Below are 71240 nucleotides of genomic sequence, written 5' to 3' on the forward strand. Positions count from 1 at the left end.
ACTATAATAAGAGATGAGGAAGGACACTATATCCTACTCAAAGGGTCTGTCCAACAAGAAGATCTAACCATTTTAAATATCTATGCCCCTAACGTGGGAGCAGCCAACTATATCAACCAATTAATAACAAAATCAAAGAAACACATCAATAATAATACAATAATAGTAGGGGACTTTAACACTCCCCTCACTGAAATGGACAGATCATCCAAGCCAAAGATCAACAAGGAAATAAAGGCCTTAAATGACACACTGGACCAGATGGACATCACAGATATATTCAGAACATTTCATCCCAAAGCAACAGAATACACATTCTTCTCTAGTGCACATGGAACCTTCTCCAGAATAGATCACGTCCTGGGTCACAAATCAGGTCTCAACCGGTATCAAAAGATTAGGATTACTCCCTGCATATTTTCAGACCACAATGCTCTGAAGCTAGAACTCAATCACAAGAGGAAAGCTGGAAAGAAACCAAATACATGGAGACTAAACAGCATCCTTCTAAAGAATGAATGGGTCAACCAGGAAATTAAAGAAGAATTGAAAAAATTCATGGAAACAAATGATAATGAAAACACAACAGTTCAAAATCTGTGGGACACAGCAAAGGCAGTCCTGAGAGGAAAATATATAGCGGTACAAGCCTTTCTCAAGAAACAAGAAAGGTCTCAAATACACAACCTAACCCTACACCTAAAGGAGCTGGAGAAAGAACAAGAAGGAAACCCTAAACCCAGCAGGAGAAGAGAAATCATAAAGATCAGAGCAGAAATCAATGAAATAGAAACCAAAAAAACAATAGAAAAAATCAATGAAACTAGGAGCTGGTTCTTTGAAAGAATCAATAAGATTGATAAACCCCTGGCCAGACTCATCAAAAAGAAAAGAGAAAGGACCCAAATCAATAAAATCATGAATGAAAGAGGAGAGATCACAACTAACACCAAAGAAATACAGACAATTATAAGAACATACTATGAGCACCTCTACGCCAACAAATCTGACAATCTGGAAGAAATGGATGCATTCCTAGAGACATATAAACTACCACAACTGAACCAGGAAGAAATAGAAAACCTGAACAGGCCCATAACCAGTAAGGAGATTGAAACAGTCATCAAAAATCTCCAAACAAACAAAAGCCCAGGGCCAGACGGCTTCCCAGGGGAATTCTACCAAACATTTAAAGAAGAACTAACTCCTATTCTCCTGAAACTGTTCCAAAAAATAGAAATGGAAGGAAAACTTCCAAACTCATTTTATGAGGCCAGCATCACCTTGATCCCAAAAGCAGACAAGGATCCCACAAAAAAGAGGACTACAGACCAATATCCTTGATGAACACAGACGCAAAAATTCTCGCCAAAATACTAGCCAATAGGATTCAACAGTACATTAAAAGGATTATTCACCACGATCAAGTGGGATTTATTCCAGGGCTGCAGGGTTGGTTCAACATCCGCAAATCAATCAATGTGATAGAACACATTAATAAAAGAAAGAACAAGAACCATATGATACTCTCAATAGATGCTGAAAAAGCATTTGACAAAGTACAGCATCCCTTCCTGATCAAAACTCTTCAAAGTGTAGGGATAGAGGGCACATACCTCAATATTATCAAAGCCATCTATGAAAAACCCACCGCAAATATCATTCTTAATGGAGAAAAACTGAAAGTTTTTCCGTTAAGGTCAGGAATACGGCAGGGATGTCCATTATCACCACTGCTATTCAACATAGTACTAGAAGTCCTAGCCTCAGCAATCACACAACAAAAAGAAATTAAAGGCATCCAAATTGGTAAAGAAGAAGTCAAACTATCACTCTTCGCAGATGATATGATACTATATGTGGAAAACCCAAAAGACTCCACTCCAAAACTGCTAGAACTTGTACAGGAATTCAGTAAAGTGTCAGGATATAAAATCAATGCCCAGAAATCAGTTGCATTTCTGTACACCAACAACAAGACAGAAGAAAGAGAAATTAAGGAGTCAATCCCATTTACAATTGTACCCAAAACTATAAGATCCCTAGGAATAAACCTAACCAAAGAGACTAAGAATCTATACACAGAAAATTATAAAGTACTCATGAAAGAAATTGAGGAAGACACAAAAAAATGGAAAAATGTTTCATGCTCCTGGATTGGAAGAATAAATATTGTGAAAATGTCTATGCTACCTAAAGCAATCTACACATTTAATGCAATCTCTATCAAAATACCATCCATTTTTTTCAAAGAAATGGAACAAATAATCCTAAAATTTATATGGAACCAGAAAAGACCTCGAATAGCCAAAGGAATATTGAAGAACAAAGCCAAAGTGGGTGGCATCACAATTCCGGACTTCAAGCTCTATTACAAAGCCGTCATCATCAAGACAGCATGGTACTGGCACAAAAACAGACACATAGATCAGTGGAACAGAATAGAGAGCCCAGAAATCTACCCTCAACTCTATGGTCAACTAATCTTCGACAAAGCAGGAAAGAATGTCCAATGGAAAAAAAAGACAGCCTCTTCAATAAATGGTGCTGGGAAAATTGGACAGCCACATGCAGAAAAATGAAATTGGACCACTTCCTTACACCACACACGAAAATAGACTCCAAATGGATGAAGGACCTCAATGTGAGAAAGGAATCCATCAAAATCCTTGAGGAGAATGCAGGCAGCAACCTCTTCAACCTCAGCCGTAGCAACATCTTCCTAGGAACAACGGCAAAGGCAAGGGAAGCAAGGGCAAAAATGAACTCTTGGGATTTCATCAAGATCAAAGGCTTTTGCACAGCAAAGGAAACAGTTAACAAAACCAAAAGACAACTGACAGAATGGGAGAAGATATTTGCAAACGACATATCAGATAAAGGGCTAGCATCCAAAACCTATAAGGAACTTAGCAAACTCAACACCCAAAGAACAAACAATCCAATCAAGAAATGGGCAGAGGACATGAACAGACATTTCTGCAAAGAAGACATCCAGATGGCCAACAGACACATGAAAAAGTGCTCCACGTCACTCGGCATCAGGGAAATACAAATCAAAACCACAATGAGATATCACCTCACACCAGTCAGAATGGCTAAAATTAACAAGTCAGGAAATGACAGATGCTGGAGAGGATGTGGAGAAAGGGGAACCCTCCTCCACTGTTGGTGGGAATGCAAGCTGGTGCAACCACTCTGGAAAACAGCATGGAGGTTCCTCAAAATGTTGAAAATAGAACTACCCTATGACCCAGCAATTGCACTACTGGGTATTTACCCTAAAGATACAAACATAGTGATCCGAAGGGGCACGTGTACCCGAATGTTTATAGCAGCAATGTCTACAATAGCCAGACTATGGAAAGAACCTAGATGTCCATCAACAGATGAATGGATCAAGAAGATGTGGTATATATACACAATGGAATACTATGCAGCCATCAAAAGAAATGAAATCATGCCATTTGCGACGACGTGGATGGAACTAGAGCGTATCATGCTTAGTGAAATAAGTCAATGGGAGAAAGACAACTATCATATGATCTCCCTGATATGAGGACATGGAGAAGCAACATGGGGGGGTAGGGGGATAGGAGAAGAATAAATGAAACAAGATGGGATTGGGAGGGAGACAAACCATAAATGACTCTTAATCTCACAAAACAAACTGGGGGTTGCTGGGGGGAGGTGGGATTGGGAGAGGGGGAGCGGGCTATGGACTTTGGGGAGGCGAGGCGAACCATAAGAGACTATGGACTCTGAAAAACAACCTGAGGGTTTTGAAGGGTCAGGGGTGGGAGGTTGTGGGAACAGGTGGTGGGTAATGGGGAGGGCACGTTTTGAATGGAGCACTGGGTGTTGTGCAAAAAGAATGAATACTGTTACGCTGAAAAAATAAATAAAATGAAAAAAAAAAAGAACAAAAGTTTAAAAAAAAAAGAGTCAACAATTGTTAACAAAGTGCCCCATTAAAACACTTTTCTCAATTTATTTCCGCACATGGATACATTTTATTGCTAAAACATATGGTACTCAGTGGTAGACATCATGACACTTCATTCTTCAATCCTTCTTCAACAAATATTTGAGAATTCAAGGAATGTTCTCTGTATAACCACAATACTATCACTATACCCAAGAAAATTAACAAAAATTTCGCCATAACTTTCAATGTCTGATACATATTCAAATTATCCCAATTGCCTCCAAAATGTCATGGATAGGTGTTTATCTGAACCAGAACTTCACTAAAATTGACACTGAATTTGTTTGTAATGTCACTTCCATTTCTTTTTTTAAGTACTGCAATATATTTATATATTTATTTCAATTTATTATTTTATTTTATTTTTTCAATGTTCCAAGATTCATTATTTATATACCAATACCCAGTGCTCCATGCAATATGTGCCCTCCTTGATACCGACCTCCAGACTTTCATTTCTTTTAATGTAGAGCAGCCTCTAGTCACTTTTAATAATGATATTGATTTTTGAAGAGGCCAGGCCAATTGTCTTGTTGAATGCCTGCTTTCAGGATTTGCCTGATGGTTTCTTCACGATGTCATTTAAATTGTTTTGTCTTCTGTATTTTGTATATATTTAAAGTTAAGTCTAAGGACAGAGACCAGCATGCTTCTTCTCTAAAGGGCCAGGTGCAAATATTTTTAGCTTTGTATCCTTACAGCCTCCATCACAACTCAACTCTGACATTGTAGCATGAAAGCAGCCCAGACAATGAATGAGTATGGCTGTTTCCCAATAACACTTTATTAATAAAAACAGGCAGATCCCTGCATTTGGCTGCAATGTTATACTTTGCCAATTCACAGCCTAACGTTTGAATTAGGTTTCAATTAGAGTGATTTGCTAATAATTCTTTTTTTTTTTTTTTTTTTTTTTTTTTTTACAAAAAATGGGATGTTGTAACTTCATGACATATCAGGAGATACATAAAGTCAGTTTGCCCACCACTGATGATATTAAGCTTCATCATTAGTTTCAGAAGGTGGCTGTCAGATCTCCATGTTGCAAATGTACACTTTGTCCCTTGTAATTAATTGGTATTCTGTGAGGTGATTCTTTGAATCTGTGGTCCCAGCCTGTTCTCCAAAGACTTTCATTCAATGTTTTTAGTGGCCACTTATGGGATATTGAAAGAATCATGCTCTTCTAATTCCATTGTATTTTCTGCATATATTCGATGGTCTTTTGAAGTCTCACTATGGACTCATGGATAAGTTATTTAAAACACAATCCTGTATGGTCATTTTCTTTGATGTTCAAATTGATACAAAATTGGTCAGAGGGAGCCCTCAGGAAGTTTCTTGTAGGTATAACTTCTCTGGATTTAGATTTGGCTTAGACTGCATGATGAGAGTGAAATAATATGTTATCTATAAGTACATCTCACAAAATGTGCAGTAGCCATATATACCTTTTCCCACAACTCGACTAGTAAACATAAAGATGCAGAGACTCTAGTCCCCTAGATCTGATTTTATTCTGATGAAACCTTCCCTTCCCACATTTAAATTCTGTGAAATCAGGAATTGGATCTCCTTGATCTATTCCCATCACATATTTTTGGAATGAATAAATTAGTAAGTCTTGTTTCATTAGTAAGTGTTTCCAGTACTAAAACCAGGAATGTCTTGAGCAACTGGGATTAGTGTTTATACTACATGCAGGTATGTGAATATTAGTTTCTCCTCTTATGTCATTTCAGGAAAGTCCTTTGAGGCTGTTTTTCCTTGTTATATATCATTAACCTGAGAAAGAATTCTTGTAAAAGAGGTTTCTATTGGGGTAATGGGTCATAGGTCCTGATTATACTGGGAGTGAGATGAGCATGCTGTATGCACCAGAAAACTAAAAGTCTCCAGCAACTGAATATCAAAATGTTTACTGCTTACTTTCTCTCACAAGTGGTGTCAAGAAGAGTCATTTGTGATAAACATGAAAAAGCACCTTTTATGCTTTGCCCAAAGGATGGCAGCCAGCATTTTCTTCATTTTCTAAGAGACACGTTCGTCAGGCTTAGCTGTTCATTATAATTCTCCTAAGAAGGAAGGTATAAACATAATTTTGTGTTAGAAGCTGCATGATGTGCACAGAAAACTACAAAATATTATCAGAAGAAATCTGAACATACAAATTCTTGGTACAATTCACATTGCCAGAATCTCTCCTCTGCCTTCTGTGATTCTCTGGTGAGGTTTTGCAGGGCTTGTGTGTTTGGAAATACTAGGAATGAAAGCAGACTTTGAAGAAAAGTCTCCAATCCATCCTAATATTTATTTCACTTGACTTTTGTGACTATATTTACACATATTTATTGTTTGTCATATACAGGGCTGTTGTGGAATGGTGAGGGATAAAGGATGTGCAGTGACTAAGTGCAGCCTGTGCACCAGCGTTACATATCTTTATTCCTGATTACTTGGTCGATCACAACATTGTTCTCTGCTTACAGGTACTTTGTATCTTGTTCCTAAGTACAGTTAAAAAGGGGATGCACCCATGCCACACTAAGTGATGCTCTACATTGTAGGGAAAGAGGACAGTCATGTGCAAGGGTCAACGTGAGCATAGAAAGTGAGTAAAAGATTTTGGTCAAGATGGCGGGGAAGTAGGAGGAGGCACCATTTCAACCTGTACCCTAAAGTGAGCTGATTACCTACCAAAGAACTCCGACCACCCATGAAATCAGCCTGAGATCAGAATTATACACGTCTGGATCTCTACAGGAGCAGAAGACGCCAGTGGCAGGTAAAGCAGACTGGGAACGTCCGACTGATATCGGAAGATAAACAAAAGGGGGAGGGAGCCACCAGAGGTGACCGATCGGAAAGTAACACCCCAACACCAGAGTGCTCTGCGTCTGGGGACCAGCATTAACTTGGAGTCTGGTTGAAAGCACTCAAAAAACAAACAGCAAAGGATCGTGGGGGGTACTAGTGGGAACCTGGGCGGGTAGGGTCAGGGACCTAAGTCCCCGGACCCAGGACAGCCTCCCCTGGCGTGGAGCCAGAGAGAGTGCGGCGGAGAAATCAGGTCTCCGTCCCTGAGCCGCCAGTGCACCTGACCCGCCAGCGCGCCCGAGAACGAGTGGGTTCTGGCTCCCATGATGGGCTGGGAGCCTGGCCAGACGGCAATCCTGAAACACGCGCGTCCCACACCCTCCCTTGGGATAGGTGCTCATAGGCGCTAGCCTGGAGCTCTGGCAGCAGGAAAAACCAGACATTCCCAGCCTGGGACAGCGGGAAAATCTCAGTGTGCGATCTCTGCTTGGAACCTCTCTGGCGGTCTGGAGCTGCCTAGACAGCCACCGCTGCCCTGGTTTTGGGTACAACAAGGAGCTCCTGCATCCCCAGGGACAGTGACCCAGAACCGACTCTGCCAGCAGCTTTTGCAAAACAGTCTGAGGCTTCTCTCTGAGAGGGAGGTTGGGGTGCTGTTTGCTCTCCTCTAAACCTCCAAAAACCATCAAAAGCTGTCAAGGCAAGAGAAAGCAGATGAAAGAACATAAAAACCCCCAGAGAGCAAAAGGCTGAAAAAAAACAGTTTCCGGAAAAAAAAAAAAAAAGAGCTCACCCCCTTGAGGGGAGCGGGAGGACCTAACTCAGGGAACATCATTGTCTGAAAACCCACGTGGCAGGCCCCTCCCCCAGAAAACCAACCAGGAAGGAAGAAAAAAAAAAAGACTACAAGAGAACAATCACAACTACTTCATAAATACAACTTTTATTTTTAACTCTTTACCACTATTCTGGTTCTTTTTTTTTTTTTTAATACATACAGATAATTTTATTAACCTATTTACCATCGCACTGAGATGAGATCAAATTCTTTAATAACCTTCTAACCTGAACTGTTTGATACATACACCCGTGTTTTTCTTTTGCTTTTCTATTTTTGAATTCTTTTTTAATTTTAACTTAGTTTAGTCTAGTTTATTCTTTTTTAATTTTTGTTTTCTACTATACATATAGAGTTAAACTTCAAGGTAATCCCCTTTCCCCAATCAATGCTACCCCTATAGGCAAACCAGTTTCTAATCCCCCTGTAACTTAGGAAAGTTGAGTCCCTTAACAAAAACATCAAGATACCTTCAGGAAGAATCAAAATAACCTTCCTTACCCAAACTGAGAATTTATAACCACTCTCCCAATTTTTCCTTCTGTCAGTGTTTCTGTGAATTTGTGTTTGTCCTGATAATATATAAATCTTATACTTGGGGTTCTTTCTGATGAGGTTCTTCCCTTTTTATTGCTTATATATATATTTTTTTCTCTTGTCATATACTTTTATCAGTCTTTTTGTTTGTCTGTTTTTGTTTGTATACTTCATAAATCTTACCTTGTGGCCCATTTGGGCTGAGCCTTTTCTTTTATCTTCCCTTTTTTTCCTATCTCTCTCTCTCTCTCTCTTTTTTTTTCCTTTTTTCTTTCCCCCTTTTTTCTTTCTTCTTCTCTATTTCTTTTTCTTTTATTTTTTCTCTCATTTGGGTGGGGCACCCTGATTGCACAGAAGCGTTCCAGGGTGCACATTGACTGCACCACAATCGATACATCCAGCTGCATCTGTTTAGTCATCTCTTACCAAAATGACTAGGAGGAGGAATACCCAACAGAAGAAAAATACAGAGGATGGGCCTTCTGCAACAGAGCTAATGGCTATCGACATAGACAATATGTCAGAAAAGGAATTCAGACTAACAATTATCCAGGCAATAGCTAGGTTGGAGAAAGCCATGGATGACCAAACAGAATTGATTAGGGCAGAACTGAAAGCCACCAGGGATGATGTTCACAATGTTATGGCAGAACTGAAAGCCACCAGGGATGATGTTCAAAATGCTCTCAATGGGTTCCAATCTAATCTAAATTCTCTAAAAGCTAGGGTAACTGAGACAGAAGATAGAATTAGTGATCTGGAGGACAAACAGATAGAGAGAAAGGATCAGGAGGAAGCCTGGAACAAACAGCTCAGAAGTCACGAAAACAGAATCAGGGAAATAAACGATGCCACGAAACGTTCCAACGTCAGAATTATTGGAATCCCTGAAGGGGAGGAAAAAGAAAGAAGTCTAGAAGATATAGTGGAACAAGTTGTCTATGAACATTTTCCCAATCTCACAAATGGAAACAACGTTCATGTACTAGAGGCAGAGAGATTTCCTCCCAAGATTTTAAATTCTCGAAAGTCCTCACGACACCTTATAGTTAGAATGAGGAATTATGTTTCAAGAGAGACCCTCTTAAAAGCAGCTAGGACAAAAAAGCTCCTTACGTACAGAGGAAAGCCCATTAGAATAACGTCAGACCTTTCCACAGAGACCTGGCAAGCCAGGAAGGGCTGGCAAAATATATTCAGAGTGCTAAATGAGAAGAACATGCAACCAAGTATACTCTATCCAGCAAGACTGACATTTAAAATGGATGGAGAGATAAAGAGTTTCCAAGACCGGCAAGGCTTAAAAGACTATGCAACCAGCAAGCCGACACTGCAGGAAATATTAAGGGGGGTCCTACAAAAGAGAAAAAATCCTAAGAATATCATTGAACAGAAATATAGAAACAATCTACAGACAGAAAGACTTCAAAGGCAACACGATGTCAATAAAAACCTATCTCTCAATAATCACTCTCAATGTGAATGGCCTAAATGCGCCCATAAAATGACACAGGGTTGCAGATTGGATAAAACGACAGGACCCATCCATATGTTCTCTACAAGAGACCCATTTTGAACCTAAGGATACACCCAGACTGAAAGTGAAGGGATGGAGAAGCATCTTTCATGCCAGTGGGCCTCAAAAGAAGGCCAGGGTAGCGATTCTCATATCAGATAAATTAGATTTTAAACTAAAGACTGTAGTCAGAGATACAGAAGGACACTACATAATTCTTAAAGGGACTATCCGCCAAGACGATCTAACAATTGTGAATATCTATGCCCCCAATATGGGAGCACCCAATTACATAAGAAAACTATTAATCAAGATAAAGAGTCATATTGATATGAATACAATAATAGTAGGAGATCTTAATACGTCTCTCTCAGAAATAGACAGATCATCGAAGCAGAAAATTAATAAAGAAATAAGAGCATTGAATGAAACATTGGACCAGATGGACCTCATCGACGTATACAGAACATTCCACCCTAAAACAACAGAATACTCATTCTTCTCAAGTGCACATGGAACCTTCTCCAGAATAGACCACATACTGGGTCACAAAGCAGGACTCAACCGATACCAAAAGACTGACATTATTCCCTGCATATTCTCAGATCACAATGCTTTGAAACTGGAGCTCAATCACAAGGAAAAGTTCAGAAGGAACTCAAACACCTGGAAGCTAAAGACCACCTTGCTTAAGAATGCTTGGATCAACCAGGAGATCAAAGATGAACTTAAACAATTCATGGAAACCAATGAGAATGAAGACACTTCGGTCCAAAACCTATGGGATACAGCAAAGGTGGTTCTAAGGGGGAAATACATAGCCATCCAAGCCTCCCTCAAAAACACTGAAAAATCCAGAATACACCAGCTGTCTCTACACCTTAAAGAACTGGAGAATCAACAACAAATCAAACCAACTCCACATGCAAAAAGGGAAATAATCAAGATTAGAGCAGAGATCAATGAGGTAGAAACGAGAGATACAGTAGAACGTATCAATGAAACTAGAAGCTGGTTTTTTGAAAGAATCAATAAGATCGATAAACCATTGGCCACAGTAATCCAAAAGAAAAGAGAGAAAGCCCAAATTAATAAAATTATGAATGAAAAGGGAGAGATCACAAGTGACACCAAGGAAATAGAAACAATCATCAGAAATTATTACCAACACTTATATGCCAATAAGCTAAGCAACCTAGATGAAATGGATGCATTCCTGGAAAACTATAAACTCCCAAAATTGAACCAGGAAGAAATTGACAACCTGAATAGACCAATATCTAATAATGAGATTAAAGCAGTGATCAAAAACCTCTCAAAAAACAAGAGCCCAGGACCTGACAGATTCCCTGGGAATTCTACCAAACGTTCAAAGAAGAAATAACACCAATTCTCCTGAAGCTGTTCCAAAAAATTGAAGCAGAAGGAAAACTTCCAGACTTTTTTTTATGAAGCCAGCATTACCCTGATCCCCAAACCAGGCAAAGACCCTACCAAAAAGGAGAATTTCAGACCAATATTACTGATGAATATGGATGCAAAGATTCTCAATAAGATCCTAGTGAACAGGATCCAGCAGCACATTAAAAAGATTATCCACTGTGACCAGGTGGGATTCATCCCTGGGTTGCAAGGCTGGTTCAACATTCGCAAATCAATCAGTGTGATCGAACAAATCAATAAGAGAAGAGAGAAGGACCACATGGTCCTCTCAATTGATGCAGAAAAAGCATTTGACAAAATCCAGCATCCGTTCCTGATGAAAATGCTTCAAAGGATAGGGATAGAGGGAACATTCCTGAATTTCATAAAATCTATCTATGAAAGACCCACAGCAAATATCATCCTCAAAGGGAAAAAGCTTGCAGTCTTCCCGTTGAGATCAGGAACACGACAAGGATGCCCACTCTCACCACTCTTGTTCAACATAGTATTAGAAGTTCTAATAACGGCAATCAGAAAACAAAAAGAAATAAAAGGTTTCCAAATTGGCAAGGAAGAAGTCAAACTCTCTCTCTTTGCAGATGACATGATTCTTTATATGGAAAACCCCAAAGACTCCAACCCCAAACTACTAGAACTCATACAGCAATTCAGTAATGTGGCAGGATACAAAGTCAATGTACAGAAATCAGTGGCTTTCTTATACACTAACAATGAAAATACAGAAAGGGAAATTAGAGAATCGATTCCTTTTACTATAGCACCAAGAACCATAAGATTCCTGGGAATAAACCTAACCAAAGAGGTAAAGGACCTGTACTCGAGGAACTACAGAACACTCATGAAAGAAATTGAAGAAGACACAAAAAGATGGAAGACTGTTCCATGCTCTTGGATTGGAAGAATAAACATTGTTAAAATGTCTATACTGCCTAGAGCAATCTATACTTTTAATGCCATTCCGATCAAAATTCCACCGATATTTTTCAGAGAGCTGGAGCAAATAATCCTAAAATTTGTATGGAATCAGAAGAGACCCCGAATTGCTAAGGAAATGTTGAAAAACAAAAACAAAACTGGCGGCATCACGTTACCTGATTTCAAGCTTTACTACAAAGCTGTGATCACCAAGACAGCGTGGTACTGGCAAAAAACAGACACATAGACCAGTGGAATAGAGTGGAGAGCCCAGATATGGACCCTCAACTCTATGGTGAAAAAATCTTCGACAAAACAGGACAAAATATTCAATGGAAAAAAGAGTCTCTTCAATAAATGGTGCTGGGAAAACTGGACAGCGATATGTAGAAGAATGAAACTCGACCATTCTCTTACACCGTACACAAAGATAAACTCGAAATGGATAAAAGACCTCAACGTGAGACAGGAATCTATCAGAATCCTAGAGGAGAACATAGGCTGTAACCTCTTCGATATCAGCCACAGCAACTTCTTTCAAGATATGTCTCCAAAGGCCAAGGAAACAAAAGCCAAAATGAACTTCTGGGACTTCATCAAGATCAAAAGTTTCTGCACAGCAATGGAAACAGTCAACAAAACAAAAAGGCAACCCACAGAATGGGAGAAGATATTTGCAAATGACAGTACAGACAAAAGGTTGATATCCAGGATCTATAAAGAACTTCTCAAACTCAACACACACAAAACAGATAATCATATCAAAAAATGGGCAGAAGATATGAACAGACACTTCTCCAACGAAGACATACAAATGGCTATCAGACACATGAAAAAATGTTCATCATCACTAGCCATCAGGGAGATTCAAATTAAAACCACATTGAGATACCACCTGACACCAGTTAGAATGGCCAAAATTAGCAAGACAGGAAACAACGTGTGTTGGAGAGGATGTGGAGAAAGGGGAACCCTCTTCCACTATTGGTGGGAATGCAAGTTAGTGCAGCCACTTTTTAGAACAGTGTGGAGATTCCTGAAGAAATTAAGAATAGAGCTTCCCTATGACCCTGCAATTGCACTGCTGGGTATTTACCCCAAAGATACAGATGTAGTGAAAAGAAGGGCCATATGTACCCCAATGTTTATGGCAGCAATGGCTACGGTCGCCAAACTGTGGAAAGAACTAAGATGCCCTTCAACGGATGAATGGATAAGGAAGATGTGGTCCATATACACAATGGAGTATTATGCCTCCATCAGAAAGGATGAATACGCAACTTTTGTAGCAACATGGACGGGACTGGAAGAAATTATGCTGAGTGAAATAAGTCAAGCAGAGAGAGTCAAGTATCATATGGTCTCACTTATTTGTGGAGCATAACAAATAACATGGAGGACATGGGGAGATGGAGAGGAGAGGGAGTTGAGGGAAACTGGAAGGGGAGATGAACCATGAGAAACTATGGACTCTGAAAAACAACCAGAGGGTTATGAAGGGGCGGCAGGGGGGTGGGGGGGTGTGGGAGGTTGAGGAACCAGGTGGTGGGTAATAGGGAGGGCACGTACTGCATGGAGCACTGGGTGTGATGCCAAAACAATGAACACTGTTATGCTGTAAATAAACAAATAAACGAATTAAAAAAAAAAAAGAAAGTGAGTGAAAGTATCGGAAGACCTCCTTTCAAGATAGGGAAGTGTCTTCAAGTGAGTTCAGGTGAAAACCAAGTATAAGTCATCATAGATAATCACCTGCGGTATACCCAGATTGTCAGTGAAGTAGGCATGAGCTTCTCAAGAGAACTGGTTAGTGAAGTGCTGTGGGAACACTGGATAATCTTACCACACTGTGTTTGGAGTCATCAGACATGGTCCCACTTGAGAGAGTGTACTTCTCAGACTCAGCTTTCGTTTTTCCAACTCCTTTGAACCATTTCTTGTATTGTTCCCGGACCTGTAGAGACAAAACATGCTTGGGTCAGCTCACTGATGGGAGTGAGCATAGGAAGGGTCCTGGGTGGGAATGGGCAGTAGTACCTGCTGGCTCAGGATGCAGTACACCAGGAAGATGAAGACGCCCTGCAGGCCGTTGATGATAGTGAAGAGGTAAGCCATGACATGGGCAGCTGGACCCACCTGAAGGATGCCCAGACACCACGTGCAGCCCAAGATGAGCAGCTGAGCTGTGGCTTTAAATGTCAGCATCCTGGGTAGGAGGAGGAAGGAGGTCAGGATGTATCCAGAACAACACAACCAGGGCTGGTTTCATGTCCACTCCATGATGCTTCTGACTGAGTTGTGATCAACTTTGACCTTTACTGTCAACTGTTCCCTAAAGATAAACACTATTTGTGTCCATTTGACTAGGGCTGAGGATAAAGGTGACATTCAAGAATGTGAGTTTCAAAAAGATCATGATGTTTCATGAAGATTCCTAATTTTATTCAACTGATATTACTGAGAATATTCTATGGACCTGGCTCTAGGCTGGAGCTAGGGCATTCAAAATTACAAAGTACAAGATTTCTGTTCTCAGACACTGAAAATCTGGTGGAAAGACAAGAACAAATGGTCACTTATAACATTTGCGAAGTGAGGTACTTCTTTCCATCCAGGGCTATTCCTGTCCTCACCCTTTCCATGAGGTGAGCCAGGATATGCTTTGCCCAGAATAGAGGGCATTGATTCTGTGTAAAGTTGAGGAAAGCAAAGGACATCCCCAAACTCTTAGAGGATGTGATATGTGGATGATGAAACTGAGTTCACCAGGTGCAAGAGAAGGGAGAAAGCAGAGGGCAGAGCATGCATGAAGGCGTGAGCATGGTAGGGTGTGCTGGTTCTGAAAACTGTTACGTGATTTCCTGAGTGTGTTATAAGGATATGAATGTTGACAAGATCTTTTTCATGGATCCCTGATAGCAATCTCTGCTTGTCAGAACAATGTCATTTCTCTCTGTAGCTGAAGTAGTTTGTTGTTGAGCTGAAGTAGTTGTTGTTGAGTAGTTTGTGTTGTTGCACAGATGGAATGTTTTTGGTATGGGTGTCAGCAGCAAACCACAGAATCTGACTTGGCTGCCAAGAAGGATTGCTGCCCTTCTCTTTTTCTGTCTCCTCAAGAGTTCTGTGAAGAGACACCAGAGCCTTGGAGGCATGAGGACAATGTTCTGTCTGGGGCATGGTGTGCCCCTGTGACCCATCCTCACCTTGTGTTCTGGAGGGTGGACACATCGCTGTTGAGTGAGGAGAGCTTTTTTTTCACAATCCAGAAGGTCATCAGAAAGAAAACCAAATTAATCTGCAGAAAACCCACAGGCATTTTAACTACATTACACATTTGGAAAACCTTCATCCTAGCTCATCCAGATGCTAATGTGGCAGGTGAGAAGCTTTTGTGTTTCATAACAGTCCTAGAGAAACAGACCAAAATCCTCTAAATCAGGCCCATGTTTGTCTTGTAACTTCAGTGACCACTTCAATTCAGTTTGCATGGGAATTCCAAATTTTAGCACTGAAAAAGCTATGTTTCAGGGAACATATGATTCCTGGTTTTACCGTGGGAATTCCCACCTCCTGGGAGCTCCTCATCAGTCCTGGAATGATTGCTCACCCTGCCTTTCACCCGCCTTATACACCTGTTCTTTGAATGACCCTCAGCTGGGCCGGTGGGCTGCTCTGATGTCATCCATTACTCACAGAAAAGATGGTGCAGACGGGGCCAAGGAAGGTCCATATGAATCCTTTGTCTGTGTGGAGCCAGCATCTAAGAGAAAGATGGGAAGAAATTCAAGAAAATATTGGCTTTCCTGAATAAAAGATTTATAAATAAACATATCCCCCTCAATGTTTCCTCCTGCCTTCTCCATCATTATTATTATTGCTTTTTTTTGTGTGTAAACATTTAACATACTCTCCTAGTCAATTTTAAGTACACAATACTTAACTACTGTTGGGGAAAACCACTATGTAATATAAATCTCCTAAACTTATTTATTTTGCAGAACTACATCTTTGCATATGCCTTTGATGGTGGCAATAATTTCATGAGTATTAGCCCCAAACTTAACAGGTTGCCTACATTAATTACATACAGTGTTTTACATGTCATCACACCTTTATAAAGTGGTCTTTAAAAAAAGATAAGTTCCTTTCATAAAGCTTTCTTATGTCTTGGTACCCAGACATACTAGCAGAAGTAAATATAATTTTTAAATAGAAAATAGCAGTATTGATCTATAAATTAATTTATGTTTTTTTTTTGATAACTATTGAGTGTCTCCTCTGTCTCAGGATCTGTGCTTGGCCTAGAAGCCTGGCTGGGATTAGGGTGGAGTGGTCTCAGTCCTCAGGGAGACATCAGCAAGGTGGGAGAGTCAACAATTAGTAGACAAAATCAAGGTGATAAATTTTATGTACAAGTATGAAGAGCTATGAGGATATGTAACTGAATCCATAACTTAGTCTGGGGTATAGGAGATCCAGATAGTCAGGAAGTGTTTCTCTGAAAGAACTGAATTGTATTTAAGATGCAATATAAGTGATGAGTGGGCATAGATAGGTGAAAATTTTGGACCATGAAAGAAGTGAGTGAAAAAAACCCAAATTAGACAAAACAGTGAGCCTGATCCAGCCTTGAGGCTCATGTGTGTTACATAACTTATGACTCACGAGGACACAGGTACTGACACACTCACAGATGAGGCATCTCAAGACCACACTGAGAGTAAGGACTACAACTGCCCCTCAGAACAATGTATTACTTAAAATATAACTCATGGGAAATTTTACTAGTTACTAAGCACACTGAGACATAGCCTTAAGAAAAACACATACTGGGGGAGAGAATGATATATGGCCTTGAAGCTGAGCAGCTGGGGATGCCTGGCTAGGTCAGGGCAGAATGTCACCTGCTTCATTTTTCCATTATATCCCTTTTCCCCCCAGAGAGTACCTGTGGCTACTTAGATAAGACCTTTGAATGTGCTTGTTCAGCTATAAACTTTATACTGCTTGTACAGACATATTTTGCTCTCCTTGTTTATCTACAAGACATATGACTAATGTATGGCCTTCTTCGGCCCTTCTGTTGGTTACTGTTTCTATCTAATAAAAGTGAGACAGAGGAGTTGTTTGGCACAACAGTCTTTTCTACTGTTGTCCCCTGCTCCCTTTCTCTTGCAGCTGACTTGTTTAGGCCTCATTCTTCTCCAGTTCGCTGACAGGAAGGGGCAAGTGGAGCCTGAACAGGGACTTGAAATGAAACAGAAGCCCCAATGTGAGTTTTTGCATGGCTGTGCCTTTTTCCTGCTGGTGAGTTGTGGGTATTTATCACAGGGTATGGGTAATCTAGAGAGCACAAACAATTATCGCCCTTACATTTGCTTACTGAGATGGCTCCTAAAGGTGGGAGGAACAAAAGGCAGCGGGGGCCAACTTATGGAGCTTTTAAAGGTAAGTAAAGAACATTGCTCCTAGTTCCTTATATTAGGGATTTAGATTTACAAACATGGGAAAAAGTAGGTCATGAGTTAAAACTTTTGCATACTAAAGGAAAACCAATTCCAATTACTATATGGCCTACTTGGACCCTCATTCACTCCATTTTGGAGCCTTTACAAACCCCTGATTTAGAGAGCAATAATGAATGTTCAGAAAAAAACTAAAAAAGAGGAACCTGAACACACCATCCAGGAGGAAAAAAAATTACTAAGGCCATCATGAAAGAATATATAAAGGAGGAACCTCTTCCTCCTCTTCCTCAATAACAGAACAAAAGGTGTGAATGGCACTGCCATCATGGGCTTCATCATTCTATAAGAAGGCACCACTTAATAAAAAAGATGAAAAATACATTCTATCAGCCATTCAAAAAGGCATCCTTGAAGCACAATGAGGAGGAGACCTAGATGCCTTACATTTTAACTTCCCAGTTATTATTAAAGAACATGTCCCTCTGGGACATGATTCTAACAACCCTAATGGTATCTATGAGGCCAAACATGAGCCATTTCCCTTCAAATTATTGAAGGAACTAAAACAAGCAGTACAAAAGTATGGAGTTAATTCTTCATTTACAATGGGAATCATTCAAGGCATTGCAGAAGGCAATCGACTTATTTCGATTGATTGGTCCTTGTTAGCAAAACAGTTCTATCTTCAAGTGAGTTCTTACAATTTAAAGCATGGTGGTAGAGTCATGCAGAAACAGCAGAGCTGTTTCATAACAGAGCTAGTAATGTTCCTTTTTCCATGGAACAGCTCATTGGTGTTGGGCCATGGGCCCAGGTGCAAGACCAGGTACTAATGAATGATCAAGCTATTGAGCAGCTCCGATGTTGTTGTTTGAGAGCCTAACAGTGCTGGATTAGATATCCCCATTCCCAAAGATTATCTCTTAATGCCTGCCAAGCTTCTCGCTAAAATCCCAACTAATATTTATGGCCCTTTACCGAAGGGAACCAGTGGGTTATTTTTGGGTAGATCTAGCCTTACTTCAAAGGGAGTACTAGTTCACACCGGCATTATTGATTCAGATTATACTGGTAAAATTTCAGTGATGTTAACTACTGTGGCTCCATACCATTTTCAAAAAGAAGGCTGCATTGCCCAGTTGTTACTTTTACCCTATCTCCAGGGTCAGTCTAATAACAAACAAAGAAACTCCAATGGGTTTGGAAATATGGGAAATACTGGCGCATATTTAACTGACAAAATTTATCAAGATAGACCAATTTGTCATCTTAAAATACAAGGAAAAGAATTTTCAGGTCTACTGATACTGAAGCTGATGTCTCTATCATAAGCTCATTACATTGGCCTAAAAAATGGTCATATAATTCCTCGTTTGTTACTATTACAGGATTAGGACAGGCTGGCAGTGTGCATCTAAGCTCCAATCTTCTTTTCTGTGAAGGACCTAAGGGTCAATAGGGTTATGTACAGCCATATATTGTAGACTTACCCATTAACCTTTGGGGGCGAGATTTACTAAGTCAGTGAGAAACCCCTCTCGTTATACTTTCTCCTAAGGAGGATTCCTAGATTTTTCACTGAGGGCCACTGCTCCTGAACCCATTAATTTAAATTGAAAGAATGACAAACTTATTTGGGTGGAGCAGTGGCCCTTAACACAAGAGAAATTACTTACTTTGCAAACCCTAGTAGAGGAACAGATAAAAAGAATCTCACAGTCCTTGGAATTCACCAGTTTTTGTTATTAAGGAAAAATCAGGAACATGGAAACTTTTAACAGACCTGTGTGTGGTTAATTCTGCTATCCAACCCATGGGGTCTCTCCAATCTGGATTGCCTTCCCCTAATCTAGTCCCACATGAATGGCCAATAATTGTCATAGATTTACAGGATTGCTTTTATACTATACCACTTGCTAAGGAAGACTGTCCCTGTTTTGCTTTCACTATTCCCAGTGTAAATTTAAAAGAACCAGCCAAAAGATATCAATGGAAAGTTCTTCCACAAGAAATGTTAAATAGCCCCACTATCTGTCAGGAGTATGTTGCAAAAGTTATACAGCCAGATAGAAATCAATTTCCACAAATTTATCTTATCCATTATATGGATGATATGTTATGTGCAGCCTCTGGCAACGTGCAATTGCAGGATACATTCAGAATGCATCTATTGCAATTTAAAAAATACAAACTAATTATAGCTCCAAAAAAATACAAGTCACCACACCTTTCTTATATTTCAGGTTCATTATGGACAGGACCTCAGTTAAACCACAAGAAGTTCAAATCCATAGAGAGAAAATTACAACCTTGAATGATTTACAAAAATAATTGGGAAGATGTGGTCCATATACACTATGGAGTATTATGCCTCCATCAGAAAGGATGAATACCCAACTTTTGTAGCAACATGGATGGGACTGGAAGAGATTATGCTGAGTGAAATAAGTCAAGCAGAGAGAGTCAAGTATCATATTGTTTCACTTATTTGTGGAGCATAACAAATAACAAGGAGGACATAGGGAGATGGAGAGGAGAATGAAGTTGAGGGAAATTGGAAGGGGAGATGAGCCATGAGAGACTCTGGACTCTGAAAAACAACCTGAGGGTTTTGAAGGGGTGGAGGGGTGGGAGGTTGGGGGAGCCAGGTGGTGGGTATAAGGTAGGGCACATATTGCATGGAGCACTGGGTGTGTATCATAAACAATGAATTCTGTTACGCTGAAAAGAAATAAAAAAAATTATTGGGAGACATTAATTGGATAAGACCTAAAATTGGAATTCCCACTTATGCTTTGCAGCATCTATTTGCCTCTTTAAAGGGAGATCCTAATTTAAACAGCCCTAGGACCCTATCAAAAGAGGCCTTAAAAGAATTACAATTTATTGAAAGCCAGATTCATTCAATACAAATGGATAGAGTCCAACCGGAAATACCATTAGATCTTCTCATTTTTCATACCCCACATACACCCACTGGGTTAATTATTCAGGAAAAACTAATTATAGAATGGATTTTTCTCCCAAATAATACTCTTAAAACATTCACTACCTATATAGACCATATTGGCAGTATTATTCAATTAGAAAGGAAAAGGACTCAGCAAATACAGGGGTATGATCCACAGGTTATTGTTCTGCCTTTAAATAAGACACAAATTGAAATGGCATTCCAAAATAATTTAAATTGGCAAATTGTCCTTAGTGGCTTTACTGGAAACACTTCTTTTCATTATTCCTCTTTATCTGTTGTTTCCTTTTTAAAACATACAGCTTTTGTCCCTCCTAAAATTACTTCTAAAAATCCAATAACAGATGCCCCTACTTACTTTTCTGATGGCTCTGTCAAAGATAAAGCTTGTTATTATGGTCCTACTTTGAAGGTCATAACTACTACCGGTCTCTCAGCACAAAAATCAGAACTAATGATGGTTATTGCATTGTTTTTTTTTTTTTAAGATTTTATTTATTTATTTGACAGAGAGAGAGATCACAAGTAGGCAGAGAGGCAGGCAGAGAGAGGAGGAAGCAGGCTCCCCGCAGAGCAGAGAGCCTGATGTGGGGCTCGATCCCAGGACCCTGGGATCATGACCTGAGCTGAAGGCAGAGGCTTTAACCCACTGAGCCACCCAGGCACCCGGTTATTGCATTGCTTCAAGACGTTTCTTCTGCATTTAATCTGTTATCTAATTCTTTATATACAGTGTATGTTTTACAACATATCAAAACTACTACTGTTTCTACATCTGATGTACTATGCTGACTCTCATCATGGTAGCCGTAAGTCTTCCTGGATGCTATACACAAATAAATAACTTTACTTACTGTGCTTATATACCCAATCCTCCCCTGCTCCATCCAGTAGAATGGGGAGAAGATATAATACCAATTTATTTGAATGCCTCAAAATGGGTACCTGGAATTTTGGATCCTAGATTGCTGCTATTGCCCTCAGAAGAGGGCACAAATATTAATCTTACATTAGCATATCAAAATAGACCAATATGTATCGGCAATCATTCAGTTGTCTTATCCCTGATGATCAAAGATGATTGGTGAACTTTCCTACTGATACTTATCTGACTAAAGTTCAGTTACATTTACTCTCCACTAAAGGATTCCTTGCCAATAAATATCAGGGTCCTAAATATAACACAGTGACACCTCTTATTCCCAAATACAAACTAACACAAATGTGGTCTGATGAGGGAATTCGCCCTTTATGGGAGGATTTTTGAGCTTCTCACCCCAGTATTGTTATTAATGATTCCTATGGAATTGTATGGGACTGATCCCCTAAGGGGATGGCAGTCACCAATTGCACTTGGAGACCCTGCTCCTCTCACTGAAATTTAAAATGGCAAGTTTTTAATGATCTCATTTCACCACAAACCTTAACCTCAGGAGATGTGCCTCTGGTCTGGCTTGAGCAAGGACTTTCTCTGCCATCCCCTTTTGTTAATTATCATAAAAAACAAAAAAAAATGTATGGAAGGTCACCACCACTTTAAATCACGTAAGAGTTTGGAACGGCTCTTACATTCATCAGTCTAATGACTATGCATTCTCTTTTTTCCTAATGAATGAAAAATGAATAAAAGCTTGTGTTAGAGATTCCTATGCTTTTGTTATTGGAAAAATGACTTTTGATCATAGCAATAGAAAAATAAGCTGTCTCAGATGTAAAATGTTCACCTGTGTAGATGAGAATGTTTATACAGACAATTCTATCATTCTCATAACTAGAAGAAGAATAGGCATCTAGTTACCAGTGAAACACCACTGTGTTTGGGAAAGCTCTTCAGATATGCATGTACTTTTAACAGTTTTAAAGGACTGGGTTCATAGAACAAAAAGATTTCTCGGGTTGCTTATAACAGCTATTTTAGGAATTATAGCCATTACTGCTGTAGCTACCACTGCAGAAATAGCCTTGCATCAAACTGTACAAACCACACAATTTGTACAAAAGTGGCACGAGAATGCTAGCAAAACTTGGAATCAACAAATAATCATAGATCAAAAATTAGATGAAAGTATCTCCGATTTAGAAGCAGCCATGATATATAGAGGAGACAGTCTTCAAAATATAAAGCTTAGACTTCATATTTTATGTGACTGGAATGTTTCTTCCTTCTGTGTTACTCTCCATGTCTATAATGAATCAGAAATATCTTGGAGCAAAATTTTCCAGCATATTACTAATCATTATGGTGATAATCTAACTTTAGATATTAGACAACTTCAAGATACTATTCAAAACATTACTCACTCATCATTACAATCAGTTCCAAAAATGAGTTTTACTCAAAAAATCAATGATAGTTTATATAATCTAAACCCTTTTACTTTAATCAAACAAACTAGTCTCAGTGTTATAAATGGAAAGATTATTCTTTTTATTGCTATAATCTTTTTACGCTTAATCCTCAGATACACAAGAAAATCCCTCCAACAACTCAAAAATCAAGAAGCTGCAAAATCAACTTTTCTACTTCTTCACAAACAAAAAGGAGGAAATGCAACTGCTCCTCAGAACAATGTATTACTTAAAATATAACTCATGGGAAATTTTACTAGTTACCAAACACATTTACATATAGCCATAGGAAAAACACATACTGGCAACAGGCCTCTGGGGCAGAGGACGATATACGACCTTGAAGCTGAGCAGCTGGGGATGCATGGCCCACTTAGGGCAGAACACCGCCTGCTTCATTTTTCCGTTATCTCCCCTTTCCCCCCAGAGAGCACCCATGGCTACTTAGATAAGTCCTTTGAATATGCTTGTTCAACTATAAACTTTATACTGCTTGTACAGACATATTTTTCCCTCCTTCTTGTTTATCTACAAGAAATATGACTAATGTTTGGCCTTCTTCAGCTCTTCTGTTGGTTACTGTTTCTATCTAATAAAAGTGAGACAGAGGAGTTGTTTGGCACAACAGTCTTTTCTACTGTTGTCCCCTGCTCCCTTTCTCTTGCAGCTGACTCGTTTATGCCTCATTCTTCTCTCATTTGCTGACAGGAAGCGGCAAAGGACAGAGCTGGACTTTATCCCCAGTGAGATGGGAGGTGTGAAGATGGGGAACGAGTCAGATGGACCCAGCAGGAAGCATCAAAGGGAAGCTTTGAAGGTAGATGTTAGCAAAGCAGGCAGCTCCCGCCTCCTCCTGAAAGTGGGTTTTACTGGAACACACACCCATCTCTCCCAAACTGTCTATGGCCTTGTTTATGCTCTGAGGACAGAGCTGAATAATTGCCGCAGAGACCATAGGACCCACAAAGCTGGAAATATTGATTATCTGGCCATTTATGGAAAAAGTTTACTGACCTTTATGCTTAACTCCCTAGGGAGGCCAGATGGCCAGGGCTTGCTGATGAAGCTGAGCTCTCGTGTCATCAGGATAGGCACATCCTGTGTGAGTGTCAGACTGGATGTGGCCCCATTTCTATCACCAACCAGCTATGTGACCTCAGCCATGTTAGTTAATCTCCTTGTGCCTCAGTTCCTCATCTGTCTTGTGGCCCAATACCAGTTTCTACTGCACAGTTTGTTGGGGGGATGATTTGAGCTGACATATGAAAATATTTAGAACAGTGATTGTATATAAGAAGTGATTTCTAAATCTTGGCTGTTGTTCAGCTATTTTGTCATCCAAATGACCCTCTGTTTCCTTTAAAATTAGGATGGAGGAGTTTACACAAATCAGTGCCATCTCGTCATTTCAGTTCTGCTTTCTAGATTTAAAACCATACCCTCAAGAACATAGGCAGTAACCTCTTCAATATCAGCCACAGCAACTTCTTTCAAGATGTGTCTCCAAAGGCAAAGGAAACAAAAATGAAAATGAACTTTTGGGACTTCATCAAGATCAAAAGCTTCTGCAGAACAAAGGAAACAGTCAACAAAACAAAGAGGCAACCCACGGAATGGGAGAAGATATTTGCAAATGACAGTACAGACAAGAGGTTGATATCCAGGATCTATAGAGAACTCCTCAAACTCAACACACACAAAACAGATAATCATATCAAAAAATGGGCAGAAGATATGAACAGACACTTCTCCAATGAAGACATACAAATGGCTATCAGACACATGAAAAAATGGTCATCATCACTAGCCATCAGAGAGATTCAAATTAAAACCACATTGAGATACCACCTGACACCAGTTAGAATGGCCAAAATTAGCAAGACAGGAAACAACGTGTGTTGGAGAGGATGTGGAGAAAGGGGAACCCTCTTACACTGTTGGTGGGAATGGATGTTGGTGCAGCCACTTTGGAGAACACTGTGGAGATTCCTCAAGAACTTAAGAATAGAGCTTCCCTATGACCCTGCAATTGCACTGCTGGGTATTTACCCCAAAGATACAGAGGTAGTGAAAAGAAGAGCCATCTGTACCCCAATGTTTATAGAAGCAATGGACACGGTCGCCAAACTGTGGAAAGAACCAAGATGCCCTTCAACAGATGGATGGATAAGGAAGATATGGTACATATACACAATGGAGTATTATGCCTCCATCAGAAAGGATGAATACCCAACTTTTGTAGCAACATGGATGGGACTGGAAGAGATTATGCTGAGCGAAATAAGTCAAGCAGAGAGAGTCAAGTATCATATGGTCTTACTTATTTGTGGAGCACAACAAAGAACACGGAGGACATGGGGAGATGGAGAGGAGAGGGAGTTGAGGGAAACTGGAAGGGGAGATGAACCGTGAGAGGCTATGGACTCTGAAAAACAACCAGAAGGTTTTGAAGGGGCGGGGGCGTGGGAGGTTGAGGAACAAGGTGGTGGGTAATAGGGAGGGCACGTACTGCATGGAGCACTGGGTGTGGTGCAAAAACAATGAACACTGTTACACTGAAAATAAACAAATAAAAAAAAAACCTGTCCCTTCAGTTAACGCAATGAATACTGTATTAATATGTATTTATTAATACATAAGATGCTATTTATATTATAGATTATAGTCATAAATATAATTTAGTTATTTATGTAATATACACTTAATATTTAAAATAATTATATCTGAAAGATTAAAGTCACCTCATCTTTCTTAACTAGATCAATTTGTAATTATTAAACATCATTATATTAGTGTATAGTTAATAACATAATAAATAGATAATTATTAACTATTTTATATTAGTGTATAGTTAATAACATAATGCATGATATTACTTAAATAGATAATTATTAACACATTTTATAATTAACACTTAAAACAATTATATCTTAACAACTTAAGAATGAGCCTGGTCGTGGGTATTATGGAGAGCACATATTGCATGGAGCACTGCGTGTGGTGCATAAACAATGAATTCTGGAACACTGAAAACAAATTTAGAAAAAATAAAAGATTCTAGTCCCAAACTAAAAAAAAAAAAAATAAGAGCAATTCAATGAACACAATCTTCCACCAGGTAGATGTCCTTGGAGTGGTCACTGACTTCTCTGTCTTTCATATTCTGGTGGAATTAAATAGCTATTGGTTCTATGATACCCATGGTCATGCTGGAGAAGATGAGGACATGGGAATTTGTGTTTACCGGGTGGGCGTTCCATACAGGTGAGGCCTAGATGCAGCAGAAATGGCTACAATTATAGCTGGGACTCCATAGCCCACAGGGAACATGAACTTCTTCATGATACTGCTCACACTGGAGTAGTTGACCACCGTCAGGTTACGTGCAGTGAGGAAGAGATTCAGACCCTCCAGCAGCATCCAGGTGAAGGAGGCTAGGTAGAGATAATGTAGCGCACCTGCAGTGATGGCACACAACACCTGGGGGAGGAGAATGGTGTCACCAGGAAGGATCATCGAGGAGGAAGGCGACCCCAGGACCTGTCCCATACCTTGCCATGAAGGAACTCTCATGTATATGGTCAAGTTTTCAGAAGAGGGTTTGTGTTCTAGTTAATTAGTCAGTGTGAAATAGGCTACTTACCCTCTAACCTCCCTAGAACCCAATGTCATTTCATTAAGGATATTAAGGTATCAGTGCAGCATGGATCGGTGAACTGAGCACCCCTGGGGCAGCAGGAACTCCTCTGTGACAGTGTCAGTACCTTGATCTCAGTCCGGTCAATGGCGGTGAGGAAGAGCAGGTGGGCCAGGAAGAGGCAGACTGAGAGCTGCAGGTGGAGCGAGGTGCTGGTGTTCTGGATGGTTTTGCACAGCAGGAAGGTGAGGGCTGCCAGGAGGAGGCAGAGCAGAGAGAGGCCCAGCCCCAGGTACGTGATCACAGCCAGCCCGGGATCCTTGTCCTGGAATCCAGCAAAGAGAAGTAAAAAGGACATCACAGTCACATTTCCCTAAATCTTCCATCTAAAAATTTTAAATTTAATTTTAATTTTTGCTGTAGCCAAATCAGGAAAGAAGGAGGTAGGTAAATATATTATGTTATTGGATAAATTCCTACAGGTTTAGAATGCTAGAATTTTATGGAAATCTGAATTGATTAACTCAGGCCTTGGAAGAGTTGAGGAATAAGAGTCCTTACTTAAGGCAGAACACAGGGGAGCACCTGGGTAGCTCAGTGGGTTAAAGTCTCTGCCTTCTGCTCAGGTCATGATCCAAGGGTCCTGGGATAGAGCCCCATGTTGGGATCTCTGCTTAGAAGGGAGCCTGCTTCCCTCTATCTGACTACCCTGCCTCTCTGCCTACTTGTGTTCTCTGTCTGTCAAGTAAATAAATAAAATCTTAAAAAAAAAAAGACAGAACCCAGGAACTCACAAGGGGTTATTTTACTTTACACATCAGGTAAGGAAGTCTTTGATGTGGTGATCCAGAGGAAGTAACTCACTGGCTAAGGGAGCAGGAAAGCATAGTTCCTAACTCACCTGTACTCACTGGCTTACTTGGCCCCTTTGCCTCTGCTATCAAACCAACTCCACACGCAGGAAGGGAAATAATCAAGATTAGAGCAGAGATCAATGAGGTAGAAACCAGAGATACAGTAGAACGTATCAATGAAACTTGAAGCTGGTTTTTTGAAAGAATCAATAAGTTCCATAAACCACTGGCCACACTAATTCAAAAGAAAAGAGAGAAAGCCCAAATTAATAAAATTATGAATGAAAAGGGAGAGATCACAACTAACACCAAGGAAATAGAAACAATCATCAGAAATTATTGCCAACAGTTATATGCCAATCAGCTAAGCAACCTAGATGAAATGGATGCTTTCCTGGAAAACTATAAACTCCCAAAATTGAACCAGGAAGAAATTGACAAATTGAATAGACTGATATCTAGTAACGAGATTAAAGCAGTGATCAAAAACCTCCCAAAAAACAAGAGCCCAGGACCTGACGGATTTCCTGGGGAATTCTACCAAACGTTCAAAGAAGAAATAATACCTATTCTCCTGAAGCTGTTTCAAAAAATTGAAGCAGAAGGAAAACTTCCAGACTTTTTTTTATGAAGCCAGCATTACCCTGATCCCCAAACCAGGCAAAGACCCTACCAAAAAGGAGAATTTCAGACCAATATTACTGATGAATATGGATGCTAAGATTCTCAACAAGATGATAGCAAACAGGATCCAGCAGCACATTAAAAAGATTATCCACCATGACCAGGTGGGGTTCATCCCTGGGTTACGAGGATGGTTCAACATTCGCAAATCAATCAATGTGATAGAACAAATCAATAAGAGAAGAGAGAAGAACCACATGGTCCTCTCAATTGACGCAGAAAGAGCATTTGACAAAATCCAGCATCCACTCCTGATTAAAATGCTTCAAAGTATAGGGATAGAGGGAACATTCCTGACCTTCATAAAATCTATCTATGAAAGACCCACAGCAAATATCATCCTCAATGGGGAAAAGCTTGCAGCCTTCCCGTTGAGATCAGGAACACGACAAGGATGCCCACTCTCACCATTCTTGTTCAACATAGTATTAGTAGTCCTAGCAATGGCAATCAGACAACAAAGAGAAATAAAAGGTATCCAGATTGGCAAGGAAGAAGTCAAACTCTCTCTCTTTGCAGATGACATGATTCTTTATATGGAAAACCCCAAAGACTCCACCCCCAAACTACTAGAACTCATACAGCAATTCAGTAACGTGGCAGGATACAAAGTCAATGTACAGAAATCAGTGGCTTTCTTATACACTAACAATGAAAATACAGAAAGGGAAATCAGAGAATCGATTCCATTTACTATAGCACCAAGAACCATAAGATACCTGGGCATAAACCCAACTAAAGAGGTAAAGGATCTGTACTTGAGGAACTACAGAACACTCATGAGAGAAATTGAAGAAGACACAAAAAGATGGAAGACTGTTCCATGCTCTTGGATTGGAAGAATAAACATTGTTAAAATGTCTATACTGCCTAGAGCAATCTATACTTTTAATGCCATTCCGATCAAAATTCCACCGATATTTTTCAAAGAGCTGGAACAAATAATCCTAAAATTTGTATGGAATCAGAAGAGACCCTGAATTGCTAAGAAGATGTTGAAAAACAAAAACAAAACTGGCGGCATCACGTTACCTGATTTCAAGCTCTACTACAAAGCTGTGATCACCAAGACAGCGTGGTACTGGCATAAAAACAGACACATAGACCAGTGGAACAGAGTAGAGAGCCCAGATATGGACCCTCAACTCTGTGGTCAAATAATTTTCGACAAAACAGGAAAAAATATACAGTGGAAAAAATACAGTCTTTATCACCAAATCTTTCTTTCTACAGTTCCTGAGAGTCACTTTCCACAGACTTCCTCTCCTGAAGACCCCTTTGATAGGCAGAAATCTAAGTTGTCAATAATAGGTGTACACACACTTTTCTGGCTTTTCAGTTAAATGCCATTTTAGGTGCTTCTGTGAAGGGATTATGCTGATGGCATTCTGATCCTATGTCTCTGAGAAGGAGTTTTTTGTGGGTGGGCCTGGTCTAATCAAGTTAGCTCATCAAAGCTTTGGGCTCTTGGAGAAAAATGAATTGAAGTTTGAGAGCATTTGTGGTAAGGGAGCTCCTCCTGCTCATCTCTGAATAGAAATGCTGAGACATTGTGTGAGGGCTCCTGAGGTGCTGTGTGAGGGCTGCCTGAGAAGAAGTGCATGCAGCCCTGAGGAGCTGAGCAAGGTCCCCTGCTCACAGGCAGGGAATGTGGAATTCCACAGAGTGGAATCCCAGTCCTATGACTACAAAGAACTGAATCCTGCCAGTGACCAGAGAGCTCCCAGGAGGACCCTGAGCCACAGAGGACAATGTAACTCTGGTCAATTTCACACTTATAAGACTCAGAACAGACAACTCAGCCCCACCATGACCAAGATGCCCCAAAGAAACCACAGATATAAATTTCTGTTTATTTAAAGCCCCTACATATGAGGAAACATGTTACGCAGCAAGAGGCACGGAATGCAGCCCCTTCCAGGGCTCTCACCTGCACATCATAGTGGGCCATGAGGACAGCAAAGCTGCTGAGATGGGTGCACTGGCAGGTGGTACTGGTGTCTTCAGTGGTCACTATCCTGCATCCTGTGGTGGACCAATGACCATATTCATCCAGACTGTGCTCCCAGAAGACGCAGAACACCTTTTGCATTGGCCCAGGGGTCACTGACTGCAGGAAGAGAATGTAGGTAGGAAGTGGTGGTTCTGGTGTTCAGAAATGCTTGTCCAAAGCTGGCTTGCAAAGGGCTTTCCAGAGGAATGATGTGCCCATTGGGCAACCCCCTGAAACCTCAAGACCGAGCTAGGCAGCAAGGCTGTGCCCAGGACCTAGGCTCATTCCACACCCACAGCCTATCTCACCAACACTCACGTGGTGAGAGAAGATGAAGGTGATGGGGGAGCTGAGGTTCTGGGTGTCCTTGTGGCTCATAAAGGCAGAGATGACATCTGAGAGCAGGACCGAGGAGACTTCTGGCAACACACCCTTGTGTGCCCCATGCAGAACTGCCTGTTTCTCAGGCTCTAGGACCAGAGGGGCCTCTGCCAGCAACTTGCTCATCCCTGGAGTGGAGACGAGGCCCACCACAGAAGGACCTGCAGGATGAGGCCAATGTTGATACCTTGGGGTGCCAATAGGGCCCCTTCCTCCTCAGATGGACATTTGTGACTCCACTATACCCCCATTTCCCTTTAATTTTCAGTTTCCTGTTTGTCACATCCTTGGGCATCTTCCTCCCATTTCAGCCATTACCTGAGTCCTCAGATTCATGCACCACATCCCAGTTCAGCATCATCTTCACCTGATTCTGACTCAAGATGACAGTTTTCTCTCCTTGCTCCCGTACCTTCAGGGACAGGTCTATGAGATTCCAGAGTTGTGTAAGGGAGTTAGATTAGTATTTGTGACAGTAGTGGTTGATATAATACCATTCTATGTGTGTACATATGATGTATGTATAAAATATTTTATATATTACCTAAATCTATAATATAAATATTTTGTATGTAATATAAATACATACAGAGGTCATATATAGTATAAAATATAATGTTGAATATTATATAATTTATAGAATGCACACATAGTATATGCATATAATATAACATATGAATGTTCTAGATCTAATAGATATTATATATTAATAATATTATTATTTGACACACATAATAACTATATTGCACATATTTGGTATACATAATAATTTTATATATGTGTAGAATTTGAATTTATCAAGGGTTATAAGAGAATATTATCAGCAATTATTCAACAGTAGGTTAGATAACCTAGAAGAAATGAGAAAATTCCTAAACAGTCACAAAACTACTAAAACTGACTTTTAAAAAAATTTCTTTTCAGTGTAACAGTATTCATTGTTTTTGCACCACACCCAGTGCTCCATGCAATACATGCCCTCCTTAATACCCACCACCTGGCTCCCCCAAACTGACTTTTTAAAAATTAAGTTTAGTTAGCCAACATATCATAAGCGTCATTAGTAAAACTGACTTTAGAAGAAACAGAAAATCAGAACAAACCCGCAGTAGGTAGAGGCATTGAGTTGTTTATCAAAACCTTCCCCAAACAAAAAGCTCACGTCAGATGGTTTTGTTGCTGAATTTCATTTAAGGATGATATCATCCATTTAAAAGACTAATCCTTTGTAAACTCTTCCATAAAGTAAAATAAAATAAAATAATATTGGAAAAATACTACCTAAATAATTCTATGAGGCCACCATTACCCTGCAAACAAAACTAGATAATGATATCACAAGAAAAAACAACAACTATAGACCAATCTTTTAGGAACATAGATGCCAAAAGAGTCAACAAAATATACGGAATAATTTTATTCAAGGGTGCTCAAGAGTTGTACATAGAAAATGTTAACTGTGTTTATGGATGGGCGACTCAATATTGTTATGATGGCAATGGTCCCCACAGAGATTTACAGAATCAGTGCAATCCCTATCAGAATTCCAAAGCAATTTTGTCTGCTGAAGGGCATCTTGGTTCTTTCCATGGTTTGGTGACCGTGGCCACTGCTGCTATGAACATTGGGGTATGGATGTTCTTTTCACTACATCTGTATTTGGGGTAAATACCCAGTAGTGCAATTGCAGGGTCATAGGGAAGCTCAATTTTTTAATTTCTTGGGAATCTCCACACTGTTTTCCAAAGTGGTGCACCAGCTTGCATTCCCACCAATAGTGGAAGAAGGTTCCTCCTTCTCCACATTCTAACACTTGTTTCTTGTCCCAAAAATTTTGGCCCTTCTAACTGGGGTGAGGTGGTATCCCAATGAGATTTTGATTTGAATCTCCCTGATGGCTAATGATGATGAAGATTTTTTCATGTGTCTATTGGCGATTTGTATGTCTACTTTGGAGAAGTGTCTGTTTATGTCTTCTGTCCATTTTTTGACTTGATTATCTGTTTTGTGTGTGTTGAGTTGGAGGAGATCTTTATAGATCTTGAATACCAGCCCTTTCTCTGTTGTGTCATTTGTGAATATCTTCTCCCATTTCGTGGGTTGCCTCTTTGTTTTGTTGACTGTTTCCTTTGCTGTGCAGAAGCTTTTGATCTTGGTGAAGTCCCAAAAGTTCATTTTTTGCTTTGGTTTCCTTTGCCTTTAGAGACATGTCATGAAAGAAGTTGCTGTGGCCGATGTCAAAGAGGTTACTGACTATGTTCTCCTCTGAGATTTTGATAGATTCCTGCCACATGTTGAGGTCTTTCATTCATTTTGAGTTTAACTTTGTGAATAGTATAAGAGAATGGTCGAGTTTCATTCTTCTATACGTAAGTATCCAATTTCCCCAGCACCATTTATTGGAGAGACTGTCTTTTCCCCACTGGATATTTTTCCTGCTTTGTTGATTATTTGAGCAGAGATATTCATTTCTTGTTTTGTTGAGATACAATTGACATTACTTTCATGTTTACAACATAATGATTAATATTTATTTATATTGAAAAATGATCACCATAGGAAGCCTAGTCAATTACTGGCACCACAAACAGTTAAAAATTATTTTTCCTGGGATGCCTGGGTGGCTCAGTTGGTTAAGTGGCTGCCTTCACTCAGTTCATGATCCCAGTGTCCTGGGATTGAGTCCCACATCAGGCTCCTTGCTTGGCAGGGAGCCTGCTTCTCCCTCTGCCTCTGTCTGCCACTCTGTCTGCCTGTGCTCGCTCTCTCACTCTCTCTCTTTCTCTAACAAATAAATAAATAAAATCTTAAAAAATATATTTTTCCTGGGGGCACCTGGGTGGCTCAGTGGGTTAAAGCCTCTGCCTTCGGCTCAGGTCATGATCCCAGGGTTGTGGGATAGTGCCCACATCCGGCTCTCTGCTCAGCTGGGAGCCTGCTTCCTCCTCTCTCTCTGCCTGCCTCTCTGCCTACTTGTGATCTCTGTCTCTCAAATAAATAAATAAATAAAATCTTTAAAAAAATATTTTTCCTGAGATGAGAACTTCCAAGATTCAACTTTTTTTTATTAACATATAATATATTATTTGCCCCAGGCGTACAGGTCTGTGATTCATCAGGCTTATACATTTCACAGCACTCACCATAGCACAGACCCTCCCTAATGTCCATAATCAAGCCACCCTATCCCTACGCCCCCACCCCCAACAACTCTCAGTTTGTTTTGTGAGATTAAGAGTCTCTTATGGTTTGCCTCCTTCCTGATCCTATCTTGTTTAAATTTTTCCTTCCCAACCCCCACTCTGCCTCTCAAATTCCTCATATCACAGGGATTATATGATAATTGCCTTTATCTGATTGACTTATTTCACTCAGCATAACACCCTCTAGTTCCTTTCATGTCATTTCAAATGGCAAGATTTCATTTCTTTTCATGGCTGCATAGTATTCCATCATATATATATATATATACACACACACACACACACACACACACACACCACATCTTCTTTATCCATTCATCTGTTGATGGACATCTAGGCTCTTTCCATAGTTTGGCTATTGTGGACATTGCTGCTATAAACGTTTGGGTGCATGTGCCCGTTCGGATCACTACATTTGTATCTTTAGGGTAAATACCCAGTAGTGTGATTGCTGGGTCATAGGGTAGCTCTATTTTCAACTTTTTGATCAAGATTTACTCTTATAGCAACTTTGAAATATGTAACATAGTATTATTTACTGTAGTCACATAGTACCTTACATACCATCACTTATTTATTTTATATCTTTTGACCCCCTTCACCCATTTAGCCTACTGACCTACCTCCACATACCTCACAAGCACCCCTCTAACCTCCATTTATGGCAACCACCAGTCTGTACCTATGAGCTCGTGTTTGTGTTTTATTTATTTATTTTTTTAAGTTTCCCCATATAAGTGAGATCACCCAGAATTTGTCCTTCTCTGACTTATTTTACTTAGCACAATTTATTCATTTCTTTTTAACCACTTACTTTAATGTGTTTATGAGTATAATACTGAGATACAAGCATGGTCACACACTCCATTGAGGCTGGGGAACAAATGTGGGAGAACAGGCAGAGCAGAGCCTGGGGCAGACCCCAGTACTTACCTGTGCCTGCAGATGCATTGAAGGTCAGTGTCCCATTGGGCAGGGCCTGGCTTAGGTTTCTCAGGACATTCTCCAGGCCAGCAAGCAGGTTCGTGGCCACACAGTGTTGCTTTGAGCGGGGCAGGGCCTCCAGGTCCTCAGGGGTCTGCAGCAGCTCATCCACCTCCTGTACGACATCCTGGGGAAAGCAGACACAGAAGTAGTGCATCATGGGCCAGACAGATTGCATGAAGAGGCTGTCCACTTAGCCTCAAATTAAAGGTCTTAGAGACTATCTGGGGGAAAAGGTGACACTGTTTGGGATTTCCTGGGATTGTCCCTGGAATCCAGCCACTCATGGTCAATCCTGTTCATGAATGCCAAGGATGACATAAATCCAGTTTCCAGAAAAGTAAGAGGTTGCTAGTAGGTGCAGGTGGGTGTCTATCAGTGAATACAAATACCAGGATGTCTGCTCTTCCCACCCACCCCAGGAGAAGCAGTGCCTCAGGGAGGCCACCATCGTGTTGGGGGTGCCTCTTTCCACACCAAGGCTCTCCTGGGCCTTCATGAGATGCCTCCAACTTGTCTCCCCTGGATTCTAACCTTACCTTGATGGTGTCCTGGACAGAGGCTGGTATGAAATTTCTGCCCAGATCTTCAAATCTTTTAAAGAAGCGGGAGAGTCTCTGGGGAGAGGGAAGATGAGGAAGTCAGAGATCCTCAATGTGGGTGTGGAATCTTGGGGAAAATGGCAGCCGGGGGGTGGGGGCTTTGAGGAAGGATTTCCTGTCTCCTAGTCCCTTCTGGGGCCACTCACCCGGCTCTTGATTCCACGGGGTGGGGTCCAGGTGGGGAAAAAGATGCCTGCAGGGAATAACAGCAGCTCATTAGGTATGAAAGCATCTGTGTGTGTGTGTGTTGGGGGAAGGGACCTGGTGTCAGGTCAGGCCATGGACTTTCCCAGGTGGTCATTGGGTTATTCAGGGACCCTAGTTTGGGCATAGAAGCATCAGGAAGACCTCACTGACTCTTCCCTGGTGACTGGGTGCCTTTTCTTATTCACACTGAGGTGTGCTATCGTGAATGTGGTGCCCAGATGCTCAGCTGCCCAGATATGGATGGAATTCACCTGAATTCTCCCTGTCTTCAGCTTCCCTGGGCAGCTTTCACCCAGGGTGGGGACATCATGGCAATCTGTGTCCCAGTCTGAGCATTTGGACAAAGACCAGAGTGGGTCTTCTTGGGAACCACATTCAGGGAATATACCACATTTCCCAACCAGGATGCTGTTTGCCTCCCAGTGACAGCTTTTGTTTTAATTCCCTCAGGGCAACACTGCTCACCTGCTTGTCCCCAATATCTCCCACCGCTATTTGGGCTAGATGGGAGTCCCTTCACATCACCCAATTCTCCACGTGTATATGGGATTGCCTCCATGGTATTATGCTTAGACTCCACACAACATCCTTCTGGGTCCTGGTCATCTGGTCTTCTCTCAGGATCGTGAACTAAAATTATTTGGGAGAGTCAGAGTAAGCCTTGTGCAGGGAGACAGACAGAGGCCAAGCAGCTGAAAAGGGGGCTCAGGATGCTGAAATTGTTGGCCAGGGAGAGCAAAGACCCAGAGACAGGGCTGGCCCTCCCATCTTCCCCTTGTAGTGTTTCTGGATGGGGTCCCTGAGTCCAACATGGCCCAAAAGATCTGAGAGTTTTCCTGGCATGGCCAAGCCAAAGTGGGCTCTGGAGATAAAGCTCTCATCCTTGCAGTCACTGGTGATGGTGAAGTAGAGGGATTTTCCACTAGAAACTGTGCTGTGAGCTCCTGAAATATCTTGAGTGCCATCCTTTTTTTTTATTGTCAGAAAAGTAAAATGCCAAAGAGCAACGGGGAGTCTTTGAACTTCCAGAAGTGACCTTCTACAGAAGGTTCTGAGCCTTGGGGTTCAAAGAGGTACAAATCTCTGGGTAGGTGCTGAGGATGGTTCTCTGATGCCTGGAGAAAGTGCGCTGAGTGACTCCAAACCTCATGGAGGAGGAGATGGAAGACACAAGTGAATTCTTACCTTGACATGTGTTCTCACTCTCATTCCTGAATGTTCTTGCCCCAGAAGCAAGCTCATAACCTGTAACGCATGCGCAGTAGTAGCCCCCCACGGTGTTCCAGCAGTCTGCGAATTTTCCACAGGACACTGTCGAGGAGGGACCACACTCGTTGATGTCTGGAAAACAATAGGGCAAAGGGTCACCTCCCAAAGATGTGAATTCCCATAGGGCAAAGACCCTGGCCTCCAGCTTGACTCAGCCATAGGTACTGGAGAGAACTCAACTTGTTGGTGGCATTTCTGGGGCAGGTCTGAGCTGGAGACAGCTGCTGCAAAAAGCCTGCTCACTACTCCACTCATCTTTGCTCTCTGGCTGGGCATGAGGGCACCTCGATTCAGATACACTGCTCTGCCATCATGGGGGCTGGAAGGAGGTCAGCATACCCTTCTGCAGGTGTTGTGGGGTGGACTGAGGCACTGAGTCTCTGCTTGCACTTTTGGTGATCTGGGGGTGGGCTCCAGTTAGTGCGACAGTGGCACCAAAGGCCACTCTTGATGCTGAGTCAGTGAAGGGAGTCACGGCTGCAGTCTGTGCAGAGCAACACTCTTTCCTACCTGAGGGTAAAACCAAGTGGTCTAGCCACTGCCCTTTGGCAGCTTCCACCTCCCATTACTCACGGTGGCCCAAGATCCCCCCAGAGTCCTCATCACCCACTGCCTCATGCTCCCAATGTCAGGTACTTTTATGATCCCCCAGGATATTTCTGTGGGAGTTATACTATCTCTGCTTCTGAAGGACGTTCCCTCTTGTCAGAGACATTGGGAATGTGAAATGAAGCTGCACAAAATTCCTCACGGCTGAGTCATTGGTGATGTCTTCTGGCATCTTATCTCTCCCTATTTTTTAAACATAACTGGAAAGATGTCTGTTAGCCAGGTCCTCTTTGAGTAGCTCAGGGAGACAGGGCTGGACAATGTCAGCTACAAATAGCAACAGTTTTATAAGAACCGTGGACACAAGAATGAATCAAAATGCAGGCATAGAATATTTGGTCCTATACATTCCAAAACATTCAAAGTTTCTTCTCTGCACCTGTGGACATTCCTTCTAAGACCCCAGACCAGGCTGTGGGTGTCAGCACCAGGACACGACAGGATGTTGGAAGACACACACCTGATGCATTCGTGTTCACCCCCACCTGTGGAATGGGACTGCCCTCCATTTCTTCTCAGATGGTGACAATGGCAAGAGAACTATCTCCAGTGTTGTGGGTTGGGGCAGAGTTGAGTGGGGGTTGATTGAGAAGGAGGTGCAAGGTGTGGAAGGCATGAGGACAGGAAACTCCTCAACCAGACAGACATGCTTTCAGAAAGGAGCTGAGACCCAGTTACATTAGTGGTAGGATCTCCTTGTCATACTCATTCAGTCAGAAGTCTCCATAAGACACACATGCAAATGCACCAAAGCTGGCTAATAGTCACAACATCTTTTTTAAAAATCTGATAGCATATTTCCCCCAAGTACTAAATGACACATGGATCTTAGAAAATATGAAAAATAAAATATGAAAAATGAGAACAAAGAAAATCCACCTGCAAGTCCACTATATATGGACTACTGGAAGATTTAGGATACTTTTTTTCCTCAGCTTTTCAAATATAGTAGGAACATTGTCCTTTATTATCAATAAATATGCATCTAAGATGATTTTGAGTAGATGTAGAATATTTCTTGGTATGAAAATTGTTTATTTCCCCTTTTATCCACTAATTTTCTTTTTGTGGTAAAATGCCCATGACATATAATATACCATGTTAACCATACTTCAGTCATGTAAATTTCTTTTTTTAATCTTGCATTGTTGAGGAATAAAAACTCTTCTATTTTAGATGTTGATCTAGGTTCTACAATCTTATTAATTTTGATTTGGATAAATCAATCTCTTTGATCCCAATTATGATCATTAAAAAAATGAATCCATAAAATTCATAGAAAAATCACAGGGGATAAAGTCTTTGAAATCGGTCTCAAATGGATTTTTTGTATTTGACTCCAGATAAAGAAGGGGGAATATGCCAAACCAGAAAGCTTTTGTAAAGCAAAGTAAACTATCAATAAAATGAAAAGGGAATCTATAATTTAGGAGAAAATATTCACAAATCATATATCTGAAAAGTGATTAACATCTAAAAAAAATATAAAGGACTCATTCAACACAATAGAAAAAACTTAAACAATCCAATTTAAAAAATGGGTAGAGATATGAGTAGACATTTTCCACAGAAGACATCCAAATGGCTAATAGGTATATGAAAAAGTACCCAACATCACTCATCATCATGGAAATGCGAATCCAAACCATAAGGTGGTATCATCTCACACCTGTTGGAATGGCTATTATAAAAAAAGATAAAGAATTGCAAGTATTGGTGAGGATGTGGGCAAAAGAGAACTTTGTCCCTATTGGAGGGAATGCAAATTAGTGCAACCACTGTGGGAAAAAATCTGGAGGTTCCTCAAAAAAATTAAAAACGGAACTACAATTCCACTCCTGTGTATTTATTTGAAGGAAACAAAACACTAATTTGGAAAGATGTCTGCATCACAGCATTTATAACAGGCAAGTCCATTGCAGCATTTATGACAGGCAAGGCAGGGAAACAAAATGTTTATCTCAACACATGAATGGATGGTGGAAATTGGTGTAGGTACACAGGGGACTATGATTCAGCCACAAAAGGGAAGGAAATCTGGCCATTTGCAACAACGCAGATGGCTCTTGAGGGCATTATGCTGAGTCAGATATGCCAGAGAGAGAAGGACAAATGACATACGATTTCACTTATATGTGGAATCTAAAAAGAAACAAACAAAACAGAACTCAGAACAGAAGAATATAGGTGGGAAATAAAAACCATGCTAGCTCATGGAACACTACATCAAAAACTAATGATATACTGTATGGTGACTAATGTCACAGAATAAAACAAAAACAAAAACAAAACACAAAAAAACCCCCCAAAAAACAAACCATGTTAGCTCTGCTTGCCTCATGGGGCTTCTGTGAGGAGTGAGTTGGGAAACGATGACCATGAAGGGGCAGGAGTTCCCAGTGAGTTTATGCTAGGAGACCCTGGGCTTCCAGGCTGCTTCCTCCTGCTGCTTCCATTACTCTCCCCTTTCCTTGTGCTATGAGTATAATCACAGTCATAACAGCAGGGACCAGGATAATAGCTTGTGCTTGACAGTCTGCTCTGTACTAGTCTTTACCTGTTCTTCACACATATGAATTTTAAATCTTACTCCATCCATGGGAGGTAGGTACAATGATTGTCCCCAATTTACAGACAAGCAAACTGAGGCAGAGAGAGGGGGAATAATTTCCTACATGTCAGACGTAATCAGCAGTGAACTGGACTTCGAACCCATATAGCTCAGCTCTGCTGTGTAAGCTCTCAACACTCTACCTACTGATCATGAAAACCAGATTGTCCACTTCCCTTGTACTCCCCCTGCCCTGTCACCTCTCTCTTTTCCTTGATGAAATGCTGGGTGCTCTTCTTAGTGAGGCTGAGGGCTTGGGAGCCCAACCCCTGGGCTCCTTGCCCCTCCACCACCCCAAGGCCCTGTACCATCACAACTCTCCAACAGGCTGGTGAAGATCATCCCAGACGAAGAAATGAATCCTGGGGAGCAGCGGCAGGCAGTGGCATTGACACACGTGGATTTTGGAGGGCACCACTGGGCACAGTCTGTGGGGGCAGAATCTGAGGGGATGAAGACCACAGTCAGAGGATTCAAGAAATGGAGGGAGCCAGATACCAGCTGAGGGTCCAGGGATAGAGCAAGGTGGATGGTAGGGAAGGGATGACTCTTACTGGAAGAGCTCAGGAAACTCTGGTCATTTAGGGATGAGGAATCAGCTTCTTGTATACCCAGAAATCATCTGTGAGCCTCACTTGTGGAATAAGCTCCCTTCCCTACCCTTTGTTGGTGAGAAAACCCAGACCCCAGAATTCACTCCCTAGCTTATGTCTCCAGTGGGATAGGCTGGGCAGACTCACCATTCAGCTTCTGTGCAAGCCTCTGTTTCAACAGCAGCATCACCAAGATCCCTGGGACAGAAAAGCAGACGACACAGAGTGGAGAGTCAATCCCAGTTTCAACCCATGACTGAATGGTCATTGCCTTCTGCAGCCCATGGCTTTCCAGCAAGATCCATGAGCCTCCTCTACTGCACACTGTGCCAAGACTCAGTCTGCATCCCTGCCATCTCCCTGGACTCCCCAAGAAGTCAGTCAAGGATAACCACAAGCATAATCTTCATGGAACCCCAGGTGCTACAGGTAAGGGGACAGAATATACATGGACAGCTGATGTCAGTGACACTACATAGAAATTGAAACCTCTTCCAAAGGAGGGGAGAAAATCTTGAAGGAGAAACTCTTCCAATCCATGTGTTTTGCCCTTATATAGGTTCTTTGTTCTCTGGCAATAGCAGAAATCTGCTTGGAGAAGGCCTGCTTTCTCCTCCATATGAATGTGTGCCTTTTCTATTTCACATGGATTATCTTATGAGATAAGAGTGTGGCTAGGTGTTCTGTTGTCCAGACGTGGATGGAACTGGTCCAAGCCCTCTCAGTCTGTCAGGCCTGGTGCCCTCAGATTTCCTGGGTGACTCCTAGAGGGGTGGGGGCATCATAGCCACCAACTTGAGGATTTAAACAAGTTCAGGGTGGGCCTTCTTGGGAACCAAGTGCAGGGGAAATGCTATGTACCCAACCAGGAACTGTCATGGCTCCCAGAATTGGCCTTTGTCCTGACATTTCTCGGGTGGATTCTCACTGCCTGCGTAATTCTTGGAATCCCAGCTGTCCTGGCAGACAGCATGCTCCCATCCATGTTAACTCTGAGGCTCCAGCTCCACAGAGATGGGCAAAACCTACACCTGAGCCAGACCCTTTAAGGGGCTTGAGGGCAAGAGTCAAGAGAATGAAGGTGAAGCTAGAAGGCAGGGTCACCTGGACAGTGGCCACCGGGGTTGTGGTAGACAGTGGGGCTGACATTCAGTCAGGCAGCTTTGGGGCAGTGAAGTTTTCTTTCCTGATCCCCATGAAGGAATCTCTGGACTAAAAGATGGTGGTGAGAATATGCATCTGAGCAAGGCCAGTGGTGGATGAGGGCAAGGTAGCTGGAGAACAGAGCAGGTGCTGATGGGCAAGAGGTGGCAGATGCTTCTGTCTTCTTAGCCCTTGGCCTCCCACCAGTGATATAGACCTGTGGGCACTGCCAAATGGGGCTCACCCTCCATCTTCTGTCTCTGAGTGGTCTGGGTTAACTGGGGCCTGGGTTGGCCTCCTTGGAAGAGGGTCAGGCCTCTACAATGGTCCCCTCTCATTCCATTTGGTCCAGATGGAAGACTCTTCCATTCACCTAAATCCCAGAGTGTGTGTAGGGTGGTCCACATCACTCTGCCCACCTCCATACAACATCTTCCAGGTCCCAGTCACCTGAGTTGCCTACAGGCCTATATATTAAAATTGTCAGGGAGGTTCAGAGCAGAACTTGCAGGGGGAGTTAAAGTTGGAAAGCCAAGAAGCCAGTTCACCATGTCAGGAGGTGTCTTCTCTATCTGGGGTTGTTGGCTAGGGGCAGGGCTGGCCAGGAAAGGTTCGCCCACCCTCAAATTCCCCCCTTCCTACAATTCTGGACAGGGTTCCTGGGTCCATCCTGGTGTGACCAAGTCCTTGTGGATTTCGGGGCAGTGGGGCGGTGGGCACAGAAGGTCTCATCCTGGCCACCACTGATGAAGCAGAAGAAGATGGATATTGCACTGAAACATAATGCACTGTGAGCTTGTGAAGTCTCCCGAATGCCACCACTTTGTTTTCTGAAAATAAAGTGCCATGTGGGAAGGGAAGATGTTCCAAAATTGTGTGAGTGGCACTTTGTGGAGTTATCAGAGCCTTGGGGTTTGGAGAGTTATAGAACTCAGATAGGAGCCCAGAACAGCTCTCTGATGCTTGGAAAAGTGAACTTAGTGACCCCAAACCTAATGGATGGGTAGATAGAAGGTGAAAAGTCTTACTTTGACACATGTTCTCACTCTCATTCCTGGATACTGTCTCAGAAAAGAACTTCTGTTTTAGGTAACAGATACAGTGCTCGTCATCCATCTTCTGGCAGTCAACATAGTCTACACAGGACTTTCTCAACAGTTCACACAGGTCGGTGTCTAGAATACAAGATAAAGGATCATGTCCCAAAGGAATCAGTTCCCACAAGGCAGAGACACTGGCCTCCAGCTTGACTCAGCCATAGGTACTACACTACACTTGATCTTAGCCAAAAGGCCAAGAAGCGATCATAGGTACTGGAGAGAACTCAGCTTGCAGGTGGCATTCCTGGGCAGGTCTGAGCTGGAGACAGCTGCTCCAGAAAACCTGCTCACTGCTCTGCTCATCTGTGCTCTCTGGCTGGGCCTGAGGGCACCTAGATTCAGACATTCTGCTGTGCCATCATAGGGGCTGGAAGGACGTCAGCATACCCTTCTGCAGATGTGGCGTGAACCGAAGCACTGAGTCTCTGCTTGCACTACTGGGGACCTGGGTTGGGCTCCAGTTAGTGTGACAGTGGCCCTGAAGGCCACTCTCGATGCTGAGTCAGTGAAGGGAGTCATAGCTGGAGTCTGTCTAGAGTAACACTCTTTCCCACTTGAGGGTAAAGCCAGGTGGTCTGGCCACTGCCCATGAGCAGCTTCCAATTCTGATTACTCAACGGTGGCCCAAGTTCACCCCAGAGTCCTCATCATCCACTGTCCCAGGCTCCCAACATCAGGCATTTTCAAGAAGCCCCAGGATGTCTCTGGAGGAGTCTTGCTATCTCCAACCCTGGAGGAAGTTTCTCTTATCAGAGCCCATCACAGACATGAAATGAGGAAGCAGCAAGCAGGTTCTCACAGCTGAGTCACTGGGGGAGGGGAAGTTGGTCTGGTCTCTGATTTCTCCCTCTTCTCCACACATGAGAGGAAAGACTCCCACGAGCTAGAGTCACTGAGTATCTCAGGGACCCAGAGAGTAGGGGCTCTGACTCATCCCTGGCTAAAAATAGTGGTTTAATGAGAACTAGCAAATCAAGAATGCATCAAAGTGCAGGGAAAGAATGCTCCATCTTGTACCTTCCAAACAGGGCAACAAGACTTTAGAGTCTGAAAGAACTCATGGCATCATGCAGAGTCAGAGCAGGCAACTGGGACCCCCAGAGCAGAGTGTCCTACCTAAACTCACGGATGTCCCTTCTAAGGCCCCAGGCCAGGCTGTGGGTGTCAGCACCAGGACATGACAGGATGTGGGAAGACACACATGATGCATTTGTGTTCACCCCCATCTGGGCAATGGGACAGCCCTCCTCTCTTCTCGGATGGTGGCAATAGCTGGCCATCTGCCTTCAAGGTCGTTGGGTGGGGTGGAGTCAAGTGGGGGGACAGGTGGGAATGAGGTGTGCGGGAGGGGAAGACATGATATAAGAAATCCTCAACCTGACAGGTGTGCTCTCAGGAAGGAGCTGGGATCCAGGCGTACCATCAGCAAGGCTCATCGCCATGCTCACCCAGCCATGGGTCTCCATGAGACACACATGCACAAATGCAGGGGGATCCATTAGGGATACCTCTCAGGCATAGGGGGGCTGGGCGGGAGTCCCAACACCACCTTTTATTCCATGGTAAATTAACTTTCCCCCAAATATTAAATGACACATGGATACTTAGAAGGACAAAGAAAATGTAAAAAAATGAAAACAAAGAAAACCACGTTTAAGTCCACTACACAGACTACTGGTATTTTTAAGGTATTTTTTCTTTTCTTTTCAAAAATAATAGAAAATTTTTCTTTACTTATCAGTAGATATGCATCTAAGACTATTTTGAGTACATGAAAATATTTCTTGGTGTAAAAACTGTATATTTTCTTGATTTTTCCTATTTTCTTATTGTGGCCAAATGCACACAACAAAATTTTCCATCTTAACCATTTTTAAATATTAGAATTTCCTTTTATGATCCTATTTTGTTGAATAGGATCATTCATTATCCTCAGTGTCATTATAAAATGTTTTTTGAAGCAAACTTTAGTTTCTGCTTCATTTATTCAAGTTGTATTTATTTTCTTCTTAAAGGAAAAGCAATTTTTGTTTTCTTAAAGATTTTAATTTTTTTATTTGACAAAGAGAGAAAAAGAGGGAGAGAGCACAAGCAAGAGGAGAAACAGTCAGAAGGAGAGGGAGAAGCAGACTCCTCACTAAGCAGGGAGCCTGATGCAGGCCCAGAACCCTGGGATCAAGACCTGAGCTGAAGGCAGATGTTCAACTGACTGAGCCACTCAGATGACCCAATTTTTCATTTTTCTGATTTGAGAAAAATAATTGATTTTCTTTATGAGATTGAAATTTCTTTCTTTCTTTCTCCCTTTCTTTCCTTCTTTCTCTTTCTTACTCAGTATATTTTAACAACTGTGTTATTTTTAAAGTTAAGGTTATTTCACCAGACCATTATTAGTATTTATTTGTTTATTATTATTATTATTATTTATCATATCACATGCTCTCTTTAATTCCCATCACCCAGTTACCCCATCTGCCCGTGCACCTCCCTTTCTGCAACCCTTAGTTTGCTTCCTGGAGTCAAGAGTCTCTTATGGTTTGTCTCCCTCAATGATTTCTTCCCATTCAGTTTTCCCTCCCTTCCCCTATCATCTTCTGCCCTATTGCTTATGTTCCACATTTGAGTGAGACCATATGATAATTAGGTTTCTTTGATTGACTTATTTCTTTTTAAGTTAAAATTATGTTACCTTTATTTAAATGTTTTGAAAAGATATTCAGATACAACAAGATTTTTAAAAGCATACCCTTCTAATTTTGTATTATTTATTTTTTTTTAAACTTTTTTTTATTTGTTTATTTACAGCATAACAGTGTTCATTGTCATTTCTTTTTTTTTTTTAAATCAATTACATCTCCTGCTCTTGGAAGCAGTAGGTGGGCCATGGAGTTTTTATTTTCATTTTTTAAAAATTTATTTGACAAACAGAGATCACAAGTAGGCAGACAGACAGGCAGAGAGAGAGAGAGAGAGAGGAAGCAGGCTCCCCACTGAGCAGAGAGCCCGATGCAGGGCTCGATCCCAGGACCCTGGGATCATGACCTGAGCTGAAGGCAGAGGCTTAATCGACTGAGCCACCCAGGTGCCCCTAATATTGTATCATTTCTTAAGAAGATACGTAGTATAATTTAATTCTTGGATTTTTGAAAATATTTTTAAAAGAAAGTTTATTTGAGAGAGAGAGCGAGAGAGTGAGGGAGCAGTGGGAGGGGCAGAGGGAGAGGGAGACTGCTGAGCAGTTGGCTTGTCTCCCTCTCCCTTGGGGTTCTTATCCTAGGACCCTCAGATCACAACCTGAGTCGAAATCAGGAGTCAGGTGTTTAACTGACTGAGCCACCCAGGTACCCTGAAAGTTTACTTAAGTATCATTAAAAATAGTTAAAAATACTTAAAAATAAGTTTACTTAAAAATACTTAAAAATAAGTATACTTAAAAAGTATAAGTGTACTTAAAAAATTTCAGGGGCAAAATAAATAATTTAAATAGTGCTAAGCAATACTATTTTATTTTCTTACATAGGGCTCTTTAGCTTATTTTTTGTTGTTGTTTATTGCAGCATTATTACAATAGCCAATATATGTAGCAACCTGAGTATCTGTCAACAGATGAGTGGATAAGGGACATGTGGTATATACACATAGAATGTTACAGAGCCATAAAGTGGATGAGATTATGCCAGTTGAGACAATATGAATGGACCTAGGAAGTATTATGTTAAGTTAGATGTTATGTTAAGTTAGTTAGTTAGTATTATGTTAAGTTAGAGTATTAAGTTAAATAAGATTGAGAAAGAAAAATACCATATGATATCACTCATAAATGATATCTAAAAAACCCAAATGAATAAAACAAAGAAGCAAACAAAAAGCAGAATCAGACCTATAAATACAGAAAGCAAATTGATGGTCCCCAAAGGAGAGTGGGGCCGGGGTTTGGGGGAAGGGGAGTGGTAAATGCAGGCTATCAATTATGGAATGAATAAATCATGGGAAGAAAAGACACACCATAAGGAATATAACAGCAATCTGTTGATTTATGGGGGCAGATAGTAGCTACACTTGTGGTGAACATAGTATAATGTATAAATTTGTCTAATCATTATGTTGTACATCTGAAACTAATGTAACATTGCGTGTCAAATATACTCAAATATAAAAGGCTTTAGAAATGTTTTCTTTCTTTTTTAAGATACATTTTCATTGAAGTATAATTAACACACAGTGTTATATTAGTTTCAGATGTACGACACAATGATTTAACAGTTCTAAACATTTCTCGGTGCTCACCATGGTGAGTGTAGTCATCACTTGTCACCAAACAATATTATTATAGTATTATTGCCTATATTCCCCATGCTGTGATCCTCATCTCTATAAATTATTTATTTTATAGGTGAAGTTTGTAACTCTTAATCCCATTTATCTATTTTGCCCATCCCCCTGCCACTTCCCCCTGGCAATCACCAGGTTGCTCTCTGTATTTAAGAGTCTGGTTTTATTTTATGTTTTATATTCAACATATATGTGGAATCATGCAGGATTTGTCTCTTTCAGACTGACTTATTGCACTTGACGGTATGCCTTCTAGGCCCATTCATGTTGTTGCAGATGACAAGATTTATTTTTTGTGAGTGAGTAATATTCCATTGCAGATGGATGCCATATCTTATTTACCATTTCATCTATGGATGAACACTTGAGTTTCCTCCACATCTTGGCCATTGTAAATAATGTCATAATAAATGTTGGTGCATTTGTCTTTTTGCATTAGTGTTCTTGTTTTCTTTGAGTAAATACCCAGTAGTGAAATCACTGGATCATATGGTGTTTCCATTTTTAATTTTCTGAGGAACCTCCATACTGTTTTCCACAGTGGCTGCACCAATTTACATTCCTACTAACAGTGCACGAGGTTTCCTTTTTCTCCACATCCTCACCAATACTTAAAAACACCTTAGTTTTATATCTGGACATGCTTCTATCACTTTATTAGTTGTAAGACTTTGGATAAATTTGATAATTTAAAAAATGATGCTACCCTGAAATCATGAAATTCACAGAAGAAAATGGGCTTTTTGACATTGGTGTAGGCAGTGATTTTTTGGACTCAACACCAAAAACAAAGACAACAAAAGCAAAAATAGGCAAGTGGGACCGTATCAAACTAAAAACTTCTGTACAGTAAGGGAAAGCATCAACAAAATTAAAAACCTATCGACAATTTGGGAGAAACTATTTTCAAATCATATTATCACATAAAGGATTAATATCCAAAATATATAAAGAATTCCTACAGCTCAATAGCAACCTCCCAAATATTATTATTATCAATCAACTTAAAGATGGGTAGAGGACCTGAATATATATTTTTCCAAAGATGACCTCCAAACAGCCAAGAGGTACATGAAAATGTACTCAACACCACTAATCATCAGAAAAATGCAAATTGAAACCACAATGAGATATCACCTCACACATGTCAGAATGGCTGTAAAAAAGACAAGAAATAACAACTTTTGGTTAGGATGTGGGAAAAAGGGAAATTTGTGCATTGTTGGAGGAAATTCAAATTAGGAAGCCATGATCCTGAGGGGACAGGAGTTCCTGGTGAACTCATGCCAGGAGGAAGCCCTGAGCTTCCAGGCCGTGGGTATTTCTTCTCTCCTGTTGCTTCCACTTCTCTACCCTTTCCTTGTGCTATGAGAATAATCACAGTAATAAGAGCAGTGACCAGGATAATAGCTTGTGTTTGACAGTCTGCTCTGAGCTAGTCTTTACCTGTTCTTTATACATGTGAATTTTAAATCTTACTCCATCCATGGGAGGTAGGTACAATGATTGTCCCCAATTTACAGACAAGCAAACTGAGGCAGAGAGATGAGAAATAATTTCCTACATGTCAGATGTAATCAGCAGTGAGCTGGACTTTGAACCCACGTAGCTCAGCTCTGCTGTGTAAGCTCTCAACACTCTACCTACTGATCATGAAAACCTTCCACTTCCCTCAGACTCCTCCTGCTCTATCACCTCTTTCTTTTCCTAGATGAAGTGCTGGGTGCTACTCTCAGTGAGGCTGAGGGCTTAGAATGCTCCACCATCTCTCCTCTCTGTTTCCCTGGCTCTCCACCACCCCATGCCCCTATACCATCAAAGCTCTCCAACAGGCTGGTGAAGATTTCCCCAGATGAAGAACTGAATCCCAGGGAACAGCGACAGGTAGTGGCATTGGCCCTGGAGAGTTCATAGGGCACCAGGGAGCACAGATGTGGGGGAACTAGCAGTGGGGATGGAGACCACAGCCAGAAGTTTTGCAGAATTGGATGAAGTCAGCTACCAGCTAAGAGTCCATGAGTAGAGCAGGAGAAGGTAGGGAAGGGATGGCTGCCACCAAAAGAGAAAAGACCAAAGACTGGACATTTGGAGAGGAAGAAATAGTTTCTCCAGAAGACCATCTTGGAGCTTCACTTAGGGAATAAGCCTCCTTTTCCCCTTGTCGGTGTAGAACGCAGACCCAGCATATGCACTCCTTAGCTCATGTCACTAAGTCTGTAGACTCACCTCTACTGTACTGGGATGCAGCTCCCAATGTCAACAGCAGCAGCATTAAAAGTCCTACAGCAGAAAAAAAAAAAAACAACAGTGCTAGAACAAAGGGAGGAGAGTGGAGTTCCAATTTCAACTCCTGGTGGCATGGTCATTGCCTCCTAGGGATGTTGCTCTCGCCATGCAGTTCACAGCTTTCCAGCGGCATCCACAAGACTCTTGTACCTTATGCAGAATTGAGGACCAGCCCTTTTACCTCCCTCTCCCTAGATTCCATAAGGAGTCAGTCACTAATGGACACCATCTTCATGGAGCCTCAGTGTTACAGGTAAGGGGACAGACAGCTGATGTCAGCGACACAACTTAGAAATTACAGCCTCTCCTGTTGGAGGGGATAAATTTTGAAGCACAAAGTCCACAGATTGGTGTGCTCTGCCCATAGCCAGGTCCTTTGTTCTCCGGCAATGGCAGAAATCTACCATGAGGATTTCTCTTAGAGGGTTATTACCTCCTGTTTAACCCACATATTTTGGGGCATACAAGAGGAGCATGGGTTTAGGGTCAGCCAGCCCCAAATCTGAGTCCTAGCTCACAGTGGTATTGGTGAGGCAGGAATCCCAGGAAACACAAGAGGGGGAGCTGATGATAAGTGAGGGGTAAGAACTAAGGCACCATCAGGTAGAGCCACCATCTCCTGGTTAAGTGGCCTCTCCAGGTGCAGTGCCCATGGCTTCTACGGTTCATAACAGGTGAGCCCCTGACAATCCTACAGTGCATTGAGGGCACAGCCTTTCCCTTTATCTCCTAGGCTGGTCCTGAGTGATGAGTCACTGGACAGACTTCATGGTATCAAAACCACTACAAGTGTGAAGGGACTACTCTACAGGCAGTCACCTGCCCACTTATTAGAGTTTCATTCCATTCATGGGAGGCAATGAACTCTATGAAAAATCTTTCCATATCTCAGTGCCTTCATAGGATTTTCTAAAATGTGCCCAGCATTAAAAATAATCATGTTCCACACATCAAATGATAAGAAATATGATTATTTTCACAAAAACAAGGGAACAAATTACAACCAAAATGGACAATATATAAGGAACACTTAACTTGCTATGTATTATCCTAACCATTGAGGGAAATAAAGACCAATCAGCATTAAGCTTTCCTTTCTATTATGCACTGTTATTGCCCTTTCAACCATTCCATGACCCACACATTGGATTATGTTTTTCTTAGTTCATTAGAATTTTCAGAGAATTTTGTTATATACCCTTGTGAAAAAATAGTATAGGTGGTATGAGGGTTAATTTCATGTATCAATTTGATTGGACCCCAATATTTGGTCAAACACCTGCTGGGCAGGTGTTTTTTAAATGAGATTAATAATTAAATCGGTAGACTCAGAGTAAAGCAGATTATCCTCCATAATGTTGGTAGACCTCATCTAATCAGTTGAAGACCTCAGAAGAAAAAAGACTGCCCTCCTCCTCTGAGGAGGAAATTCTGCTTTCAGAATGACTTCAGACTTGAGATGTAACATCAAGTCAGTCTGCTGGCCTTCCCTACAGAATATCAATTCCCCAACCTCCACAGTTGCATGAACCAATTCCTTAAAATGAATGAATCTCTCTCTTTCTCTCCTTCACCCCCTTTCTCTCTCTCTCTCTCTCTCACGCGCACGCGCGCGCGCGCACACACACACACACACACACACACACACACATTATATTGGTTCTCTTTCTCTGAAGAAACTGGGCCAATATAGCTGATAAAATGAGAAATCTTTGTTGGATTGGCTCCAGGAGTAAGTTTTACTGATTTTCTCCTTTGAGACTAGATATAAATGAGCCAACATCCTTCTTAAAGTCTCTTCCCTTTGTCCTTTAGAGAGAAAGTGAGAAAACAAAACAGATTACCAAGAACATAGAATATTCTCTAACTGGATAGAGAGCTCCCAGATAGCTTTAGTTATCTGTCATTATTGTTATAATTCTACCTACCTGGCAACAGTAGATTTTTGTTTCTCATGATGCAGACAACTGAGAGCCCAGGCACAGAGGACGTCTTGTCTTGGTCTGTGTGTGTTACAAAGACCTCTTGTTTTAAGTCTGGCTTGGGCTCCAGAGGGACTGCCATAGGAAACCACCAGTCTGGATCTCTTCTTTTCTGAGACTCTGTCTTGTGATTAACTTCTCAGAAACCTCACTTCTATTTTTTAAGTATTTGCATATCATTCGTGGTGTTTGTACTGCAAGCCTCCTTGAAGGTGTTTTTTTTTCTATAAATTTTTTTTATTAATTTCTTTTCAGCGTAACAGACTTCATTGTTTATGCGTAACACCCAGTGCTCCATGCAGTACGTGCCCTCCATACTACCCACCACCTGGCTCCCCCAACCTCCCACCCCCCGCCCCTTCAAAACCCTCAGGTTGTTTTTCAGAGTCCATAGTCTCTCATGGTTCATCTCCCCTTCCAGTTTCCCTCAGCTCCCTTCTCCTCTCCATCTCCCCATGTCCTCCATGTTATTTGTTATGCTCCACAAATAAGTGAAACCATATGATACTTGACTCTCTCTGCTTGACTTATTTCACTCAGCATAATCTCTTCCAGTCCCGTCCATGTTGCTACAAAAGTTGGGTATTCGTCCTTTCTGATGGAGGCATAATACTCCATAGTGTATATGGACCACATCTTCCTTATCCATTCATCCGTTGAAGGGCATCTTGGTGCTTGAAGGTGGTTTTTAAATCTCTGTGGTATAAGAAGATGTGATCCTGTGTATTTTTTTAAATATTTTATTGATTTGACAGACAGAAATCACAAGCAGGCAGAGAGGCAGGCAGAGAGAGAGGAGGAAGCAGGCTCCCTGCGGAGCAGAGAGCCCGATGTGGGGCTCGATCCCAGGACCCTGAGATCATGACCTGAGCCGAAGACAGAGGCTTTAACCCACTGAGCCACCCACGCGCCCCTGATCCTGTGTATTACAAGAACTTTCCAACATGAGGAATTACTCTGCTCATCTTTCTACCCCATGAGAATTTGGATCAGAGTCAACAGAATTTATTATTTAGTATCTGTTAAAAGTCAGTTTTTTAAAAAAGATTTTATATATTCAATTTATTAATTTTATTTAAATTCAATTAGCCAACCTTTAGTACATCATTAGTTTTTGATATAATGTTCAATGATATATTAGTTGCATATAACACCCTGTGCTTATTTATTTTATATATATATAGAGAGAATGCAAGTGAGAGAGAGTGTGAGTGGGGGGAAGGGAAGGGAGGGAGAGAATCTCAAGCAGTCTCACTGCTCAGTACGGACCCCCCTGCAACGTGGTATCCAATTCCAAAAGCAAAGATCATGTCCTGAGCAGAAATCAAGAGTTGGATGCTTAGAGGGGGAGTGGATTATGGACATTGGTAGGGTATGTGCTATGGTGAGTGCTGTGTAGTGTGTAAACCTGGCGATTCACAGACCTGTACCCCTGGGGATAAAAATACATTATATGTTTATAAAAAAATAAAAAAAAGAGTTGGATGCTTAACTGACTGAGCCCCCCAGGTACCCCTAAAAGACAATTTTATTGAGGTATAATTGCCATACAGCACTATATTAGTTTTAGGTATACAACATAATGATTTGATATTTGTGTATATTGTGAAATAATCACCACAATATATCTACTTGACAACCATTACCATACATAGTTGCAAATTTCGTGTGTGTGTGTGTGTGTGAGTATGTGTGATGAGAACTTTTTAAAAAATTGTATTTTATTTTTTCAATGTTCCAAGATTCATTGTTTATGCACCACACCCAGTGCTCCATGCAATATGTGCCCCCCTTTAGTGATGAGAACTTTTAAGATCTTTACTGTTAACAACTTTCAAATATGCAATATGATATTATTAATTGTAGTTACCAAGCTGTACTTTACATCGCCATGACTTATTTATTTTGTACCTGGATGAATAATATTCATATATGTATATATAAAATTCCATTGTATACATATGGACACAACATTTTCTTTATCCCTTCATTCATGTCATGAAAATGTGCTACATTCCACTGGCATCCATGAGTTTTTTTAAAATTTAATTTTCTTTTTTCAGTGTTCCAAGATTGATTGTTTATGCATCATAGCCCATGCTCTAGGCAATATGTGCCCTCCATAATATCTGATGAGAGATGAGCCAATATCTGAAGTGTTTGTTCCCATACGGATGAGGTATCAATCTTTCATTGCTTTCAAGATTTTTTTTCTTGGTCTTTAGTTATCAGAAGTTTGATTATACTGTATTTTGGCCCTGATTTGTTTAAGTTGATTCTGCTTGCAGTTTCCTCAGCTTCTTGAATCTATGTTTTTGTCTTTTGGAAATCTGAGATATTTTAACCATTTTTTCCCTCTGAAGAATTTTTCAGTTCCATATTCTCTATCTCCCTCTGGAATTCATTTTCTATTCTGCTAAAATAAATTGAATGTTTATTCCTTTTTCTTCTGGCAGCAATGAAAATCACTAGGGGAATTCATTTTAAAAAATTTTAAATTCAATTAGCCAACATATAGTACATCATTAATTTCAGATGTACAGTTCAATAATTTATCAGTTGCATATAACAGTCAGTGCTCATGATCTAGTTACCCCATTCCCCACCCACCACCCCTCCAGCAACCCTCAGCTCATTTTCTAGAATTAAGAGTCTTTCATGGAATTCAACTGCAGAAATATTAGATTTTTGGTGGTAGTCCTCTAGGTCCCAGAGATGCTGATAATGTTTTTTTTGTAGTTTATTTTGTCTTATTCAGATTGCATAAATTATATTGTTTTGTCTTCAGATTTACTGATATTTCCCTTCTTTTGTCCCCATTCTGCTAGTAAGCCTGTCCAATAAAGTTTTCATTTCACTTTTTGTATTTTTCAGGTCTAGATTTCCATTAGGTCTTTGTAGTCATCTGTTTCTTCATCCAAGTTCTCTTCTCTTCTAAGACTTTCTATTTTTTTTCATTTGTTTCAGAAAAGTTTGCTTGTAATTACTCATTAGAACATTTTTTTTTATGGTGGTTGCTATAAGATATTTGTCAGATAATTCTAACATTTGTGTCATCTCAAGTTAAGGTTTTCCTGGTTCTTGGTATGACACTGATTTCTTAAATTTTATCCTTGGTCTTTATAGTATTGTGTTTTGAAACTGGATTTTATTAAACTCTTCTGTTTTGGAAGACTCTTCTGACATTATGCTGGGAGTTGGGGGAAGAATGGCCATGTTGTTGCTGGCAAGTAAGGGTGGGAATGAATTCCCTCTCAGCCTGCTGATGCTCCTGTGTTGGAGGGGTACTTTGTTCCTGGTGGAGTTGGAAGTTCTCCCTCAATGTCAAGCCTCTGTGTACATCACCCTGATGTGGGATTGCAGGGATGCCTTGTTACTGCTCCCCACATGGCCTCTTCTGACACAATGGAAGTCCCAGCTCCTTCTCTGTCACAAACACAAGGGATGGGAAGGAACGCTTCATCACAGCTGGGCAAGGGTAGAGTTCTGGGCTTTCAGACTTGATATTTGCTGAGGAAAAGAAGTGTGGGGTCAGTTTTTCTCTGCTGTTTAGTTGGAATTGGGCAGTTACTGCTGAAATATTTTCTGTTTTGCCAGGCGCTCCCTTTCCTGGTCCTTTGGATAGGAAGAACTGTATTTTCTCGGGGACATTTTTTTGTTGTCTGCACCTGTTGACATTTCTGGGCTGCCAGCCTCTTCAGTTCCAAGCCTGGGATAGATGAAGCCAAACAGAAGCTTGTGGGACTCGCCACAGCAGAGTTTTTTGGGTCCCAAGTTCCCTGTTCTATCTTCCTTCACTGTATCTTTGAGTGGTGTTTTTGTTTTGTATAAAATTGTTTATATATAATTTAGCTGAGGTTATGTTTTTAAAATAAAGTTCTTCCTACTATGTACTTTGTTCTCAACTTACTCTTTAGTCAACAATATTTGGAGCGGTTTTACATGTCACTATATATAGATCCACGTCTTTCTTTTCAGCTGCTGTTGTATATATGTAGATTAGAAATATATTTTGCTTTTCTCCATTTTAATGCACATTTAGATGGCCTCCTGTTTCCCATCTCTAAAATAATGCTGCAGTGAATGTCTCAAAAATACCATAAGGAGAACATTTTAAAATTTTCTTAGACTAGGTGGCTTATATAATGGGTTACAGAGCATATATATTTTACATTGTAATAAATTCTGCAACTCTTCTGTGTAATGAGATTGTATCAAATTACCCAGGTGCCATAGGAGAGGATCAATTTCCCACAAGCAATCAACACTACTGCTATCACATATTTTTTAATTTTTCATTTTTAATATGAAAAATTTTGTTGATCTGTGGCTTAAGTGACCCCTAGGCTCTTGTTAATCATTTATCTCATTTAGAAGGAAATTAATAGAAGAAAGACACATGAACTTAAAATTGTCAGGAAGACATGTCCATTATATAGTGTGCACAGGAAAAAAATCAAAGACTTCAAGAATGTAAGCGAGTCTCTCTGAAGGATGGACAGGTTCTTTTTTTTTTTTTTTTTTTTTTTTTTCTCATTTTATTTATTTTTTCAGCGTAACAGTATTCATTCTTTTTGCACAACACCCAGTGCTCCATGCAAAACGTGCCCTCTCCATTACCCACCACCTGTTCCCCCAACCTCCCACCCCTGACCCTTCAAAACCCTCAGGTTGCCCCAACCTCCCACCCCTGACCCTTCAAAACCCTCAGGTTGTTTTTCAGAGTCCATAGTCTCTTATGGTTCGCTTCCCCTCCCCAATTGGACAGGTTCTTTTATTGATAGAATGACACAACCAGTCTAGATGATCTGTAAAAGATATTTCAACTTTATAATTCTAAGTTTCTATTTAATTATTAGGAGGCTTAGGGTCTACAGTGTCTTGGCATCTTAAAATTATGTATTATCAAATGCTTTCATTTATCTAAATATATGAATTAGTATCTCATTGACAGTGTTGCAATTTTTATATGTCTTTGTATTTTCACAGTCATCTCTGTGAATTACATACTGCTATATTTTGCATGCCTTATTTTATTCACCGTATTTTTCTTTTCTTTTTTTTTTTAAGATTTTATTTATTTGACAGAGAGAGATCACAAGTAGGCAGAGAGGCAGGCAGAGAGAGAGGGGGAAACAGGCTCCCTGCTGAGCACAGAGCCAGAGGAAGGGCTAAATCCCAGGACCCTGAGACCATGACCTGAACCAAAGGCAGAAACTTAACCCACTGAGCCACCCAGGCACCCCCACTTTATTTTTATTACTGACTATAAGGCATTAAGAATACATATGTGTGTATATATTTATCTATCTTTTGTTAAATAATTCAAAAAATTTTTTATTGTATCACATGCATTCAAACTCTGAATATGGTGACTTCTGTCAACATAAATATTTTTTCCCCTGAAAACCTCATCACCTGCTTTATTTTTCGAAAAGGGTAAAGGAAGAAGAGAAAATATTCACTTGAATTTGAGGGGCAGCTAAATTGGAAGGGAAACCACCAACAATTTTAGGCCTCTAAGGTTATTCTGGTAAATAAGGGAATACTAAATCTTCCTATTTTGAAAAGTCAAGAGATAAATATTACCACAGAGCAAGAACATCCATTTTCACAGGGATAAAAGAATAAAGAACAACAAACACAATAGCAACAGATGGAGTTTTAACAGAGGAAATAAGGCCAAATTTCTCCTTTCAAATACAAAATTTTAATTAAAATATGTTAATAAATCAAAATTATATTCCCTTTAAAAAAAAACCCTTATTCTTTAAAGTAATCTCTCTCTCTTTTTAAATCCAAGTTTAATTTATTGTTATTAGATTCAGCGAACATAAAATCTACATTTCAGTAGATATAATCAGAAGAAACATAACCAAAATGGAAAGAAGGATTACAAAGAATTGCAAAACTAAACATGTTTAGAAGTGTATACACAGACAATATGGAGAATTAGTAATACAATTGTTATTTTTATTTCACAATAATACTAAAGAGTATGCAAGGAAATAGTGATGTTCCATATGAAATGCCTCTTCACACAATTTATTTATTTATTTTTTACCCATTGTGGTGGTTGAAGTGACCAGCCCAAGATCAAGTGTCACATGCTCGACCGATGGAGCCAGCCAGGTACCCCTAGTCATAGTCCCTCTTGATTCACCCTTTTCTTGTTCTTAACAGGAGCCCTAGGAAGCAGAAGAACAGATTGTAATCAGATACGGCTTTGGGGGGTATCTTGGAAAACCCTTGCCACTTGATGATTCTGCATGTCCATGCTCACTTGGATAATGAACAAGGTAAATATCAATCCTAATACAATCATAATAAAGATGAGCTTGAGGGTGGCATCACCATAAACTTAGAATTTCATTTTGGTCCAGGTTTTCAATTATTGACTATACTCATTTTGCTTTAATATTGTCTAGGAGATTGCCCCTCATTTTCTAATATTCTAATAATTTTAATAGATTTAATATACCTGGAATTTGTTCAATAAATAATTTGTCCTAAATGAATAGCCTGTTGTCCTGACACCATTTATTGAGGAAGTCTGTGACTTCCCTGACTTCACATGCAATGCTTCACACACTGATTTGAAATGTCATTTTTATGAAATGTTACATTGCTATACATGACGTGTCCTTTATTTTGATTCATAGACTCAATTTCTATTCCTGGAACAATACCATGCATTAAGAAATGCCATGGTTTTGTTTCTATAGATGTTATGAGGCAATTTCTATGTTTTATGTCCAATAAATTTAAATCTGGGCTTGAATAAAGAGGCAAGTTACTTAGAAGGACTATTGCAGCAGGGAGAAGTTTCTGATCTCAGAAATCGGTGAGTATTTCAAAATACAGAAAAATATTTTTATTTTATAGGGCAAAGGAGGAAGTAGACAGAATAAGCAGCATTTTTGGAGGGGAAGCTGGACAAATAAGGGGAAATTATCAGTGTGTTGTGACAGAAAGGGAATCTTGCTGTGGTCAGCCAATTCCCAGGAAAGGTTGATGGGTAGGGCATGTTCCACTTTTTTGGTACTTGCTCAGATTTGAGGGTAAGCAGAATTCAGGGGCCTGTAGGAAAGAGAGAGGCCTGATTAATGTTTGGTCGAGATAAAGTAGAGAGTAGAAATAGGCCATTGTGAGCACCTGTTCACCTATTCTTCAAGTGAACTGTCACTTCTGTCACATTTTTTCTTCTATGTACACTTTATGGCTAGTTGACTAAATTCCACAAAAATGTCTTGGGACTTTTATTCTCATTGCATTAACTGATGAGTTTGGAAATAATAAGTTCTTTTTCTTTTAAACTATTTTATTCATTTATTTGTGTGAGAGAGAGAGCACACAAGAAGAGAGCAGGAGCAGAGGGAGGAAGGGCAGAAGGAGAGGAACAAGAAGACTCCCACTGAGCGGGAAGCCGGACATGGGGCTGGATCCCAGGACCATGGGATCATGACCTGAGTTGAAGGCAGATGCTTAACCAACTGAGCCACCCAGGCACCACAGAATTTGTAGTCTTTGTGGAACTGAAAAATTATAACTAAGAGTAAATGTGCCTCAGTATTTTTTTTTGTAGTTTAGTTTTTTCTTTTTTTAAATTTAATTTTATTTTTTCAGTGTTCCAAGATTCATTGTTTATGCATCACACCCAGTGCTCCATGCAATACGTGCCTTCCTTAATACCCACCACCAGGCCCTCCCAAGCCCCAATTCCCCCTCCCCTCCAAAACCCTCAGTTTGTTTCTCAGTTCCACAGTCTCTCATGGTTTGGAAACAATGACTTATTAATAATATTAAGACTTCCCCACCCACCAATGTAACTCTTTCTCTAGATTATGATTTCTTATTTTACACTTGACAGTTTTCTTCTTGAGAAACTACATGCATTTCTTGTTCTCAGGAACAAGATGGTTCTCAGGAACCATTTCAGGATGGTTCTCAGTTACTTAGAAGTTTTAGTTTTAAATTTTATTTTATTTTTAAAATTAATTAATTAATTAATGTTATTTATTTTAATTTTAAAATTTTATTATGGTATGTTAGTCACTATACAGCACATCATTAGTTTTTGGTGTAGTGTTCCATGATTCATTGTTTGCATATAACACCCAGTGCTCCATGCAATATGTTCCCTCCTTAATACACAACACTGGGCTTTTGCATTTTAAAGTCGTTTTCCTCTGATAGGAAAACCATTTCATCTTGAATGTTGACCTTGCTATCTGGATGTGATTGGACTGTCAGTATTTTCCAGTGAAATCTCTGAAGCTTTCTCAGCAGACAATCATGCCTTCTCTAAATAATGACTGCTGTATGTCTTTCTTTCTGGTACCTCTTCTTTCTGTAACTCTTCTTTTTTCTGTACCTCTTCTTTTGTCTGTACCTCTTCTTTTTTGTTTCCACTCCATGGGGTTGAGCTTGGACGTAGCATAAAGAATTGTGATCCAATTCAGGTATGGACTTTCAAAGTATTTTGAAAGGAGTATTTAACTTGGGTACCATGAGATTGCTCCCCAAGTCCTGCTTCCTAAACAAAGGTAAATATCCTATGGCTACTCACTCAGAATCCACAGCTTAAGAAGAGATACCAGATGTTCCATATACATCAGGAATTTCAAGAAGGGTTGTGGGCAGAGAACTAATTAAGATTTAGAGTTGGAATATGTCATGCCTATATTTTGCTTTTTTGCAATGGTATTCTTGCCTTTATCAGAAAAGGGCACCTTATTTAAAACATTTAAAAATTTTTAAAAAAATTTATTTATTTATTTTCAACATTTTGAGGAACCTCCATGCTGTTTTACAGAGTGGTTGCACCAGCTTGCATTCCCACCAACAGTGTAGGAGGGTTCCCCTTTCTCCGCATCCTCGCCAGCATCTGTCATTTCCTGACTTGTTAATTTTAGCCATTCTGACTGGTGTGAGGTGATATCTCATTGTGGTTTTGATTTGTATTTCCCTGATGTGTACCCGAATGTTTATAGCAGCAATGTCTACAATAGCCAAACTATGGAAAGAACCTAGATGTCCATCAACAGATGAATGGATAAAGAAGATGTGGTGTATATACGCAATGGAATACTATGCAGCCATCAAAAGAAATGAAATCTTGCCATTTCATTTGTGACGACGTGGATGGAACTAGAGGGTATCATGCTTAGTGAAATAAGTCAATCGGAGAAAGACAACTATCATATGATCTCCCTGATATGAGGACATGGAGAAGCAACATGGGGGGTTAGGGAGATAGGAGAAGAATAAATGAAACAAGATGGGATTGGGAGGGAGACAAACCATAAATGACTCTTAATCTCACAAAACAAACTGGGGGTTGCTGGGGGGAGGTGGGATTGGGAGAGGGGGAATGGGTTATGGACATTGGGGAGGGTATGTGCTATCGTGAGTGCTGTGAAGTGTGTAAACCTGGCGATTCACAGACCTGTACCCCTGGGGATAAAAATACATTATATGTTTATAAAAAAAAATTTGGAAGGGGAGGCGAACCATAAGAGACTATGGACTCTGAAAAACAACCTGAGGGTTTTGAAGGGTCAGGGGTGGGAGGTTGGGGGAACAGGTGGTGGGTAATAGGGAGGGCACGTTTTGCATGGAGCACTGGGTGTTGTGCAAAAACAATGAATACTGTTACGCTGAAAAAATAAAATAGTAAAAAAATTTTATTTATTTATTAAAATTTTTATTTATTTATTTATTTTTTCAGCGTAACAGTATTTATTTATTTATTTTTTGCATGACACCCAGTGCTCCATGCAATACATGCCCTCCCTATTACCCACCACCTTGTTCCCCCAACCTCCCAGCCCCCGCCCCTTCAAAACCCTCAGGTTCTTTTTCAGAGTCCATAGTCTCTCATGGTTCACCTCCCCTTCCAATTTCCCTCAACTTCCTTCTCCTCTCCATCTCCCAATGTCCTCCATGTTATGTGTTATGCTCCACAAATAAGTGAAACCATATGATACTTGACTCTCTCTGCTTGACTTATTTCACTCAGCATAATCTCTTCCAGTCCTGTCCATATTGCTACAAAAGTTGGGTGTTCATCCTTTCTGATGGAGGCATAATACTCCATCGTGTATACGGACCACATCTTCCTTATTTTTTTAAGAGAGAGGGAATGAGAGAGAGAGAGAGAGAGAGAGAGCATGAGGGAGGGAAGGTCAGAGGGAGAAGCAGCCTCCCTATTGAGCAGGGAGCCCCAGCTGGCACTCAGTCCTGTGACTCCAGGATCATCATCTGAGCCAAACGCAATCCTTTAACTAACTTACTCACCCATGTGCCCTAAAACTTTGTTTTTGATAACAAGTAAAAACATGAATGCATTTTGTTAAAAACATAACACCACAAACACAAGAGATATCTGATTGATCTTCACCTTGACCTAACCTCCCTTGAATAAGTATTCTCTAATATCAACAAATTATAATTTGTTCTGCCAAACTAGAATCTATAAGTTAATTATGAAAAGTTAGATAAGAGTATATCTGTATAAACATTAAACTATGAATAAGTCTAAGGTTTTAGAATTATACAGTATTGTGCTAATAATACCTAACCTCTTGTACTTGGAGATTTTTGCATGTCAACATAAGTAGAAGTGATTTGGTCTTTGTGTCTGTGAACTGACATTCCTTAAAACCAAAATAACTTTTCATTTCCTATTGATGGTTCACTCGAGTGGCTTGTGCTTTTCTGCCTTCCAATGCTTCAGTAAACACATTTAGGTCATCATGCCGTTTGGGCTCTTTGGGCTTTGAGGCTTTTAACAGCAGAGAAGATGGCAGGCACTCCCCTGGATGAAGAAGAAATTCCTTAGCTGGGTCTCAGCTCTTTGCGGTTGATTCCTGGAAGTTGGAAACCTTAGAATCTGGAAACTGGAAGTTTGTGATTATAGGAGTCTGGGTACCATAACCCCTTGCTTCCTGGGTCTGGAGATCTGAGACCATGGATCTTCCATAAGTGGAATTGAAATTTCAGTATTGGGTGGCCAGGAATCCAGGAACATGGTCAGTAATCCCAGGCTTGGGAGTTGGGAAGTCTATGAAGCTGGGAAGTAGGAATTCTGCATGTGGAATATATGAGAAATGGGAAGAATGGGCTGGAAAGGAATTGGAGAGAGTCAGAGAATAGGGGAGACTTTTGTGGGCCAGAGGGATGAGCCAGAATGGTTGAGGGGTCCTGATGAGAGAAGGTGATGGCCCGATGGTGAGAAGAGGGGTGGGGTTGTGGAGGAGCTAGGTGGGAGAAATGGAAGCCATGCTGGAAAGAGTCAGGTAGAATACTGAGAGGGCTTTGAAATGAGGAAGCTAAGACATGTGATACAAAATAGTTTGTCTACAGTGTAATAAACAGCAAATATCTGAGCAAACAGCTGAATATTTGAACTCAGCCCAATACCAACTGAATTTCCCAGTTGCTAAAACATCCTGAGTGTGCTAGAAGATCAGTCTGCGATTTCTGCTTGGGACTTTGTTTTTAGGTTTTTTTGTGGGGAGGGACTTGTTTTTGGGGAGAATTTGAATGTTGGGAACAGTACTGTATACTGTCTGCTTCAGGAAGAAGCTGGGGACTTCCACATAGTGAAGTGAGATCATATTGCCATATTGCGGGTGACTGGATGTTGTTCACACCTCTTCTTTACTTAGATCCAAAGGAAAGTCTATGTCTTGTGGAGAATTAATGGTTTCTAGGGAAAAAGATTGCTTGGAAGGTAACTGATATGGAAAATATAAACACACCAAGAAAAGTTGTGCATTGCCCCCATAATCCGGAGAAGGCCCTTCTAGATGTGAACACTTTAAAGTGAAAAGTAGATAGTTATCCACATCATGTGAATTTCTTTCTTGTGCTTTGCAGCAACTAAGAATTTTATTTTTATTTTTCAATCACAAATATATGAATATTCTCTTTTTAAATAATGTTAACAATGTATATACACAGCAAAAAGGAAAAATCTCCCCCATATCCCATGGCTGCCTCCGCCAATACACATGCATGATGCACACTTTGAAATGTACTTCTGAAATTAACTTTCCTAAACATACAAATCTACATACATCATAAAATCTTGAGATTCTTATGAAATCTATGAGAACAGAAGTGTTTTTAGAATGAAGTCAGGTAGCATAGTTGAAATATAAAGTAGAGGAGGGAAGATGGCGGGGAAGTAGGAGGAGGCACCCTTTCAACCTGTACCCTAAAGTGAGCTGGTTACTTACCAAAGAACTCTGATCACCCATGAAATCAGCCTGAAAGCAGAATTATACACGTCTGAATCTCTACAGGAGCAGAAGACGTCAGTGGGCAGGTAAAGCGGAGTGGGAACTTCGGACTGATATGGGAAGATAAACAAAAGGGGGAGAAAGCCATCAGAGGCGACCAATTGGAAAGTAATACCCCAATATGTGAGTGCCCTGTGACTGGGGACCAGCATTAACATGGAGTCTGGTTGAAAGCACTCAAAAAGAGCAAAGGATTGCAGAGGGAAATTGTGGGAATTGTGGAGGTTAGGGACAGGGGCTTAAGTCTCCAGACCCAGGACAGCCTCTCCTGGCGCTGAGCCAGAGAGTGTGGCGGAGAAACCAGGTCCTGTTTCCTGAGCTGCCAGCGCACCCGAGAATGCGTGGGGTTCAGCTCTTGTGAGAGGCTGGGAGTCTCCCCATATGGCAGAACACCGGGCCATGCCAGCAGAGCCTGAGACACATGCACCCCACACCCTCCCTTGAGAGAGGTGCGGGCAGGCACCAGCTGGGTGCTCGCTCTTAGACCCGCGCCCCACTGCGCCATTAGAGCCTGAGAAGCGCACGCTCCACACCCTTCCCTGAGAGAGATGCAGGCAGGCACCAGCCAAGGACTTGCTCTTAGACCCGCGCCCCACTGCGCCATTAGAGCCTGAGAAGCGCACGCTCCACACCCTTCCCTGAGAGAGATGCAGGCAGGCACCAGCCAAGCACTCGCTCTTAGACCAGCGCTGCGCCATGCCATCAGACCCTGAGAAGTGCGCGCCCCACACCCACCCCTGGGAGAGTGCACACAGGCGCCAGCCCGGAGCTCTCAGACTCAGAAAGAGCAGGAATTCCCAGCCATGGCCAGTGGGAAAATCTCAGTCAGTGTGCGATCGCTGCTTGGAACCTCTCTGGCGGTCTGGAGCTGCCCAGACAGTCGCCGCTGCCCTGGTTTTGGATACAAGTAGGAGATCCGCGTCCCCAGGGACCTCGACTCAGAACCTGCTCTGAGGCTTCTCTCTGAGAGGGAGGTCAGGGTGCAGTTTGCTTTCCTCTAAACCTCCAAAAACCATCAAAAGCTGTCAAGACGAGAGAAAAAAAAAAACAAACCATGAACAAACAAACATAAAAACCTCCAGAGAACAAGCTCGAAAAACCGGTTTCCTCAGAGCACCCCCTTGAGGGGGGCAGGAGGACTTAACTCAGAGAACATCATTCACCCACGTGGCAGGCCCCTCCCCCAGAAAACCAACCAGGAAAGAAGAAGAAGAAAAAAAAGACAACAAGAGAACAACCACCACTACTTCATAGATACAACTTTTATTTTTAACTTGTTCCCACTATTCTGGTTCATTTTTTTTAATATAGATAATTTTTTAACCTATTTACCATCACAGTGAGATGTCCAGTATATCAAATTCCATAATAATCTTCTAACCTGAACTTTTTGATACAAGCACCCATGTTTTTCTTTTGCTTTTCTATTTTTTAAATTAAAAAAAAATTTCAGTTTAGTCTAGTTTATTCTTTTTAAATTTTTATTTTCTAATATTCATATAGAGTTAAACTTCAAGGTAATCCCCTTTCTCCAATCAATGCTACCCCTATAGATAAACCAATTTTTAATTTCCCTTTATCTTAGGAGAGTTGAGTCCTTTAAAAAAGATATCAAGATACATCCAGGAAGAATCAAAATAACCTTCCTCACACACACTGAGAACTTATAACCACTCTCCCATCTTTTTCTTCCACCAGTGTTTCTGTGTATTTGTGTTTGTCCTAATAGTATATAAATCTTATACTTGGGGTTCGTTTTGACGAGGTTCTTCCTTTTTTTTTTTTTTTGCTTTTATATATATACATATATATATTTTTCCTCTTGTCATATACTTTATCATTCTTTTTGTTTGTCTCTTTTTGTCTGTATACCTCATAAATCTTACCTTGGGGACCATTTGGGCTGAGCCTTCACTCTCTCTCTTTTTTTTTAAAATTTATTTTCAGCGTAACAGTATTCATTGTTTTTGCACCACACCCAGTGCTCCATGCAGTACATGCCCTCCCTATTACCCACCACCTGGTTCCTCAACCTCCCACCCCCCTCCCCATCAAAACACTCTAGTTGTTTTTCAGAGTCCATAGTCACTCATGGTTCATCTCCCCTTCCATTTTCCGTCAACTCCCTTCTCCTCTCCATCTCCCCATGTCTTCCATGTTCTTTGTTATGCTCCACAAATAAGTGAGACTATATGATACTTGACTCTCTCTGCTTGACTAATCTCATTCAGCATAATCTCTTCCAGTCCTGTCCAGGTTGCTACAAAAGTTGGGTATTCATCCTTTCTGATGGAGGCATAATGCTCCATTGTGTATATGTACCACATCTTCCTTATCCATTAGTCCGTTGAAGGGCATCTTGGTTCTTTCCACTGACCCTGGCCATTGCTGCTATAAACACTGGCGTAAAGATGGCTCTTCTTTTCACTACATCTGTATCTTTGGGGTAAATACCAAGCAGTGCAATTACAGGGACATAGAGAAGCTCTATTCTTAATTTCTTGAGGAATCTCCACACTGTTCTCCAAAGTGGCTGTACCAACTTGCATTCCCACAAACAGTATAAGAGGGTTCCCCTTTCTCCACAACCTCTCCAACACACATTGTTTCCTATCTTGCTAATTTTGGCCATTCTAACTGGTTTCAGGTGGTATCTCAATGTGGTTTTCATTTGAATCTCCCTGATGGCTAGTGATGATGAACATTTTTTCATGTGTCTGATAGCCATTTGTATGTCTTCGTTGGAGAAGTGTCTGTTCATATCTTCTGCCCATTTTTTGATATGATTATCGGTTTTTTGTGTGTTGAGTTTGAGGAGATTTTTATAGATCCTGGATATCAACCTCTTGTCTGTACTGTCATTTGCAAATATCTTCTCCCAATCTGTGGGGTGCCTTTGGTTTTGTTGACTGTTTCCTTTGCTGTGCAGAAGCTTTTGATCTTGATAAAGTCCCAAAACTTCATTTTTGCTTTTGTTTCCTTTGCCTTTGGAGACATACCTTGAAAGAAGTTGCTGTGGCTGATATCGAAGAGGTTACCGCCTGTATTCTCCTCTAGGATTCTGATGGATTCCTGTCTCATGTTGAGGTCTTTTATCCATTTCGAGTTTATCTTTGTGTATGGTGTAAGAGAATGGTGGAGTTTCATTCTTCTACATATAGCTGTCCAGTTTTCCCAGCACCATTTATTGAAGAGACTGCCTTTTTTCCATTGTATATTTTTTCCTGTTTTGTCGAAGATTATTTGACCATAGAGTTGAGGGTCTATATCTGGGCTCTCCACTCTGTTCCACTGGTTTTTATGGCAGTACCACGCTGTCTTGGTGATCACAGCTTTGTAGTAAAGCTTGAAATCGGGTAACGTGATGCCGCCAGTTTTGTTTTTGTTTTTCAACATTTCCTTAGCAATTCGGGGTCTCTTTTGGCTCCATACAAATTTTAGGATTATTTGCTCCAGCTCTTTGAAAAATACCGGTGGAATTTTGATCGGAATGGCATTAAAAGTATAGATTTCTCTCTGCAATATAGACATTTTAACAATATTTATTCTTCCAATCCAAGAGCATGGAATGGTCTTCCATCTTTTTGTATCTTCTTCAATTTCTTTCATGAGTGTTCTGTAGTTCCTCAAGTACATATCCTTTACCTCTTTGGTTAGGTTTATTCCCAGGTATCTTTTGGTTCTTGGTGCTATAGTAAATGGAATCGATTCTCCAATTTCCCTTTCTGTATTTTCATTGTTAGTGTATAAGAAAGCCATTGATTTCTGTACATTGACTTTGTATCCTGCCACGTTACTGAATTGCTGTATGAGTTCTAGTAGTTTGGGGGTGGAGTCTTTGGGGTTTTCCATATAAAGAATCATGTCTTTGTGAAGAGCGAGAGTTTGACTTCTTCCTTGCCAATTTGGATACCTTTTATTTCTCTTTGTTTTCTGATTGCCACTGCTAGGACTTCTAATACTATTGTTGAACAAGAGTGGTGAGAGTAGGCATCCTTGTCGTGTTCCTGATCTCAACGGGAAGGCTGCAAGCTTTTTCCCATTGAGGATGATATTTGCTGTGGGTCTTTCATAGATAGATTTTATGAAGTTCAGGAATGTTCCCTCTATCCCTATACTTTGAAGCGTTTTCATCAGGAACGGATGCTGGATTTTGTCAAATGCTTTTTCTGCATCCATTGAGAGGACCATGTGGTTCTTCTCTCTTCTCTTATTGATGTGTTCTATCACACTGATTGATTTGCGAATGTTGAACCAACCTTGCAACCCAGGGATGAATCCCACCTGGTCATGGTGGATAATCTTTTGAATGTGCTGCTGGATCCTGTTTGCTAGGATCTTGTTGAGAATCTTTGCATCCATATTCATCAGTGATATTGGTCTGAAATTCTCCTTTTTGGTAGGGTCTTTGCCTGGTTTGGGGATCAGGGTAATGCTGGCTTCATAAAAAGAGTCTGGAAGTTTTCCTTCTGCTTCAATTTTTTGGAACAGCTTCAGGAGAATTGGTGTTATTTCTTCTTTGAAAGTTTGGTAGAATTCCCCAGGGAATCCGTCAGGTCCTGAGCTCTTGTTTTTTGGGAGGTTTTTGATCACTGCTTCAATCTCATTACTAGATATCAGTCTATTCAGTTTGTCAATTTCTTCCTGGTTCAATTTTGGGAGTTTATAGTTTTCCAGGAATGCATCCATTTCATCTAGGTTGCTTAGCTTATTGGCATATAACGGTTGGTAATAATTTCTGATGATGGGTTTCTATTTCCTTGGTGTTTGTTGTGATCTCTCCTTTTTCATTCATAATTTTATTAATTTGGGCTTTCTCTCTTTTCTTTTGGATTAGTGTGGCCAATGGTTTATCGATCTTATTGATTCTTTAAAAACCAGCTTCTAGTTTCATTGATACGTTCTACTGTATCTCTGGTTTCTACCTCATCGATCTCTGCTCTAATCTTGACTATTTCCCTTCTTGCATGTGGAGTTGGTTTGATTTGTTGTTGATTCTCCAGTTCTTTAATGTGTAGAGACAGCTGGTGTATTCTGGATTTTTCAATTTTTTTGAGGGAGGCTTGCATGGCTATGTATTTCCCCCTTAGTACCGCCTTTGCTGTATCCCATAGGTTTTGGACCAAAGTGTCTTCATTCTCATTGGTTTCCATGAATTGTTTAAGTTCTTCTTTGATCTCCTGGTTGACCCAAGCATTCTTAAGCAAGGTGGCCTTTAGCTTCCAGGTGTTTGAGTTCCTTCTGAACTTTTTCTTGTGATTGAGTTCCAGTTTCAAAGCATTGTGATAGGAGAATATGCAGGGAATAATGTCAGTCTTTCGGTATCAGTTGAGTCCTGCTTTGTGACCCAGTATGTGGTCTATTCTGGAGAAGGTTCCATGTGCCCTTGAGAAGAATGAGTATTCTGTTGTTTAGGGTGGAATGTTCTGTATATGTCTATGAGGTCCATCTGGTCCAATGTTTCATTCAATGCTTTTATTTCTTTATTAATTTTCTGCTTCGATGATCTGTCTATTTCTCAGAGAGGTGTATTAAGATCTCCTACTATTATTGTATTCATATCAATATGACTCTTTATCTTGATTAATAGTTTTCTTATGTAATTGTGTGCTCCCATAGAAGGGGCATAGATATTTACAATTGTTAGATCCTCATCGTGGATAGTCCCATAAGAATTAAGTAGTGTCCTTCTGTATCTCTGACTACAGTCTTTAGTTTAAAATCTAATTTATCTGATATGAGAATCGCTACCCTGGCCTTCTTTTGAGGCCCATTGGCATGAAAGATGCTTCTCCATCCCTTCACTTTCAGTCTGGGTGTATCCTCAGGTTCAAAATGGGTCTCTTGTAGACAACATATGGATGGATCCTGTCGTTTTATCCAATCTGTAACCCTGTGGCATTTTATGGGTGCATTAGGCCATTCACATTGAGAGTGATTATTGAGAGATAGGTTTTTATTGACATCGTGTTACCTTTGAAGTCTTTCTGTCTGTAGATTGTTTCTATATTTCTGTTCAATGATATTATTAGGATTTTTTCTCTTTTATAGGACCCCCCTTAATATTTCCTGCAGTGTCGGCTTGCTGGTTGCATAGTCTTTTAAGCCTTGCCGGTCTTGGAAACTCTTTATCTCTCCATCTGTTTTGAATATCAGTCTTGCTGGATAGAGTATTCTTGGCTTCATGTTCTTCTCATTTAGTACTCTGAATATATTTTGTCAGCCCTTCCTGGATTGCCAGGTCTCTGTGGACAGGTCTGACGTTATTCTAATGGGCTTTCCTCTGTATGTAAGGAGCTTCTTGGTCCTAGCTGCTTTTAAGAGGGTCTGTCTTGAAACATAATTCTTCATTTTTTTTATATTTATTTTTATTTGTTTATTTACAGCATAACAGTGTTTATTGTTTTGGCATCACACCCAGTGCTCCATGCAGTACGTGCCCTCCCTATTACCCACCACCTGGTTCCTCAACCTCCCACCCCCCCCCCCCTGCCGCCCCTTCATAACCCTCTGGTTGTTTTTCAGAGTCCATAGTCTCTCATGGTTCATCTCCCCTTCCAGTTTCCCTCAACTCCCTCTCCTCTCCATCTCCCCATGTCCTCCACGTTATTTGTTATGCTCCACAAATAAGTGAGACCATATGATACTTGACTCTCTCTGCTTGACTTATTTCACTCAGCATAATTTCTTCCAGTCCCGTCCATGTTGCTACAAAAGTTGGGTATTCGTCCTTTCTGATGGAGGCATAATACTCCATTGTGTATATGGACCACATCTTCCTTATCCATTCATCCGTTGAAGGGCAATGGTTCTTTCCACAGTTTGGCGACCGTAGCCATTGCTGCAATAAACATTGGGGTACAAATGGGCCTTCTTTTCACTCCATCTGTATCTTTGGGGTAAATACCCAGCAGTGCAATTGCAGGGTCATAGGGAAGCTCTATTTTTAATTTCTTCAGGAATCTCCACACTGTTCTCCAAAGTGGCTGCACTAACTTGCATTCCCACCAACAGTGTAAGAGGGTTCCCCTTTCTCCACATCCTCTCCAACACACGTTGTTTCCTGTCTTGCTAATTTTGGCCATTCTAACTGGTGTCAGGTGGTATCTCAATGTTGTTTTAATTTGAATCTCCCTGATGGCTAGTGATAATGAACATTTTTTCATGTGTCTGATAGCTATTCGTATGTCTTCATTGGAGAAGTGTCTGTTCATATCTTCTGCCCATTTTTTGATATGATTATCTGTTTTGTGTGTGTTGAGTTTGAGAAGATCTTTATAGATCCTGGATATCAACCTTTTGTCTGTACTGTCATTTGCAAATATCTTCTCCCATTCCGTGGGTTGCCTCTTTGTTTTGTTGACTGTTTCCTTTGCTGTGCAGAAGCTTTTGATCTTGATAAAGTCCCAAAAGTTCATTTTTGCTTTTGTTTCCTTGGCCTTTGGAGACTTATCTTGAAAGAAGTTGCTGTGGCTGATATCGAAGCGGTTACAGCCTATGTTCTCCTCTAGGATTCTGATAGATTCCTGTCTCACGTTGAGGTCTTTTATCCATTTCGAGTTTATCTTTGTGAACGGTGTAAGAGAATGGTCGAGTTTCATTCTTCTACATATCGCT

General features: G+C 40.7%; 1 protein-coding gene across 1 annotated transcript; it reads right to left on the reverse strand.

Annotated features, from left to right (window-relative positions):
- Positions 1-4845: 4845 nt before the first annotated feature.
- Positions 4846-51401, reverse strand: LOC123933178 (adhesion G protein-coupled receptor E2-like). The gene is made up of 21 exons (XM_045992188.1): positions 51262-51401; positions 49274-49327; positions 42644-42790; positions 40620-40670; positions 40188-40322; positions 36576-36731; positions 35856-36020; positions 35330-35376; positions 35121-35198; positions 34531-34708; positions 30713-30820; positions 30332-30555; positions 29951-30130; positions 26610-26807; positions 26090-26325; positions 15751-15817; positions 15261-15352; positions 14095-14263; positions 13901-14011; positions 5973-6063; positions 4846-5368 (listed from the first exon to the last, which is right to left on the reverse strand). Exons 1-20 carry the CDS (start codon positions 51395-51397, stop codon positions 6013-6015), a joined length of 2583 nt encoding a protein of 860 aa, XP_045848144.1. The 5' UTR covers positions 51398-51401; the 3' UTR covers positions 4846-5368; positions 5973-6012.
- Positions 51402-71240: the final 19839 nt, after the last annotated feature.

The sequence above is a fragment of the Meles meles genome, chromosome 20 (assembly GCF_922984935.1).
Source record: "Meles meles chromosome 20, mMelMel3.1 paternal haplotype, whole genome shotgun sequence".
NCBI classification, from domain to species: Eukaryota; Metazoa; Chordata; class Mammalia; order Carnivora; family Mustelidae; genus Meles; species Meles meles.

Bases quoted from the DNA above. Each gene is read 5' to 3' on its own strand.
- LOC123933178 (XM_045992188.1), bottom strand. From the start codon at position 51,397: ATGGCAGTCCCTCTGGAGCCCAAGCCAGACTTAAAACAAGAGGTCTTT. The intron at 30,556-30,712 runs GTAATGGCTGAA...CTCATCCTGCAG, and splicing joins GCATGAATCTGAGGACTCAG to GTCCTTCTGTGGTGGGCCTC. The intron at 14,012-14,094 runs GTACTACTGCCC...TTGTCTCTACAG, and splicing joins ACTGCATCCTGAGCCAGCAG to GTCCGGGAACAATACAAGAA.